The sequence below is a fragment of the Sarcophilus harrisii genome, chromosome 6 (genome assembly GCF_902635505.1).
Source record: "Sarcophilus harrisii chromosome 6, mSarHar1.11, whole genome shotgun sequence".
NCBI lineage: Eukaryota > Metazoa > Chordata > Mammalia > Dasyuromorphia > Dasyuridae > Sarcophilus > Sarcophilus harrisii.
This window is the reverse complement of record NC_045431.1, coordinates 246,491,732-246,563,820: the sequence shown is the minus strand read 5'-3', so window position 1 is coordinate 246,563,820 and position 72,089 is coordinate 246,491,732. Positions and strand designations below refer to the sequence as shown.

General features: G+C 37.9%; 3 protein-coding genes across 3 annotated transcripts in view; 1 reads left to right on the top strand and 2 right to left on the bottom strand.

Annotated features, from left to right (window-relative positions):
* Window positions 1-14,510, bottom strand: part of CBLIF (cobalamin binding intrinsic factor) — a 15,424-nt gene extending 914 nt beyond the window's left edge. The window contains exons 1-7 of the mRNA XM_003773993.2: window positions 14,390-14,510; window positions 13,695-13,871; window positions 12,576-12,689; window positions 11,881-12,021; window positions 6,487-6,668; window positions 2,574-2,742; window positions 1,522-1,723 (exon numbers count right to left, since the gene is read on the bottom strand). Of these exons, the coding sequence (XP_003774041.1) occupies window positions 1,522-1,723; window positions 2,574-2,742; window positions 6,487-6,668; window positions 11,881-12,021; window positions 12,576-12,689; window positions 13,695-13,871; window positions 14,390-14,468 (1,064 nt within the window). The 5' untranslated portion in view covers window positions 14,469-14,510. The remainder of the gene's footprint in view (window positions 1-1,521; window positions 1,724-2,573; window positions 2,743-6,486; window positions 6,669-11,880; window positions 12,022-12,575; window positions 12,690-13,694; window positions 13,872-14,389) is intronic.
* Window positions 14,511-19,997: 5,487 nt separating this feature from the next.
* Window positions 19,998-38,433, bottom strand: TCN1 (transcobalamin 1). The gene is made up of 9 exons (XM_003773997.4): window positions 38,297-38,433; window positions 34,134-34,313; window positions 32,365-32,499; window positions 31,190-31,339; window positions 26,658-26,821; window positions 25,456-25,639; window positions 22,389-22,581; window positions 20,467-20,585; window positions 19,998-20,241 (listed from the first exon to the last, which is right to left on the bottom strand). Exons 1-9 carry the CDS (start codon window positions 38,373-38,375, stop codon window positions 20,180-20,182), a joined length of 1,266 nt encoding a protein of 421 aa, XP_003774045.2. The 5' UTR covers window positions 38,376-38,433; the 3' UTR covers window positions 19,998-20,179.
* A 26,364-nt stretch (window positions 38,434-64,797) lies between these two features.
* Window positions 64,798-68,873, top strand: LOC111721531 (oocyte-secreted protein 3-like). Its single transcript, XM_023506730.2, has 5 exons — window positions 64,798-64,957; window positions 65,868-66,046; window positions 66,636-66,739; window positions 67,483-67,662; window positions 68,633-68,873. The coding sequence occupies exons 1-5, from the start codon at window positions 64,888-64,890 to the stop codon at window positions 68,679-68,681; spliced, it is 582 nt and encodes a 193-aa protein (XP_023362498.2). The 5' UTR covers window positions 64,798-64,887; the 3' UTR covers window positions 68,682-68,873.
* Window positions 68,874-72,089: the final 3,216 nt, after the last annotated feature.

Sequence of the window (72,089 nt, the reverse complement as noted above, 5' to 3'; positions counted from 1 at the left end):
GTGACCCTGGGAAAGTCATCCTGTTTGCCTCAGTTTCCTTCTCTGCAGAAATGATCATCTGCTTCATTGTGAGCCTCAGGATCACAGCATACACAGAGGCATTTAATAAAGGCTTCCCATGGGAACAGTGCAGCTGAATGTGAGCTAAAAGATCACTTGATGACTGCCTTACTTTTACATTTTATATCCACAGCTCTTAGCTTTCTCCATTTGTCTTTATACTTTGTCCATTTGTTCTTGTTATTGAGTTGTGTTTGACTCTTTGTGACCCCATTTAGGGTTTTCTTGGCAAAGATACTGGAGTGTTTTGCCATGTACTACTTCAGCTCCCTTTACAGATGAGGAAACTGTGGCAAATAAGGGCAAGTAATTTGGCCAGGGCACATAGCTAGTAAGTGTCTGAGATCAGATTTGAATTCAGGAAAATGAGTTTTCCTGACTCAGGCCCAGTGTTCCATTCACTGGGCCATCTAGCTGTCCCACTTTATCCACAGTAAATGCTTAATAAATGCAATTTCACTCACTCACTCACTCACTCATTCATTCATTCATTCATTCAACCATTCTAGTTGTGTGATGTTGCAGAAGTCATTTAAACTGTATGTGGCTCAGATGACTCCCTAGGAGTTCTTTAAATCATAAGTGGTCATAGTTTCTCTATGCTGACAGATATCACTTGTCTTAGTATTGTCTATCATTATTTTATCATTATGGTGGTGATGGTATAAGGTGAAATATAAGGTTTTCAAGTTCCTTTCCCACCCAGGTTCTGCCATATTTTCTTTTGGAATGCCCTTCCCCTTTCCCTGAGTCTATTATTTTTGAAGGCTCTTCTCAAGTCTTTCCTAGTATAAGACGCCTTTTCAGATTCTTCCAGCCCACAGAGACCTTTCTATCTTTCCAGAGAAGTGCTCTGATTTTCTTGTTTATATCATGTTTTACCTGTGCAGGCCTCTAGCTCAACTGCAAAGTCCTTCAGGGACCATATTTATCATTATTTTGTTTTTTTCCATGGGTCTTAGCATAGTCTTATACTATAGTATAGTATAATCTTATATGTACTATACGTAATTAGTATAATATAATCCTAAATGATTACCCTTGACTGACATTAAGAAGGGATGTCCAAGGTTTTCTGGGGGATCCATTACATTCCTACTTATAATGAATGATGAGACCTTCCATTATCTTATCTAAAACACTGCTTCCTTCCTAGGTAGCTTGAAATCTATTTCATGTAAACATTGTCATTTCTTTCTTGTGAAATAGTAGACAAACGTTTATCCTTACCCCCATTTAACTACAAAAAAATCTGAGACATGGGCACATTAAAGATCATGGCCCTCAAATAAGATGGGATCTCAAAGGCCCAATTTCACTTTACAGATGAGGAAACTGAGCCTCAGGGAGGATTAAGTGCTATATAGAAGTTGCAGTCAGTGCATACTTGTCCAGTGAATAATAAATGAGAAAAGGAAATGGTGTTCAGGGCACTCAGAGGGGATTATGGGCTTAACTCACTTGAACTTTGAGTTTTTGCGCTGGGCTTCTTCTAGAACAACGAGGAGGAAGGATCCCTTTTCCACACTGACGACCTCTGTTTCCTTGAAGGTCTGTTCCACCCCTCTCAGCTGGTTATTGATTGTGTAAATCACAGTGATATTAGAAGCTGATGGTGAGAAGGGGCTAGGGTGTTCCTGGAGAGTTTGCCTTTCTTCTTGATCTGAAGAGGGTAAAAGAGTGAAGCTCTGTAAAATTTCAGACCTTATTCACACAGTGCCCCATGGGCTCTCTGAATTGTTCAGATCAAGTCAGATGGCAAGTGAAGCTTCTATTTTTATTCCTTCCATCACAGAAAGTGTGGTAGAAGCTCCTTTGGCCATTCTCCATGCTTTTATTTTAAGAGAATGTTCAAATTGGGTATGAGATCTGTCTCTTTAGGGTATTTTAGAGACATAAATAGAGTTTGTTTAGACAGCTGTAGAGGTGCATCTATAAACAAACACCAAGGCAAAAGTCATCTCAACAGTGTGAGAAACTCTGCTGTTAAGTCTCAAAATAACCTAAGGGAGTGTGGGAAATTAGGGCCAGAATTGTCAAATGAGGATACTGGCAATTTAGAGCTTGAAAAGATTTAGGAAAGAGCACACAGAATAGTAGTCAAATGGACCCTGAAGATTCCTTGGCATAGAGGGGATCCTGAAGAATCTGTCCTGTACTACCATTGGTGATGTAGTAAGCGCCAGTTTTCCAAGGATGGGGATCAATATGGAGTGTATTGGTTTTTCACTTGTAGGGGTGTTGCTAAGTGTGCAGTTATCAGGAGAGGAAGGTGCAGATGGAATTAGCTGGCTTCTATGTTGTTAAAAGTGGAAGGATAAGCTATATCATTAGGCCTTGAGCTCTTTGAGAGGAGGGACTTCTTTTTTCTTTAAAAAAATCTCTCTTTGTATCCTCAGCGCTTAGCCCAATGCCTGGCACATAGTAGGCCGATTGGCTATCTGACTTGATGGCTATTGGGGAACTCCCGAATCTTGCCATGAAGAACTTTGGATCTTTAAAGGCATGCTTACCAGTAGAGCAAATAACATGGGGCACATCTAAATAAGTTTTGCCCTTCAGGGAAGGAAGAATCTGGGAGATGGCCATGGGGTTATCGAATCTATTCTGCTCAATCTCACTGAGGACTGTTTCCATGGTCTTCTGGCAGTTCCAGTTCTCTTCAGCTTGCACAGTGAGGGCCTGGGTAAGGAAGAAAAATATTCTAGGGATAATAATGTAATGGAGAGGATTATTTGAGGCAATCCATCATTCCACTCCATTTAAAATAATTTGCAAGACCCTCTGGCCATTATTACCGTTATCAGGAGAGAAATTTCTATCGAACAATGGAGCTTTTGTGTTAAACTGAAGTATTCCCATTATGATCTGTGGATTTTTTGTAAACTAGCAAGCCAGATCCTAACCCAGCCTTGGGTAAGGTATCAGGCCAGCAGTTTTAGTGAAGCCCCAGAGAAACAATTGCTTGTGAAGTGAGGTGGGGTATCTCTTAGTGTCTCTGCTCCCCCATTTCTTTGACTAGCACGTGACCTTGTGAACTGGAGGATTTGGGCTTCTCACTGATGTCTGAAGACAAATTAGATACACTGAAGAAAGGCAGCTTTGGGGACTCCACAGAAGAGAAAAGGATTTCCAGCACGTACTCTTCAAGCTTGGGCCCACTTTCCCCTAGATTCTCCGTCCTTGGGTAGAATGTTATCCCATTTGGAAGTGAGGAGTGTTTGTACCAAATGTTCTTATATTACTTTAGTAAATACTTGCTTCTAAAAGCCAATTAAATCTGGCTGGCTAATTGATACTAATTAAAACACACCAGTGGAGGGAACACCAGTACATTTGGGTAAACTGAGGCTAGGAGAGATTAAATGATGTGCCCAGGACCATCCTGTTAGTAAGTATCTGAGGCAGGATTCAAATTCAGGTCTGCATGACTCCCACTGTGCCACGTGACTATACCAGAGAATGAGCTATAGTACACCCTCATCCTCTCATGGGTTATGTCTAAAAGCCTGAGGAGAAAAGAAGCCAGTGGCTTCCTAGTGCAAGTTGGGTTTGATATAATGGCTACAGAGCACACACTATGTATGCGTCACGTTGGCTGTCAATGACAAATGTGATTGTTTAACTCTCAAAGATGTGTTGTTCATTTATTTCACTTGTACTTGATTCTACATTACTCCACTTAGGGTTTTCTTGGAAATATATTGGAGCAATCTGTCATCTCCTTCTCCAACTCATTTTATAGATGAGAAAACTGAGGCAAACAGTGCTCTATCCACTGAGCCATCTAGCTGCCCTAATTCTCAAAAATACTCAGTCTTTAGTGATGACAGTTTTTCTTATGCAAATTCTCAGACTTGTAGAGATAGTCCAGTGTATCAAGAGCCTATGATTTTGTCAGTATGAGGAATATTGTGATTCTCTATGATTTAATAGCTAGTTTAGAATTTCTGGAATCAGTCTCTGTCATTTCCCTCCTCCAATGAAAAAAAATCTCCCTACTCTTCACTTAATAGGGAACCTTTCTGAACATAACTCAGGGTGGGCAGCTCAGAGATAGGATCATAAGCATAGAGCTGGAAGCGATCTTGGAAGTCCAGTGCCTCCTTTTACAGGTGTAGAAATTGAGGCTTATCATGGTTAAGTTATTTGCACACAATCACAGAAGTATTAAACATCAGAAGTGGGATTTACCTATGTTCGCTGACTACAGCCAGTATTCATTACTCTGTACCATGTTGCCTTGGTCAAGATACTTGGATAACATTAGTTTTTTGAGAGAAAAGCAAAGAACAGGAGGCCCCTTTTGTGCCCTTTTCCTTTGTGATTGTTCCCAGAACAGAGCTACTTTGGCATTCTGATACAGCCAAAGGAGTCTTAAATCCAGTAAGGGAGGCAGGAGTGCATTAAACTAACCTCACCTGTTGTCACTATCCCACTTACTCTGTTCCTTCAGCTGACATCTTTTCCTTCTACTTTCTTCCCAAAAGAACTTGAAGGTCATGATTTCAGTAAGATCAGACAAAGTTGGAAACTTGGCCTCAGTGTCTTTTTCCTGGTATAATCATCATGTGGCCATTTCAGGGACCCACATTTCCCAGGTAGAATTCTCAGAGCAAGACTGAGCTAGACTGGTCAGCTCCACACTTGGCTTTAGCACTCATGCTCTACCCTGCCAGCCGGAAATCCTTTCCCCTGCCTACCCTCTGTGCTCATTTTGGAAGGACCCCATTGACTCACCTCTCCAGGTCTACACCAGTTCCCAAACTCTCAAGCATTCAAGCCCATCTTCCCACTGTCACTCGAACTATTCAATAAACTCTTCAATTTCTATAACAAGCATGCTTGCTCTCTCTCACCCACACTGTATTCATCTCCATGTCTAGATTTACTTCCAATATATCGATGACCAACATTAGTTCTGAGGCTATGGTTTGATACCCTTAAATAGCCACCCCCATTAATTAGCTAATAATAATAGTTGCTATTTAGACAGCACTTTAGAATCTGCAAAGTACTTTTACATATATTATCTCATTTGATACTTACAATAACCTTTTGCAGGAGATACTATTATTATCCCCATTATACATTTGAGTAAACCTAGATTAGGAGAGATATCCTTTTAGTAAGTATCTGAGGCAGGATTCAAATCCAGGTCTATATGACTTCCACTATGCCATGTGGCTATACCAGAGAATAACAGGTATCTGAATGGCCCTGAAGCCTGCAGCTTCAGTCATCCCTTCTTTGCCTGTATCTTTGACCACAAACATCGACTTCAAAACTTGACCAGGGATCAAGCAAATGAGACTTCTTTCTGGGAATTCAGGACATTCAGTGGGCTTCCCTAGACATTAAGTATGTCCTTTTCATTCATGAACTATTTGTGTGATGCTGGGAAAGTCATACAACTCCTCTGAGCCTTGATTTCCCCAACTGTAATATAAGGAGATTGAACTTTATGACTTCCTGAGGTCCCTTCTACCTTTGAATATACAATCCCATGATCCCAAGACTCAGCTTGCAAACTTCTTGGGTAAATATCAAAATAGTGACATTATGGAATAAAAGAACCAGCTGTGTAACCAACTCCCTGACAAAAGCAGGTGACGTTGCTTATCAGTGTTTGAATTAGTGCTTTCCTTTTATCAAAAATTCTTGTGACTCATAAGAACATATTCAGTGGGTGATGAAGTCTAGAATACAATTAATTAACAAAGACAAGGAATAAAAGTAAAATTTTCTGACTGGTCTAAAGTGGAAGAAGTCTCTTTAGTAGGGTAGCAATAAATTGAGTCAGCATCACATCCATGCTTATTGGACATTGGACTCAATGATCTTTTCTGTATAATGAGGAGGTTGAATTAAGTGGGCTTGGAGTTGCCTTAAAACTCTAGATCTATAAGTCTAAAACTATGTCTAGAACCATTGTCATATCTGATAATGAATGATAATTGGATTTATTTAACTTTTATAACCTGAAACATTTCCCTAGATTTGTGTACCATTTTTCTTACAAAGAATCTCAATCTTTTTTGCATTGAATTTTCATTCCTTTTCTATGAGTTTGGGAAGGATCAGTCATTATTACTCCCATTTGACCAATGGAAAACAAAGTCAGACACATTAATGATCATAGAATCATAGAATTAGAACTGGAGGCCATCTTGTCCAACTTCATTTTACAGAGGAGAAAACTGAGACCCATAAAAATGAAGTCATTTTTCCAAGGTCATGAAGATATGCATGGACTGGATTTGAACCTCAGAACTCTTAATAGAGAACTAGTACTTTTCATCCTGGTTCCCCAAAGAAGAGATTTAATGAAGGAATTTAGTGGATATCACACAATTAGACATTGGTGGATTAATTTTCCCCAGTTAACCATCTCCAGATACTGAGCTTTTCCCAGTGGTTGGTTACCTGCATGGCTAGGCCTGTGCTGTAGGATCCCCCGATGAGGCCATTGTCTTCGATTCTCCTGCTGATATTCTCCATAATGCTTGTTAATGCACTACCAAATAATTGATTGTATTCATCGTTAAGATCTTCAGAGACCATATTGCTCACGCAAGTCAGGGCCAAGGTTGCCATGGCTCCCGTATCTGCAGAACATATGAAATACAGGTTATTTACATAAATGCCTTCTTCATGTCTGCTCTTCTCCCTTCTTCTTTCTCCTCTCAATATCTATTCATTCTGTAAGTCGCAGCTCAAAAACCTCAGCTCCATTAATTTTATTGATTCAATAAGTATATACTAAACACGTAAACTCAACACAAAGATGCAAAGAAGATAGGGCTTGACTTCAGGGGGCTTAGATTCAACTGGTGGAATCTTCCAAGAAGCTTGTTCCATTCACATGAGATGGACATGATCTGCTTCTCTTCTGAATCCTTGCCTTTATTGTCATTATTAGCATTTCATTAGTTCCCTGTGTATATTATCCCTTGACTAGATGGTAAACTCCTCAAAGGGACAAGACATGACTTAAATATTATTTTCATATTTTCAGTAGTGTGTGGTGTTATGGAAGGGAAGGAAGAATCATTAAACTCTTGCTATGGGATTGTTACTGTGGTTAACTATTTTAGAGCAGAGGCTCTTAATCTGAGAACCAAAAACTTAAAAAAATAGAACTTTACTTAAAAATAATTGACTTTACAATTTATGTATTTATTTTATGAAATTTAAAATTCTAACAAGGGATCCAGAGGCTTCACAAAAGTGTGAAAGGAAACTATGGTGACACTAGAAAAGTTTAAGAACTCCTGCTTTAGAGTAATAGGTGATTAACTATTAACGGATGATTAAGCAGGTTCTGGCCTGAAAAGATAAGGGAATCATGGCCCTTGCATAATGTAAAGATTAATTTCAGTTCAATTAGCAATTATTAAAGATGTTGGAGAATGTTCAAGGCAACCAGAAGGATCTTGAGCCTGTATATTATGAAGCTTGGTCAAAGGAACTAGAAAGCTATGATTAGCAAGAAGATGGGGGAGGATAGGGAAATATTAGAGTTCTTAAAGTATCTGAAAGGCTAATGTGTTGAAGGAATTAAACTTTTTCTCTTTTGTCTCAGGGATCAGGACCAACATGTAAAAAGGCAAATTTAGATTTGATTTCAAGAAGCCCTTCATCATAACGAGGTCCATACAAAAGTAGAATGCACTTCCTTGGCTTCCTGACTGTAGGTCTTGATTAAATAGAAGGCGAATGAACCCCTTGCCTCTTGGGTAGGAGCGGGAATCCCTTTCAGGAATGGGTTAGATTAGATGATCCACAAGTTTCCAAGTTGAAACTCAGACATTCTCTGACTCTACACCAGACAACAAACATTTATTAAATGTCTAGTATGTGTGCCGTGTTAGGGGGCAGGATATAGTGTAGGAATGAAACAACTGCTGCTTTCAAGCAGTTTGTCTTCTAATCTACATCCCTCCAATTGAAAGCTGAAATGTAGTTTATTTAGCAGTGGACCATATGATTAACCAGAGAGATGGACAAACCCTTCACAAGTTTATGGGTGGGTCCATACTCTACAGGCCCAAACTAGCCTTCTGACAAGTTGATCCAGTGTCTTCTTGTCATCTATCTACAGAACAAAGTCACGGAAGAAATAACTGTGAAATTCAGACTTGAATGAGGGAGATCAGTGAGGAGAGAGGGCAGGAAGTGACAAGTGGGTTTAAGCTCAATGTTGGATTAAAGCATGAGATGGGTCTTGTGTTATAGAGAAGAAAGAGAGGGAGGTTATGGCTTTATAGGGAGAAAAGTTACAGATTATAAATAGTCATATACTTGTCCAGAGAAGCAATAGGATAGTCTTAACATTTTGTGACTTGGAAAAGCAGAGGCTAAAGTCTTCAGAGATTAGTTACCTGCCAGCAAGAAACTGCTTGGGATTTGGAGGAAGGGTATAGAGTCTAGGGAGTGCAGTTATGCATTTGTTTCATTGAAGATTAGACCTGGAAGGGACACTAGCTAGAGAGACACTGTTGAAGATTAGGAAACTGAGGACTAAGGAGGTTGTGACTCATCAGGAATCATCCACCTAGTAAGTGGCAGAATAGAGACCAGATTTTGAGTTCTCCTAACTTCCAGCTAATTGTCTATACTCCAGATTTTTGAACTGTGGTTTGTAACCCCATGGAGGAGGTCATAACTGAATGTGGGGGGTTAAGACATTATGATTTATTATCAGTAAATCTTTGATTTGTATACTATATATATCTCCAGAGTCATGTAAAATTTTTTTTGGGTGAAAAGGGATCATGAGAGTGAAAACTTTAAGAAGTTCTGATCTACACCATACTCTTCTGACCTTGACTCTGTTTAAAAGGCTAAGTGGGTACCTCCAGAAAAATTCCAGAGTTAGAATCAGTTGGAAACTGAACTTGAATTAAATCTCTGAAACTTAATCCCTGTGGAATTATGGTTAAATCTCTATGCTTTATGGATCAAAGTTTCTTCATCTGTAATATTAGCCATTTTAAATTGGATGCCCCATCTATGTTTGAAACTCAATATATATGAAATACAACTCATCTTCTTCATCAAACCTATTTTCTTATGAACTTCCCTCTTTCTTGAAGGCTATTGTGGTCCTAGCCATTAGTAATTTTATCAGGCAACTGCCAATTTTTTGCTGGTTTATCATAGTAAGCTTCCTAACCATGGGTGCTCCCTAATATTCTGTCTTGAGTCCTCTTCTCTCTACACACATTTTGTTGGTACCTATGCCTATGACTCCCATATTTAAATATCCAGCCCTAGTCTCGTCCTTGAGCTTTGGTACTATTGATGTGGTGCAATCTTTAGGAAGGAGATAGCAATAATCTTAGAGTCACTTAGCCTTGGGAGTGATGTAGTAAGAAATGATATAGTTTTTCCCCTAAGCTATCCTGCCCCAGTTACTTTATATGACCATGATGCTGAGACCACAAATATTGCTGGCTGTCAGATAACAACTTGTTGCCCAGTTATAATAGAGTTTCTGAAAGTAATGAGAAACAATAATGAGGTATTTAAAGTTACCCCAGGTGCAGAACAAAATCACTACTTGATCTAGTGATATTTTGGGTCTAAAAACACACTTGCAGGTTTCCCCCATGAACCCTGCCCAGAGGTACTGCACCTGTGTACAAAGTCAGAACCAGATTACTCCTCAACTCCACCTCTAAGTCATATCAAATTAGCATATCTCACTTTTCCTTATAAATTAACTTTCTTGCTCCTAATTCTTTGCTAACTTCTTTTGTAATTTGTCTTACAATTATAATAAGATTTGTCCCTTGACTTGGAGATGAGTTCGAGCTTGCAAATTCTTTTGAGCTATCTTGTGACAATGGCCTGAAAGCTCAATATTTTTGGGATTCCCCTTGAACCCCGACACTATAAGACTATTTGCATAGTGAACATTTCAAACTGGATGTTCCAAAGGTGGCTGAATGGAGGATGGGCTGGAGTAGGAAGAGACTTGAGGTAAGGAGATCAATTAGAAGGTCATCGCAAACATCTAGGTGAGAAACAGTGAAAGTCTGAACTAACATGGTGTCTGGGAATGAAGATGAATGATATTATAGAAATGGTCTTGGCAACTTTGTGTGAGGTGGGTAACTGTAAGGAACTGAGGAAAATGAAAAGGGATAAACCTGCAAGCCTGGGAGGATTGTGGTACTTTTGCCAGAAATAGGGAAGCCTGGAAGAGGGGTGGGTTTGGTAATAATAATAATAATAAAATAAAAGCTTTTATTGAGGCATTGCAGTAAGTGCTTTACAAGTATTATCTTAATTGGATCTTCATAACCCTGTGAGATTGATGTTATTATAAATTATGAAGTTATAGTTGAGGAAACTGAAGCAAAAACAAAGATTAAGTGCCTTCCCCAGGGCTGCAGGGAGTGTCTGAGACTGGATTTAAATTCAGATCTTTCTAATGCCAGGCCCACTATTTTATCCATCATACCACCTAGTATCTTTTACAGATAAAGAGATCTATTTTGAACATATTAAGTTAGAAACTTTTTTGAAACATCTACTTTGAAAATATTCACTATTTCAGCTGTCAAAGCCATTTTCCTTAAGCAAAAATCTGACTGTGTCACTTTTTGACACATTAGTGACTGACTCCCTGTTGTTTCAAGGATCAGAGACTTTTTGATTGAGCTTTGAATTGATTGAATTTATCCCTCCAGACTTATTACCCATTATTCCTTTTGCTGCTCTCTGTGATCTGATTAAATTATCCACTTAAAGAATTCCTCCCCTCCCCCCCCCCCCAGCCCTTCCATTTCTTATCTCCATGCCTTTTCAGTGGTCATCCTCCATTTCTAGAATATGTTCCTTCCTCATATCTCATAGAATCTCCCTCTTCCTTCAAGATGGAGCTTAAGCTCTTCATACTCTTAGTGGGTTTGAACCCTTTCCCTAATTATCTTATACTTACTTTATAATCAATCTGTATAAATTTACACGTGTCCTTGTCATCTCTGCTGATAGAATGGAAGCTTCTTCAATGTGGATTGTTTTGTTCTTTGTACTTTTCCCCCAGCATCAAGCACAGAGTCCAGCACATAGTAGACTCTTAATAAATGTTTGTTGACTGATTGCATCTGCATAGTTGACCTTTAATAAATACTCATTGAATTGGCATAAATGAGGTAATGTATACAAGAGCACTTTATAAATCTTGAGATGCTATATGTATATTGCATTGTACAATATTTTTGTATGTATGTATATCTGTATGTATATTTTTGCTGACATTATTCTTGACTTAGGACTCTCTCAAACTACCTTTTACTTAACTACTTTGCATTTATTTATCATATTTATTCTGAATATAATTATAAATATATGTATGTATATGCATGTATACATACACATTTATATATGTTTATGCATATAAATATCATATACATGTATAATGATATAATACTTATATAATCATATAATATATAATATAGTATACATAATAATTATGTGTATAATTATAAATAAATTTGAATTATAAGCTCTTTGAGATTAGGGATCATTTCATTTTCTGTCTTTGTACCTCTAGTGCCTAGCCAAGTGCTATGTATAGAACAGGGGCTTAAGAAATACTTGTGAATTAATAATTTGATTTGGGGACAATCCTTTCTGGCATTGGACTTGGTCATCCACATTACCTGTTTGTCAGCAGATGATATTTTGCTCCTCCTTGGTTCCCATCTTTTACTTGCTACTTACCTTTGGGTCTCAGAGCTCCCATTTAGTATATTCCCTCCTAGCCCTTTTCCATCTTAGGAGGGTTTGGAGCAGCACCACACTCACCCATGTTGAAAGGTGAGACATTGGCTAGCAACATCTTGGAAAATCTGACAGCTAGTTTCAAGGTGTCCTCTTGGTTCTTCTGGCATAGAGCCAAGAGTCCCAGGCTGGGTCCATAGAAGACTGTATGTGGATCTTGTGGGTCTAAAAAGTGATGGAGTATCAGTAAGGTAAACCTGGTTCACAGAGGTTATTTTTGAAAAGGAGGAAGGAAAAATGTTTTCTTGTAAGATTGCCAGAAAACCCTTTCATAATGAGGAAAGAGAGGTGTCTGGGTAATGCCTAAATTCCTTAGAGTACGTAAAAGCTATGGAGATGAATAGATGTAGTATCAACATCCATCAGGACGTTGATACTACATTTCCCAATGATACAATGCATTCCTTCCTATCTCTTGACATTTTGTAGATAAGGAAATTGAGGACCAAAATTAATTGCCTCACTCACAGTCACAGCTAGTAAGTGTCAGAAGCAGAGTTTTCATTCCACATTTAGGGTTCTAGTGACTCCTCCCACTTTCTATGGAGGAGAGGAGTTTGTAGGCAAACCTCTAGAATTTGTAATCATCTTCATAAAGAAAAGAGGGAAGTTCATATATATTCTCTTTCCTTGCCTGCTTCCCCATTTCCCTTCTTCTGGGTTTAGAGTTTCAGGGAAAGAGCCACTTCCTCCCCATTCTCCTTCAAATCCCCTCTTACTTAAAGATTTCCATTCCTCCATCTTATTTTTTAGAATCGAGAGTCTGTTTCCAGGATCTTGGCAGGATGAGGTGAGAGCCATGATGCTGAGGGCCAGCTGGCCAATGGTAAGATCTGCAGAGAAGTCAAGGGCATAGGGATAAGAACTCACCTCCTGATTCATAGACATGAAAATCTCTTAGAGCCACTTTGAGGGTGAGTAAATTGCTCACTATTACTTTGTCCAGATAACTCTGATTTTTCTTAAGGTCATTAGCTTACAAGAGAGTAAGTTTGAGAAATATCTTTTCTTATAGGAAAAAAAGTTGGAACTAGATTGGCATTGCAATTCAGAAAATGCATTCAAGCAATTGACCACAAGGTAGTTCAGGGGCTTAGAAGAATAAGAAGAAGGAATGTCTAGCCTGGGGAAGAAAAAAATTGGACATGTTTATGGGTTCTGATACTCTAAAATTTGTTTAGTCTTTATTTATAGAATTTTGAGGGTTTGAGAGAGTGCTGAGGCAAGTCCTGTCTTTGTTATCTTGGCTCTGCCTTTTGAATGCATTTAAATATCTCATGAATTTTTACATGGATAATAGTTCTAGAGCTCTAGATCAGGTCATCTACTCCAAAATCTCATTTTATAGATGAGTAGACTGAGGCCCTAAGAGGATGAGTGACTTAGTGCACAGGTAGAAAGCATCAGAGTTGGGATTTGAACCTAGGTACCCTAATTTGGGATTAATGCTCTTTCCACTTGCTCTTGATACTTAACTGGAAATGATTTTCTGCATAATCCTAGAGGAAAGAGCTAGGAGTGGTGGATAGGGAGGTTGTTTCCTTATAGGAGAGAACTTCCTACTATTCAAAGCTGTTCAAAAATGAATGGGCAATCTAGGATGTAGGGATGATTTTACTTTCACTACAGATATTCAAACAGAAGTTGGGTGACGACTTGGGAAAGCTATGCCTTGTATGGAGAAGGTACTTTACTGCTGGTTTTTGAATTTAAAATAGAGCGGAGGAGAGGAAGAACTCCCATTTTACAGGCTCTGGGTTTACTAAGTGCTTTCTTTGCAGTTGATATACAAAGATGGGAATTTGGAAAGTTTCATGGAATTTGCCAGTGTATATTACCTTTTGGATTAGTGGACAAGATGATCTTAGTGAGGAGCTTCTGGGCCTCTACATTGTGGGCCCCAACCAAGTTCATGGCAATCAGGATGCTTGGATTGGGATAGGAGGATGGAGTCACGGAACTCTCCATGACATCTTGGAGGTCATCCACCAAGGCTTGCTTTTCTGCAGGAATAACTAGGAACCAGAAGCAGTTGCTCAAGCAGTTAATTATATTTCTTCCCAGAGACACATTTTACACAGGATCATATTATCATAAGCCCATAGAATGAGAAATAAAAGAGACCTTAGAAATCATCTCCTCTGACTCCTTCATTTTATTGATGAAGAAATGGAGATTGAGAGGCATTAAATGACTTGCCCAGCATCACACAGGTAGTAAGTGGGAGTGAGCTTCACTGGCTCATCAGGACCCATCAGGACCTAGGACTCTTTCCCACCATCGCTTTCACTTTTGCAGTGGATTCCAGAGTGACTTTTCTACAACAAAGCCCTGCTGGGTATTTCAGTTTCTTCCCTTCTAAGATCCTCATTTCCTTCCTCAGGGAGCCTACATATTGTAAGGAGTGGGGGTGGGAAGACAGCTAACCCTCATGCAGAACAAGTAGAAAATCACACTTCTCAGCCAGCCACCTCCCATTCTCATCCTGCCCACCCCCAATCACATTTCAAATGGAGGATGAAATAGTGCTCACAGCATTCACTCCAGGTGAGGGTGTGGGCCCTGCTCACAGCCCAGAGGAGGCTCAAGAGAGGGATTGTAAACAGGATCATCTTCTGTGGAGGCTCTTCTATTAGAGGCCCTTCCCCAGCCTTGCCCTTTATATACTCCTCTTTTAGAGAACCCTGACCTCCCCTCCAACTGATATTCTTTCCCTACATTTTTTATCAATGTTTACCTTCTACAGACCCTCCAAGGTGACTTTCTGGAAGCTGTCCTGGGAAGGAAACATCTGGGCAATAGATACAGCATCTTTTAGGGGATTTTCCAGAGTTGTAAATAAAAATAATCATAACAATAAGTACTACTATTTTTCTAGTGCTATCTGATCCTCACAATAATCCTTTATTAATCCCCATTTTATGGATGAGGAAACTAAGGTGCAGAGAGAGGTGAAATGACTTGCCTCCTACTTTTAATCAAAGACAAAAAACTGTCATTTAGTCTATTAGTGCAATAATCTGTAGAATATCAAGCATTGAAAGAATCCTAGCTGCATAGACACCTATCCCTGGACCATTAATCTGTAAATGCAATCTAACTAAATGAGAAAGATGAGATAATAGCCACAATAATAGTAATAGCAATGAAATAAAAGTTGCATGAGAACAATTGGCTGATGAACGCGTCATACCTGCAATCTAGATGTATGATGGATGTTTTCAGGGAGTATCTGGAAGACAAGCTTATTAATAATTTTATCCATTTACAAGAAGCAGTCATCTTATTTGCTGGCACAATAGTTCATAGATCACCACGTGAAAACAATAGCAGGATTTTTCTTGTACAACATGACAAATATGGAAATATATTTAAAAGAATTGTGCGTGAATAACCTGTATCAGATTGCTTGCTGTCTCGGGGAGGGGAGGTAAGAGAGAGAGAGGGAGAAAAATTTGGAACACGAAATCTTACTGAAATGAATGTTGGAAGCTATCTTTATGTTTATTTGAAGAAACAAAATACTATTGAGGGGAATAAAGGAATAGTAGTAGGATAATGACATTGGACTGTTGAATGATATAAGAACAAATAAAAAACTCCAGAAAATGCAAGAGCAGGTGGATAGGAACAATGACATGGCAAAAGAAACAATATTGGTTAGTGAACATCAAACAAAAAAGAGCAATGGGAGCAATTTGTGGAGGGGGTCCGTCTGAACTCCGTTAGATATAAAATCCCTACTATGCGCCAGAAGCTTTGTGGGCTCTAGGGCAACAAAGATGAATGAAACAATTGTGCTTGTAGGGAGCTTTCATTGTAATGGGGGGAAAACATGTATACGCATGTATTCCAAATAAACACAGCATAAATAGAAATTCGAGGGGAGTAGGAGGAAGAAGACATCCAGTTTAGGGAATAAGAAAGGGATTCTGTGGAAAATGGTGCTTCGGTGACACCGTTGTGCCCCAGATACAGAGGCAGCCGGCCAAAGGCATAGGATGGGAATTAGTGTTCACCAAAGGTAGATAGTACTTTGTAGGAGAATATTGGGGCTTTTTTTCTAGGACATTTACACAGTTTGCATGTTTGCAAAGTGCCTTAAACATTTCTCTTTAGAGTGAGTTTATAAAGATTTGTTAAGCCCTTCCTGGGTGGCTGGCACTGTGCTGAGGGCCGGGGCTAAAAGTAGAAAAGTCAGAGGGCCCACCCTTCCCATTCTAATGGGGAAGGTTTCAGCTGCATGTCCAGGAAAAGTTCCATGGCCCCTTGTCAATGCCATGTCTTAAAGTCTTTTCCACTGACAAAATCACATCAGTTTCTGATGCTGAACCTGGCCATTGATAGGAAGACCAATTTTTTTTCTGGATGTTCAGAAGCTGCGACTAGCACCTGCAGGGGCAGTTGACAGGAAGTATCTTAGCAGGGGTTGTTGCTTTGGATGATGGCCTAGGGCCCTGGGAGAGAAGTTGCTGCCAGGGTGCTGGGGCTTTGGGCTAGCTCCATTTGGGTCTGTGGGCAGATAGTGTTCAAGACGGTGGTGATGGTCTGAATTGTGGGACCCCCCTGTCTCCTGTCTTTGCCCTGGGAGTTCTGCTGCTCTCAGGTGGGCCTGAGTGCTCTGTAAATGGCAGCTAGTCTGGCAATTGGTGAGGACATCCAGCCCACAGGAGCCATCATCCTGGATGGCGGCTGTGAGGACTGGTCTGGAAGCAGAGCCATGGTCTTGGGAATTTTGCCCCTCTCAGTGCTTGTCTGACTCTTGGTGCTGTGAGCTCTTGGTGATGGTGGTGATGAGGCAAGTGGGCCCCTTCTCCACAATGATTTCTCCCATTGATGATTGTGGAGCCTGGGCTAAAAACAGGGCTTGTGGTGTGTGAGGAGACTGTTTCCAAGACTCTTGGATTCAAGTTCTTGGTCTGAATCTGACAGGACCTGAGGAAAGCTGGCAGTCGAGGGGCTGGTGGGGTGACCCGCCTGGAGCCTGCAGCCTGCAGCCTCAGTTTTAAGTTTCACAGCAATTCCTTGGGGTTGCTTTAGGTAATATTATCACCTTTTACAGGAGGAACCTGAATCTCAGAGAAGACAAGTGGCTTGCTTATGGCCACAATCAGCATGTCCAAGTCAGGTGAGGTGATTCTGATGACTCCTACATAATATTTCTTCTATCAGATTGGTCATTAACCTTTGTTGATTTCATGGGTTCTAAGATAATCATTCTCTAGGTTATTTTTTCTGATAGATCTGGGACAGACAGCATTAAGAATATTTCAGGGAAAAGACTTTTTTATCTTCTCTCTCAGGGTATATCCTACTGCCTGAGTGTGCCGATGTGTCTCTGTGTGTCCCTTCCCTGCCTTGAGGAAGGTAGCAAGGACGAATCACCTATTTCACAATCTTCCTGTGAGGCAGCCCTGTTGCTGGTAGATTGTGGCTTCTGTCAGCAAATTTGAGGTGTTTGCAAAGTCTCTCAGCTGTGAGACAGAAACATTTAAATAACACCTGGGTAAACGACAAGAGGAAAATGGCATTGATAAGGAATAGGGATAGGTTGTAAAACCAGACTTTCCCGAAAACTAATTTGCCATTTGATCTTTTAAAAAATTTTTAACAAAACACTTCATAATGGTTTTCATTCGTCAGAATGTATACAAGTGATAACGAAATTCAAAAGGGATTTCAAAATAAGAAATTGAAATTCATTTACTAAGTATTCTGAGGTGAAAGCAAGGCCATTATAAGCTAATAACAAACTGAGTCAACATATAATATCCATTCTAAGTTCAGTTTCTCTTTTAGCCTCTTACCCACTGTGACTCTGAACATGTCACTGGATTTTTTTCAGCCTGTTTCCTTATTTGTAGAATGGGGACAATAATAGTATCTTTCTCATGGGGTTATTGTGAACATTGAGATAACATGTAACATGCTTTGCAAATCTTGAAGTATTATATAATTGCTAGTTATTAATATTGTTAATATTATTGATTTTCTAGGGTTTTTCAAGTATACCATCACATTATCTACGAAAAGTAAGTTTTGTTTCCTCGTTGCCCATTCTCATTCTTTCAATTTCTTTTTCTTGTTACAGTTTAACATTTCTAATACAATATTGAATAATAACGGTGATAATGGACATTTTGCTTTCCTCCTGCTCTTGTTGAAAAGGCTTCTAGTTTATCCTTATTACAGATAATGCTTATTCTTGGTTTTAAATAGATACTATTCAATATTCTAAGAAAGGCTCCATTTATTCCCATGCTTTCTAGTTTTTTAATAGGAATGAATATATTTTTTCAAAAGCTTGTTCTGCATTAATTAATATAATAATATAATTTTTTGTTATTCATATGGATGCTTTTTGTTTTCCAAATATTGAACCAGCCCTGCATTCTCCTTGTTAGTCTTTTTTTAAAAACCTATTCATTTGGATATTGAATTTATACTTTTCTTTTTCTGTTTTTGCTCTCCCTCGTTCAAATATCAAAACAATATTTGTGTCATGTAAGGAATTTGATAGGACTTCTTTATTTTTTAATCTTTTTAAAAATAATTTATATGGTGGTAGAATTAATTGTTCTTTAAATGTTTTGGTAGAATTCACTTGTAAGTCCATATAGTCCTGGAATTCTTTCCTCAGGGAGCTCATTTATGACTTGTTCAATTTGTTTTTTCTAATACAGAGATTCTATTTTCTCTTCTATTAATTTGGGCAATTCATATATTTGTGAATATCCATTCTTTTCATGTAGGTGATCAGTCTTATTGGCATAAAGTTGGAAAAATTGATCATAATAGCTTTAATTTTGTCTTCATTGGTTGTCCATTTAGTCTTTTATTCTAATAATTTGGTTTTCTTCTTTCTGCTTTTAAATCAAATTAGACAACGACTCATCTACTTTATTAATTTATTTTTTCAGTCTTTTGATTTTGTTTTTAGTGTTTCTTGATGTCTCATATAGTCATTAACTTCCACTTGACCAATCTAATTTTTAAGGATCTATTTTCTTTTGTATTATTTTGTACATCTTTTATTATTTGTCTTGACTTATATGTTGATACTTGACAGCTTTAAAGAAAAAATGTACCTAGCAAAAAGAGGTTGGTAAATGTGGGAAAGAGTCAAAGAATTAAAACAGGCAAAAATTTTAGATGATAAACGTAAGTCTCAAGTCTATAACTTATGAATACTGCCTTCAAGAGGGAGTTGTAAGATACCAGACACCACAAGAAGTGAAATGAATGATAGCAACAGTTAGGAAATAATAGGTTATTGATGTGGGTGACATTTCTGAATTACTTATCTGCACAGAGAGTATATCCTTATTAAGAGATAAAAATTAATGTCAAATTAGAAAAAAAGAATAAAAAGATATGGTATACTATGAAGTTAGTTTCTATGTTTTGCTGCTTCCAGAATCTACAAATGAACACTAAAGGAATCCCCATTTTTATGATAGAAAAAATAAAAGATCTTCTTGTGCTTATTGTTTGTTGGTAAAACCGCATTTGTTTCAGTACAGCAAAATGCCAACTAAAAGGTTTCTTTCCCACAAGGTAACTTCTATAGTTATGCTTATATCATAAGATTTTTTACTAATATCAAAAAAATAAAACAAGAAGAGCTTCCTGTTGTATTTTTTTAATCATCTGGGTAGCTCCTGGGCCTGTCACACTGTAGGCACTTGAAAGTGCTTGTAGAATGAATAAATGAATGAATGAATGAATGTAAGACACTGTAGATACAAAGAAAGACTGAAATGGTTCTTGTCCTCAAGGAAGCTACATTGGATTTGGGGGAAATGACATCTATACAGAGAAGTAAACAAAAGGTAAATGAAGGGGGACTGAGATCCCCCTCAATTATCTCTGTTATTTTTTCTGGCTTGAAATCCTGAGATCTTGACTTATTTTTCTTCTTTGAGTCTCAGTTTCATCACATGCCAAATGGAACTAATAAATATTTATTGTCTTAATTTCACAGGCTTGCTGTAAGGAATAAATGATAAAGCAGAGGAAGTATTATGTATTTTAAAGCCATGCTATATTTTCTGCCTAGATTTTCTTAATAGTGGCTGGTCAAAAATTCATTTCTTTAATTTCCAAAGCCTTCTTATTAGCAGAAATGATTAATGATACTATTATTCTTTGAATGTTTATTATGTAAGGAGAGAGACACAGAGAGAGAGCACAAATCTACTTGAATTCCCATGGGGGGCTGAGATGATTGAGGAGAAAGACAGGGGGTTTTCTGTTTCCCAAAAGAATTCTGGGAAGGACTCCACAAATAGAAAGTTGGATGACTCTTTCACTGTTGCTTCCTTCAATATCTACTCAGCCTGACTTCCAGTTTATCACCTTTAGATACTACAAAGTCTGCAACTCCTGTAGGGAGAAATGAGAAAAGACTGAAATCAGATGATGTAAAACTGTAGGTTTCAAATAAAGAGCAATGCTGCAGATTTTAGTTGGTTTCCATCCCTGTGAGCCCTTCTAGGGGCATTTAGTTTTTTTAAAAAATTTCCCGAAACAGAGATTTACACACTGCAAATTCTAAATGAGTGCTCAGAGAATTTTCTGCTGCTGCTTCTTTGTCACATCTTTGCTCACCTTGGCTCAGTGGTTGATCATTATTCAGGAGCTGCCAGTAGGTTCTGTCTTTACTGCTGGCCTCAATACCAGCAACTGAAGTGACATATGGACCCCATTCACTTGACTTTGTTGTGAACCTAGAATAACAGAATCATACAATCTCATGGTTTCTGAGATCTGACAGGTCATCTGATAGGAATCTGTTTCCGTGTGTATAACAAGCAGTCCCCAATTCCCTGCTTGGAAATAGCTAGCATTTATATGGCACTTTAAGACTAATAAATTGCTATATGTGGTATCACATTTAATCCTCACAAACCACCCCAATCAATCAGTCAATAAGTCTTTATTAAACACAATATGAATATAAAAAGAAACAAAGGATATTTCCCCGCCTTCAAGGAGCTTACAATATAATCTCACAATCTGTGAGATAGGTCCTACTATCATCCATATTTTATAGATAGTGAAAATGATGCTGACAGAGGTTAGGACTTTGCTAGGATACCATTAAACATCCAAGGCAGGATTTAGACTCAGGCTTTCCTGATTTGTACCCTGTGCTACCTATTCAACAAGTGAACAGGCTGCTTTAGTTTCTACTTTGGGGTACCTTTATGTGCTTCTAAATTTTTCCTCCTATGATTCAAAATCTGACCCTCTTTAGGTTCTATTTATTACTTCTATTTCTGGCCTCTGAGGCCAAACAGAGTGAGTGTGATCTCTTCTTTACAAAGACAGTGTTTCTAAGTAATTATCGCCTCTCAAAGCCTTCTCTTCTTTAGGCTAATAATCCCACTCCCCTTCCCATCCCTTTTGGGATGTGCTTCAGTTTCTCAATGTTGTCCCTAAAATGTAACATATAGAACTCAACAAGATACCCCAGTTAGTGTCAGAACAAAGCACACATTACCTCCTTTGTTGTGGTCATTATACCTCTTTTAAAGCCAACATTAATTACTTTTTGAGATATAAGGACAGAAATTTGGGAGACTGCAGGAAAGCATAAAAAAGATCACCATCTCCATGCTTCTCTTCCTAGGTTGCTACATGAACTTCTGGGGTACTTGAAATCGCCTTGGTGCATTTGGTGCTTATATGCTTTGGATATTCTGTTGTTACAGGGATCCATTATTTTTTTTCTAACCTGTTTTGTGTTTTATTTTATTAGACAGATAAGATTATACATTAATGCAAAGTAAAATTAAATTGAACAGAAAGATAAATGAGGTAACATTTGTAAAGTGCTTTGCACTTTGATGCATTATATGTGTTATTATTATTAGTAGTATATAAAAAGGAAAATCTCTGTCTGTGCTGCTATGTACTCAAGAACAAGTTCTGAGCAAGAAAGTAGATTTTCTGTTTTCTTGAGGTCTGTTCTTTCTTAATGACCCAGAATCAGATTCTCATTCCCCATCCATCCCCTTATCCTCCTTTTTTGTCATAGGCTCTTCTTTGTGTGTCTCTGTCCCCATTTCTTTCTCTTTCACTGTGTCTAACTCTTTTCCAATAATGTTTCCTTATTCATCAAATAAAATACATAAGATTACAAAGAAAACCAATTATATTGCAATGTAGTTATCAAGATATTAAAAAGAAAACTCACTACTTTAATCCTACTTGTTTACCAGATTAAAGTTTTAAGCAATTTTAAATTAGCTCTTGGGAGTCCATTTTCTCCTAATTTTTATATGACTTTATAATTTCTAACCAGATTTTGCTTACACAATCTGATTCCAGGTATTTTATGAGCATTTAAATCCCTAGCCATCCATATGGCTATTCTTCTTTGCTATTTAGACCTAGAAAGTCCTTAATAAACCTAGACTTTCAGACTTTTCAGAACAGTTAGTTTTCTAATTCTGGAATTATTTGTAGAAGTAGTAAATCCAAATTATAAGCTGAATATGGATCCGAAGTCATTTTAAGAAACATACCCAAATGCCTTTTGGTCTTTTTCTTGAGCTTTCTCCATCACATTCAGGAAGAAAGAGCCCTTTGGCACTGAGACTTCAGTGGATTTTTTAAAGTCTTTAGTGATGAAATCCACTACTTGGTATTTGACTGAAATATTCTCTTGGGACTGGGGAGTGGATTCTGTAATTGTGGGGACAGAGTTGTTGAGATCACCTGCCAGGGACAGAGAAACAAAGAGCAACATTCAGATATATAATGGTTAAATGGCAAACAGAACATGACAAAAAGACCAGAAGGTCCTTGGATGACTCCAAGTCCATTCCAACTCCATTTGGGTCTATTTCCTTAAACCAATCCCTGCCCTCCCCAAAGTTTCCTGATTTCATTAATTAAGACTCAACATTTTGGCAGTTCTGGAGAAAGCTCCATTTGTTAGTTGATTGTAATTTGATGCCTTTGTCTTCTCATTTGGTGTAATTCCTTATATATTTGGGCAGATTGACAAGGGAAATGCACACAGAGAGGGGAGTGTTGTGTGTGTAAGTGTGTGTGTGTCTGTTTGTGTGACAAACAGGTATATTGACAGAGTCAAAGATAGCCAGAAGTAGAGACATAGACGAGATACAGATTTAGAAAAATAGTGAGAGAAACAGGCAAAGAGAGACAGAGACAGAGAATAGAAAGCATCTTGTTAGGTTGTTTCAGTCATGTCTGACTTTTCATGATCCCATTTGGGGTTTTCTTGGTAGAGATACTGGAGTAGTGTGACATTTCCTTTTCCAGCTCATTCTACAGATGGGGAAACTGAGGCCAGCAGCGTTAAGTGACTTGCCCAGGATCACACAGCTGAGACTGGATTTGGACTCAGAAAATTAGTCTTTTTGACTCTAGCGTGTGCTCTGTGCACTATGGTGCCCCAAAGCAGCCCTTGTGTCATCTAGCTAGAGGAGTTTCTATGCAGCACTTGTTTGTCCTTTCTTGGAGGAGGACCATGATATGCAAGTAAGTTGGATTTCAGTGAGAGAGAGCTGTGCAAGGTCACATGTCTCACTTTCCCCTCCTGAACCACTGGGGTCCAGTGGCCAGACATAGATTAGGATGACTGGAGATGGCTGCAGTGGATGCAGTAGGAGACCTGGGCCTTTTTAAGCTAAGGTTTTCAGGTCTCAGTTTGATTGAGGCAATATCCATTCAGTGGTGAAGGCTAAGGAACAATTGAGGCAAAGAATCTTTCACCTAGTCAAAAAAATCTAAATAAATTTTTTTGGGGGAAGACCTTCAGGTCTATATTAAAGAATCAGCCAGTGAAGATTTATTTTGGACCAAAGCAGAAATGAGTGCAGAAATAAATCATCAAGACTCAGTGACCAAATGCACTGTGCTTTGTCTCACTGAGGAGGCATCTAAAAAGATAGTGATGGTAGTAGTTTTGTCTCTGATGTCCTCTTCTCTTCTACTAATTTCCATCAAATCTAGGACATGAAAAAAGTGCAGCGGGGCAGTGGAAGCCGACATTGCTTTAGCCCCTCAGGTTCAATGTAAAGCACAGAAAACCTGGGAACTGGGTTCTTGTGACTTTTCCCAAGATTCGTTAAAAGTTGAACAGAGAACTAAAGAAAAAAGTCTCTCTCTCTTCTTTGGCTGTCCCTTTGAATAAGCTCCAGTTCTCTGAGAAGGGCAACATGCCATGGAAGATTGTACCTTGATGTCTGAAGATCTGGATTTGAATCTCAGACCTGTCACTGATTAGCCGTGAGACCTTGGAAATTACTTCCTCCATATCCACCTTCTTGTTTTCATCTATAGACTAGGAAGAAAAATGTACAGCCCATCCACAAGATGGTTCTGAGGAGGGTACTTTGTAATATTTTTATAGATAAAGGAGAGACTGTATTTCATGAACTTTTCCCAGTTTCACTTTTGTTTTTAACTGCAAGACTGAGCACCATATTTAGTCTATAAAAGTATTTAAGAAATGCTTGATGATTATTTCTTGCACTCATGTTCATTTAGGGTCATCCTATCTGGTCTCTATAATTTCTGCCATACAGAACATCAAGTCACAATTCATTAGAGTCATTCCTTAATTGAGAAGGAAGTTATATGATGCTGTGTTACTTATTCCTAGAAAAGAAAGCAATGTGGAAATGAATTCTAGTGGTCCTGATGAGGGACAGCTTCTAGGGGAAATATAGCAGTGATCCTGAGGTCCCTTTGCCTTAGAGTGCAATTGTTCTAACAATTTTATCTGTCAATGATTCTAACGTCTTCTGGCTTTAGGAATATAATAATATAGTTATATATTTCTTCCCTTAGACTTTAGGGAAGATATATCAGTGATCCTAAGGTCTCTTGACCCTAGTGTATTATTGTTTTAACAATCTGTCTATCAATGATTTTAAAGTCTTCTGGCCTTAATATAGTCCTATAAATATTGCCGAGTGTCAGATAGATAATCTGCTCATCAGTGATAACTAAGTTCCTGAGGCAATAGTGAATAGACCATCCCTCAAACTTATCTGTAAACCATAAAATTAGCAAATAAGTAACATGAAGCTCTGGTCTCTCTAACACTGTCCTATAAATTTATCTTTTTTTTTTCTGGTTCTTTGCTAAATCCTTTTGGAACTGAGCCCGCTTAAGTTGGTGTTACAATTACAATAAATTTTTCTCCTAGCTTGGAGATGGGTTCAAGCCTGTATATTCTTTTGAGACACCTCACAACACCAGCCTGTGACCCCAACCTTTTGAGGGCCCCTTTTGAACCTCAACAGTCCTTGGGACCAGTGAAGGAGGACTGAAATGTCTAGGGCAGAATTACTTTGAAAACTGAACCAATTCACCAGAGCCTTCCTTGTTGACCAATGGCCTAAGGAGACTATCATCCAATCTGTCATTCTGTTAGATGTCACCTTTCCCTCCTCAAGATAGTTAACTATTTCATTTCCAGATGTTGGGTTGAGAATAGCTTCATGGACAAATCATCTCCAGAGGCTTCAATTAGGACCCACACTCCTATGATTCACTTTCATTGGGTGGATTTCCTCTTAGGAAAGAAAAAAGAAGTCTGTTTTAGGATGCTAATACCTGGATTGGACTGACAGGAACCGTGGGTTAAGTCCAAGTAAGTCTTGCCCAGAAGGGCAGGAAACACCTGGCTTGCAGTGATGGGCCTATGGAAGGCTTCAGGAATATGATTTAGAACATTTTGAAGAGTCTTAGTGCAGTTCCAGTCTTTTTCCTTATAATACTGTGAAGTCACAAAAAGGGCCTAATAGGATTCAGAAAGAGAGAACCAAAAATAAATCTCAATTTAAGAAACTATGAAGAAATCTGAAGTTTTTAAGGGATTAGATCTTGTAAGGGAACGGGACAGCAGTCTATTTTGACTCTCCTCCATTTTTCCTAAAAGACACTAGATCCATAAATTTTCCTAGTAGATAAAGGGAATTCTAGGGAAGGAGATACCAATCCCAATCTCTTCTGTTGCTCTATCAAATAATCAGCCAATGAACATTTATTTAGTATCTATTGTGTGCTAAGTACTAGAGGAAGGATGAATAGGATGTAAAAGAAATAGTCCTGGATATTAACTCTTTCAGAGAGCAACAGAATTGTATGGTCAGTCAGTCACTAAACATTTATTAACAGTATTAAAATACTAGGTACTGTATTTTAAGTGAGGATAATACTGAGGATATAAAGAAAAGCAAAAACCAGTCCATTTTTAGGGGATCTAGACAGGATAGATTGATGATAATACAGAAAAGGCACTTTCATTAAAGGGGATATGGTGCTTTGTTTAGCTTACCTGTACTCATTTGTTATAAGAGGGAGTTATGTTGGGAAGGATTCAGGAAGATTCCATTGAGAAGTGACAGTAATATAAAAAAGAAGAGCATCAACAAAAAAATTTTTTAAATGAGAGTGATAGAGACAGAGAGTAAGGGGAGGAGAGACAGAAAGAAAAAAGAGAAAGAGAGGAGGAAAAGAGATAGAGAAAGAAAAAGAGACAGAGAGTAGGGGAGAAAGAGGAAGGAAGGAAGAGGAAGAGACAAAGATAGAAGAAATCAGATACACATAGAGAAAGAAAAGCAGAGCAGAGAGACAGACAGAGACAAAGAAAGAAAGAAAGATAGAGAGAGATAGACACACACAGACACACACAGAGAGACAGAAAATCCTTTTGAAACTTGAACTACACGTTCTGTACCCTTGAGAATAGAGAGCCCAAGACAGGGCATGGCATTATTGCTGATCTTTCTTGTTTTTAATTTTCACAAACTCACCTGCATTGCTCGTCCTGTGCTGTAGATATTTCCAATAATGCCATCTGGTTTTATCTCCTTTAGGATCCTCTCCACAAGCATTCTTATATCATTTCTGATCTCTTTTACATCTGGGTTCTTCCTGTCCACACAAGTCAGAGCCAGGACAGCAAGTGCCCCAGTGTCTGTTAAGAGATTCAGGTCAGAAAAACAGCGTAGGTGTATGTGTTGTGTGTGTGTGTGTGTGTGTGTGTGTGTAAGTAGGCATCTTTCTGTTATCCCAGACTACTTCAGGCTAGTAGATAGAAACCTGGGAAAGGTATATTTTTCATTGCTTTATTCCAGGTTCCTAAGCCTAGAACTGAAGGATATCTCAGACATCACCTATTCTAATCCTATCATTTTATATATTAAAAAAAAAAACTAAGACCCAGCAAGTTTAAATACTTAATATCACATAGGTAGTAAATTTCAGATAGGGGAATTGAACCCAGGACCTCTTAGTCAGAGCTAGTAATGCTTCTAAAATACACTTTATCTTTTATTTTTGTTCCCCACTAATCTATCTAGATGTGTATGTCTTCCCTCTCTTGTGAACCTTAGCCTTATTCTTTGCATATATTATTCTTAATAATGCAGCATGTGTGTGACTTATTATTATAATTGTCATTATATGATGACAATTATATATTATATATAATTATATATACATAATATAATATAATATTAAATATAATGGCATATACAATTATATAATTATATATAATGATGTAATATTATATATTATTATTGACATAATTGTAATTATTATAATTGTTACAAATTATAATTAGGAATATGAATTCCTAATGCAAAGTGGTTCTTTGATTGAGTTAATTTTCATTTAAATGAATTGAATGGGATAAACTGAGTGGAGACCTTTCATAACGTCTTATACCCTAATTGTGACTTGAGACTTTGCAATAACAAGTTGAGCTATACTTAAAAACTGAAGGCAGTCCATTATTTTAGATAAACAAACATTTCCCTTCTGCCTCTCCCACTTCCCCTTTTCATTAGCATTTAAGTACCTAATATGGGTAAAGTATGTTCTGGGGGTTGATATTTAATTTCTTATTCTAAATTCTAATTTCTAAATTAAAACTTTCTAGCCAATGGGGAAAAAAGGTCAGAATGTGGGATGGGGGCTTCTTGTTAAGGTCTATATAATCCTGTGTTTGCAGTTTGTGCTTTGCACTCTTTTACTGACAATACCTTTTCTGTTGGGAAATTGCCCTTTCTGGTGAGATCATAATAAATCCCTTTTTGCTTTTTTATACCTCGACAATCTGATTGTTTTTGTAGTCACTACTGTCCCATGATTTCAATACTTATCGGCGAGCTAAAATTTCCCCAATAGGATAGATTGATACATTATCTGAATCAATTCTCTAGCATTTTAAATTTCAGAGAAGGTGCTGACCTTCCTAGGCAGAGCAAGTTCTTACTGCTTCCTACTTCAATGAAATTTTTTTTCATTTGAGGTTTGCCTTTGTTCTGTATGCTTACTGTATTTACACTCCTATTTTCAGACATCGATCTATGAGAGGGTGAGTTGTAAGTATAATACTTCTAGACACACTATTGCTAAAGCAAAGATCCCAAGTTGATGAGAGCCATGAAATATTTTGACCGGAGGAATTTTGCCAAAGCTCTCTGTACTTCAGTTCTTCTAGAAATGTGTGCCCACGTATACAGCCCAGCAATGATCTTTCTTCTTCTATTACTATTCTTACCTATCTACATCTTATCTCCCTCCTACAAAAGATTGGTAAAATTAGTGATGAAACCCAGAAAAAGGAAGGATGTCTTTGCAGAATACACCCAGATGTCCCAATTCCCTGAATGAGAAATAATTCTTTAGTCTGTATATTTTTCTGTCTGCTTCCTCGTTTTTGTCCCTTTAATAATTCCCTCCTGCCTTGCCAACGTCCTACTATAGATTTTTCTGGCTCTTCCAATGTTCCAATGGATCATTTCCATAATTAACACTTTTTCCTTCATCTTAAAACTTTTTCTTTCTTCTGGCATTCCCTTCGGTTATACTGCTTCCCTTGCCACCTTCTCCATACTCCCTACTCGCTGGTTGTGGTGGGGGCTGGAATACTTCTTGGTTCCACTGCCACTATCTCTTTATGGTCATCACTCAGTGATTTCTCTTCCTTTGTAGTTCATTTAATACAAATTGATCAATTCCAGTCATCCTCTTTCCTTTCTCAATAAATTCAGGGCCTAGTTTATAGTCTTCCTCTCCACCCCATTACTTACCTCATTCTGGGGACTTCCCACTTTCACAACCTATTCAATTCTTACAACTCACCCTTCCATTTCACCTATGCTACAAACTCTTGTTCTTATTGTCACTAATACACATGACCAAAAAATTTTTTTTTATATTTCCATCACCTTCTATATCTTTCAATGTCTAAATCTCCATCCTCATGACCTTCAGTCTTCCCATTCCTCAGTGGATACCAGACAGGACGGGATATCAGGCTTTTCCTGAAGCATTCATTTCTACTCTTGCTATATTATTTTCTCTTTAAAATTTTGACTGAAACAGTTCAACCCTTCCTGATCCTCTTCTCTTGAATCTCTTATTCTCTTCTCTTGAGGGTAATCTTGATTTGTCAACCCCTAGCTATGGATCATTCCCACCATACACCTCTTTCACTTTCACTGACATTAAAACTGAATTGGAAGGGATCATGAAATTGTGACTATTTGAAATAGACCCCATGTAATTGGGTCTGTTACAAATTGATAGTAGTTATGCCACTAGCCAGGCACTTATTATTTCTCCCTATTCTATCCAACATCGTAGCTGTTCCAAACCTTTTTTTCCCTCCCTTTCCCTACAATTTCTGCTAAGGACATTTGCTTCACCAAAAAGATTAAGGTCATTTTCCAAGCGTTCCCGACATATTCCTCTAACACTATCCCCCACTCCCTCCCCTTCTCTGCTAAACTCATCGAAAAAAGCCATCTAGGCTCATTAGTGCTTCTACTTCATTTTTTCCTCTGAATCTTCTAAATCCCCTTTAGTAAAGTTTGTGACCTCATCAGTCAACAGAAATTGTTCTCTCCCAAGTTACTGATGATCTCTGAAATGCCATATGTAATGTCCTCTTCTCAGTGTTCATCCTTTTTGACCTCTTGGCAGTCTCTTACAGTTTTGACCACCTTTTGTTGAGTAAGTTCTCTTTTCTGCATTTTCCTTACTCAGCTCTTTCTTAGATCTCTTCACATCTGATCCCCCTTCCTTTTCAGTTCATTTTGCTGGGTCTTCATTCCAGTTATAACCATTAATCAAGATTCTATCCTGGTTTTGCTTCTTTCTCTCTACACTCTTTCATTTGATTTTATCATTAATTTCTGTACAATTATTCTCTCTATGTAGGTAGCAGACTGGGCCAGTGGATAGAGTATGGGACCAATGTTTGTGAAGACATTTTTATGAGTGCAAATTTGGCTTCATACTTAATACTTGTATGACCCTGTTTGCCTCAGTTTCCTCATCTGCAAAAAGAGCCGGAGAAAGAAATGACACACCACTCCAGTGTCTTTGTCAAGAAAACCCTACTGGGCTTATGTGGAGATTTGGGCATGACTGAAAAATGACTGAACAACATGATGATTCCCATCTCTCTCTTCCCTCCCATCCCCCTCTCCATCTCTCTGTTTCTCTGTCTCTCTCTTTCTCTCTGTCTCTCACTTCCTCTTCTTTCTTCTGAGCCCCAGTCCTATGTCACCATTTAGCTATTAGAAATCTTGGACTGGATATCCCAAGAGCATTTCAAACTCAACATGTCTAAAACAGCTTATTTTTGTCTCCCCTAAACCCTATCCTCTTCTGAATAGAAGTCAAGAGCAGTTACCATCATCCTAGTCACCAAGTTTTAGAACCTCAATTTTATCTTTGAATTCTCTTTAGCTCACTCATAATCCAATCAGTAACAAAATCTTATTTATTTCCATAGAATGTCTCTCATATTCACACCATTCTTCCATTTATTTATATAACTTACATTGAACTTGAGGCCCTCATATGTCAGCTGGACTACTGCATGGTTTTCATGTCTCAAGTCTTTTCATATTAAAATCCATTCTACACTTGGCTGCCAAAATGATTTTCCTAAAGCTTAGGTCTTTCCATTCACTTCCTTGCTCAGTAAACTTCAGTACTTCTCTATTACTTCTGGAATCAAACCCACTATCTTTTGTTTGGCATTAGAAGCTCTTCATAATCTGACCCCTTCCTACTTTCTATCTACTCTATATTTATCTTTCATGTTTTAATTCATCCATATTGTCTCCTCCTTTAGAATGTAAGACCCTTTCTTCTCTGTACTTCCAGATATCAGTACAGTACCTGGCATATAGAAGGAGATTATTAAATGCTTCTTGATTGATTGACTATTCCCTAAAATATCTATCTGGGACATTTCTAAATTTCTATTTTGATTTCTCACTAGAATTTTGTGTAGGAAGGATAGTCTGGTGTTATTACTCACCAACAGAGAACTGTTCATTATAATACTTCTTTGAGTCCACAGAAAAGAGATCAGCAATTTTGGAGGTTGAATAGGTTCCATTCAGAAGACATATGGCCAAGACATCTAAGCCAAGCTGGTAATAGGTAGTCAATGGGTGACCATGTTTATCTGATGGGAAGCAAAGAATAAATATCTTATCCATAGAAGGAAAACAAGAAAGCTATATAGCCAAATAATATTTTTTCCTCTCCCTCTTTCATCCTATTCCTCTCTAGTTCCCGTCACTGCTCTTCATTAAATAAATTTGGATAATAGATATGAAATCTGTAGGAAAAGATAGGAATTTATCCTCTGGAGGAGGAAATGGCCAGAAAGTCTTTGAAAGAATCCTGAAATCAGAAGGGACTTTGGAGATCATGCAGTCTAACTTCTTATTGAATGCAGAAATTATCTCTTCACCATATTTCACAGTTGTCTATCAGGTCTGTGCTTGAACCCTTCCTTCAGTGTGGATCTCATCACACTGGTTTCATGTTGGATGGTTCTAAATGTTAGCTAAATTTTTTGAGCTGGAATATGCACCTTGCAACTTCTGCCAGTTGGTCTCGAGACTGCATTCTTAAGTAACAGAGAGATTTACTTTTCATGGGCTAAAATTGTGAAAGTATTAAGCGCAGAATTTCATGCTTGAAAGGTTTATTGTGAATTTTATAGATGCCTTATTAATTCATTTTATTCCAATGTCTGACACATAATAGGTGCTTAGTAAATGCCCATTGATTTATTGTCAATCATTAAAATCAGTCCCTATACCAAAAGTAGAACTCTGAATTCCTGTTTCTCTAAGAAATGTCTTTCAATAGAATACAGTACAGTCCTTCTCTGTCTTCTTGTAGCACTTGGTTATCCGTCTGACTGTGATACGTTTGTAGATTCAGACACTAGCTGTGATTATTATTCTCACTATCTTGTCTTCTCCTTATGCACCAAGGGATAGAGAACTAGGAAATACTTCATGATATCTAGGGCAGCTCGTAGGACACTATTTGATTGATAGAAAAAAGGAAGCCATGGACATGGAGAGAGGGAGATTAGTTAGTCTGCAAAGATGTAGTAGAACAGAGGAGGAAAGATAGAACATAGAAGTGGATAAATGAATGAAGAAAAGCAGTCTTTGATGGAGAGGGTCTTACCAATACTGTCTACTTCCGCTTGGAACTTCTGTTCAAGTTTTTTGACCAATTCATAATCTTTTATAATACATGTCTGGCAGGCAGCAGTCAATGCCAGTAAATCCAGAGCAAACTGTCCTGAAGTTACAGCGTCATCTTAAAGGAAACATACATGTCTGAGTAGGTGAATGATTTTGACATAGTTGATCTTATTAGAGAAAAAACTGGACATAGACTCAGAAGACCTGGATACAAGTTCCCGTCTGATAGAGAATCACAGAATTTTAAACTTGGGAGAATGTTCATTGACCATTGAATCCATTCCAAACCTTCTGTAAAATCCATGAAAGAAATCATCCAGCCTTTGCTTAAAAATCTCTGGAGAGGGGAACCCACTGCTTCTTAATGTGAATTCTTGTGATTTTTAAATCTATGGCTCCTCTCCTCCCCACATGGAATCGAAAAGAAAGAGTCCAATCTTTCCTATAGATGCTTGAACACAGGCATTGTATCTTGAGCTTTCTCTTTTCCAGCTCAAATAGCCCCAGTTCCTCAACTGAAGGACTCAACATCCTTCACCATCAGGTTGGATGCTCTCCAGATCATCAATGACATTCATAAAGGGTGACAGCCAGAACTGAACATGATACTTCAGGTGTAGTCTAACCAAAGCAAAATGACATAGACATTTAAAAAATAATGGATTTTAGAAAGCTTACGAGTTTTTCATTTATATAGGTTCCTCTTTTCTAGATTTTAAAGAATGAGACGTCATTTACTTTTCTATATCATGGAGAATGAGAGAGGACTTCAGAAGAGTAAATGTTGTCCTAGGAAAAGAATATTTTGCAAGCTAAATACTCTCAAGCTTGGCTTCTAATTCTTGGTGAAGCTCTAAAATGTGTTGGATAAAAGACGTTTAGTGGATATTTAGAAACATTGGTGGTGATTGCACAGAGAGAGCATGGTTTCTGTGAGAAGAGGTCATGGGGGTATTGAGGTGGCCTAAATACAATCCTGGATTTTAAATTAGAGTTTCAATCCTGCCTCACATTTATTAAATGTGTGATCCTGGGCAAATTACTTTCCTTCTTGTGAGTCTCAGAATTCCCTATCTGTAAAATAAGGGCACTAAACTCAATTACCTTTAAGGGTCCTTGCAGCTCTAAATCTATAATCCTATGGCAAATGCTAAATCCTTTTTTGATAGGATTATTAAACTGATTGATAAGAGGAACTCTGTAGATTTTAGAGCAACCATTGTCAATTACTATTTCTATTTTTGACATATTTCCTACTTCACATTTACCAATTGAATGTTCATGGACAGGTCATTAACCTTGTGCTTTATTTTCCTCCTCTTTAACATGGGATTATGATATATACATGTATTTGATATGCTTTAGTACTGTTTCAAGAAAGCTTTTTCTGCAGTGTATAGAACAATACACATACTATCTCACTCATTTGATGGATCTGTTAATTTTACTAAACTTTTTTTCATCTTCCCTCCCCTGCCCTTCTCTTAAAAACTTTAGCTACCAGGTAAGGCTCTCTGGGTAGGGGAGTAGGAAACGGAATATTTGGAAAAGTAGGCTACAGGTATCCTAAAATTCATAATGTTCAAAAATTATAAAATGTGAAACAAGTGTGGGGTATTAAAAACAAAACAAACCAAAACTTGCTAGTTAAAGCTTTACTGTATCTTTACCCAACACTGGTTGGGTAGCTTGGATGGGCCCCCTCGTTTTTGTTTATTTTGTTCCTTTAAAGGAGATCATCATTCTTACCACATTGCATGATGTTTAGCTTGACTTGGTTCAGGAAGGTTGTCTCGGCCTTTGGGTAGTGTTGGTCCACGAATTTGAGGGCCATCAGGACGTGGGAAGCTATGCTTGAGTAGGGATCGTTGGAATTCACCATTGTGTTTATCAGAAGAGCTAACTTGTCCTTCTCTTTACTGCTTACCTCTGTGATAAGGGAGGAAAAGAGAAAATCACAGGCATAGCAGGAAAAGGCCAAGCTCAACACCATTTAGTCTAGTTCTTCTTCTTCTTCTTTTTTTTTTACAAATGGAGAAACTGAGGCTCAGGGAGAGATAGTAGTCTTCTAAGAGCATGGAGCAAGTCAGTGGCAGAGCTGGGACTAGGATTCAGGTCTATCACCATCATCAGTATCACTGCTAGCATTTATAAAGCACTTTCAAGTTTGTTAAGCACATTGCCTACATTGTTTCAAATGATGTTCACAACAGTCCTAGAAAGTAGACAGTATTATTATCCTCATTTAACAGATGAAGAAATTGAGGCTGAAATCTTTGCCTAAGGTTATACTAGTAAGTTGGAGGAGGAAATGGCAAATCACTCCAGTATCTTTGCCAAGAAAACCCTAATTGGGGCCATGAAGAGTTGGACAAGACTGAAATGACTGAATAAATAAAAGGAAGTAAGCGTCTGAGACAGGCTTATTAGTATGTTAGTTAAATGTCTGAGAAAAGATTTAGATTTAGTCTTCCTGATCTCAACTTCAGCCCCCTCTCAGGCCTTTCCTTTGTTCCTTTCTATATACATGATGAAGCTTTTCTCATCTCCATCACCAGTGACCATAATCCATTGCAGTGTAACAATTATCTATTAAACATCAACTAAGTGTAAGGCACAAACTAAAAACAAAGAAAAATGATCTCTATTTTGAAGAAGTTTCCATTTTCTGGGGAAACTCAATGCCTAAACAGATAAGTCAATAAAGTATAACACAAAAAAGGAAGAAACAATTAGAGGGAGCAGTGTCCTGAGACCTCAGTGAATGGGAAAAGTTTGATATTTCTTCAAAAGGAAACTATAAATTAATCAGGTTATGGGATCAGGTTCCTGTTTTCTCCCCTGCTTTTCCTCCATGACAAACAGTTCCCAGGACATGGGTGAATAGTACAGTTCTGGGAATGTATAGATCAGACTGACCTGGCCCTTATCTACTCAGCCCATACATTGAGAGCACATGTCTCAGAGTCAGCCAAAGGCATGCCTTTGTTTAAGGTTGAATTTATGGGTTGCTTCCCCATTCGCTGTAGCTTTCGTGCTTAGAATGTAAGGTCACATTCTCAGCCAATGAGGATGAGCAGAAGGGGAGGATGGTGTTGCGTCAGGGAACATATATATTGCCTCTCCTTGGCTCCCCGCTTTCACCTCTTGTATGGTGGGGGTGACACCCACGTCTCATGAGAAACGAATAAAACTTTTTCTTTATACCTTGAGAGAGCTCTGAAATTTATTGGGTGGGTTATGTACCACACATCAGTGTGGCTCTTGGCCTTCTATGTGCATCCTGGGCCTTCCATAGAGGGAAAAGATTGACAATAACCTTGAGAGAATCAGTAGGAAGAGCACAGCCATTGACCAATCTTCCCTGGCAGGGAAACTCAAGTTATGAACAAATAGAAGAAAGCTTCCTATGTGATGAAGAAATCCCCTGGCTTGAGGGAACCCCAGCATCAAGACTAGAAGTAAACAGTAATTCTTTATCTATAAGGTGATCTCATTTTCCTCCCCCCAAAGAAATGGTAGCCATAAAGACTCTAAGGGGAGATGGAAGAAATGAAGGAAGAAAGAATGAAATCAGAGTTCTTGAGGGAAAATGTGGAAGAATAGAAAGTGAAAAACTTTATCCAAGGTATGCAGCTTTGGAAAGAGATGGATGACTCCTGTTCTGGACAAAAATCACTTGGTGATTCTAGACCTGATTCTTTTGGGGAGTGACAGTGGAGTCCAGAGTTGGATGGATAATTCTCCCATTCCATCCTAAGGACTGGTGGAGACATAGGAGATTGTTTATAAGAGGGATGAGAGTACAGACCCAGAAGGGAGCAAATATTATGAGTGAATGCTCTCTTGATTTGACCATTGAGAACTTTGGTCACTGGTAACTTTGGGGAGATCAGCTTTAGTTGAGTGATGAGAGTTAGGTTGCAAAGGTTTAAAGACTGATTGAAATGAGAGAAAGAGGAGGAAGAGTTTCCCCAAAAGTTTGACTATCAGAGGGAGGAAAAACATGGAACAATATCTAGAAGAATTGTTAGAGTTGTAAGTTTTTTTTCCCCTAAGGAATTAAGTTCCGTTCTTCCTGACTCCAGGCCCAGCATTCTCACCATTGTGTCACCTACCTGTCCTTGGAAGTTCCAGAGATCTAGTTGTTAAATATTCATCAGTGTACTTATGTCTGAAGGGATGACATTCGGAAGATTTAGGAGAACAGATAGAAAAGTACCTTGTTCATCTCTGGGACAGGCGCCCTTTGAAGTAGTAAAAGGCTATCATCTAGGATCACGGGGATTACCCAAGGACCCCCATTGAGAAAAAACTAAGAAGCAGGGACTATTCTTGTTCTCTTCTCTCTGGCTCATCTATCCTGGAATTAGGACTTAGTTTCCATGGATAATCTGTCTTGACATTGATCAAAGGCCAGGAGTGAGGATGTGCTGTGGGGCTAGGAAGGGGACAGTGTCAGTGACCCCACCCCTTGTACCCACAATGGGAGTACTGTGTTGTTACCCCTTACTAGATATTTTTTCATAAACATCCTGTTTGGCACCCTTCCTGGAGTAGAGAGCTTGCCCTAAGTTCCTGGTCACCACCTTCCCATCAGATTCCTGGGCTCCTGCCCTCTGTGCTTTAGTGAATTTTGTTCTTTTCTTATTATTCTCTAAGAGCCCAGGGTACATGTTTCTCCGAGGCTGAAAGGTTTATGCACAAGTTTAGAAGGAGGTAGTGAAGAGGTTGTTAGTCCCATTTTATGGATAAAGATAGTTAAGCTCAGAATGGTTACAAGACCTTCCTAAGATCACACAGCCAGTAAATTTTAGATATAGTATTTGTACCTTGTGACTTGCATCTAAGTGGAAAACCAGACAAAGATTCCCTAAGAAAATCTCCCCTGTAGAAACACAACTGAGAAATCAATGACTTTAAAGAGCAGCCTGGACCAAATTAATTCCTTATACAGAATAAGGGGTTGGACTTCAGTCACCTTTCCCAGGACAGCTAGATGTAGCAGTGGATAGAGCATCGGGTCAGGAGTCAGCAAAATAAGACATTGTTGTGAGTTCAAACCTGACCTCAGATACTTCCTAGCTGTATGACTCTAGGCAAGTCCCTTTCCCCTCTCTGCCTCAGTTTCCTCATCTCAAATGAGCTGGAGAAGGAAATGGCCAACCACTCCAGTGTCTTTGCCAAGAAAACTCAAACAGAGTCAATGGAGGGTCTGAAGTTGCTGAACAAATTCCTCACCTATCAGAGGGGGATGTTGGATTTAGTGCCTTTCATAGCTTTTTAAATAGTAGCTTCTAAGTAGAGCTTCTTCCTCACAGTAGAATGTTTACTTCCATTATGCTATTTTGTGCCTTTCAAGAAATGAACTCCTTGCCCTCAACAGCCACCCGCTTCATACATCCACCCTCAGGAGCAGACTTGATGGAACAGCCTTGAGTTCCTGCTCTCAAAAAGCAAGGTCATCAATCTGTGGGTCTGGAACAGAATATCTAGGCATGTCACTTGATTTGTCAGTGCCAGGCTTCTCTCCAAGACTAAAAGTTGAACATATGCCCATCTGCCTTGGTACATAGAATTTCCTCATGGAGTTCCCTACTCCAAAGAATAATCTGGTAGAGCACAGAAAATAATGTGCACGACCCAGGGTTTACAAGAGGCTTTACAAATGCAGATTTTCTTTTTTCATTACACAGATAGTTCATAGAATCATAGATTTGGAGGTAGAAGGAATCTTAAAGGCCATATGGACCCACTTCCTCATTTTAGAGATGAGAAAACCTCAGTAGTCCAGGTGACCCATTGATGGTCACTCCAGATATCAGCAATAGTCTGATGCCCCTATTTCCCATAATCACCTCATCCTTAGGAGGGATCGATTAATGCACTGCTATGAGCCAGAATTCACTTACCGCAGATATTGCAGAGGTGAGCCGGGAAGAGGGAAAAGAGGAGAAAGCCCACTGGGGACAGCCATTGGGAGACCCTCATCTTTCTACTTGTGGTCTCCTCTTCCTCCTCCACTGTGTTAGATTACAAAGTGTGAGTCTGGGTATTTATTGGGCAACGAGTAGAGAATGACTGACTGGTGCTCCTCCCCTGCGTTGCCTCACCCCTTTCTGTTCCACAGAAGTTGAGCAAAGGCCAGGAGGGTGGCTGTGCAGGACAGCTCTTGGGGAGGTATTTGCCCAGAAATAAGTCAGAAAAGGGCCACAAATTTCCCCGGAACTTGGGAGTTGCTGTCATGTCTACCATATGTTAAATAACAATCAGTTTATTATTGAACATGACCTTAGTCTTCACTTCCAGGACTTTCCTACATTGTCCTCTAGTGAACCATTCCTTCGTCTTCCCCACAGTCAGGAGACCCCAAATCCAGAGCTGCCATAGTTGGTAGAGTCCCATCCCTTAATGACTAGCATGGGCTAGTGAGTAGAATTCTCTGTGTCTTACAACCTCCTCATCTATAAAATGGACATTGTCCACAAAGTTGTCCCAAGAACCGAATGAGATATTTATAAATTGCTAATTAAAACTAGATGTCATTATTTAGTCTAAGGTTCTCATTTTATAAAAAAGAAAATGGAGTCATATTATGACTTTGTATACCCTACTGCTTTTCATGTTACCTGGGATCTAGTAGGAGCTTAATTGTTGATTGATTATTTCCCTATTTGACTGCTAATAAGGAGTGGGATAAAGTGGGAAGATCCTTCTCATATAGCTGTGCCATCAGTCCTCCTGCCTTCAGCCTCTCCAGTGGTATCTGTCTGCTCTTCTGCAGCATTTTACCTTATTTCCTCCACCTTGCCACTGATTCTCAGGGGAAAACAAGAACATGTTATCTCTCTACTGTGCCCAGTAGACAAGTGGGACTGGACTAAGATAATTGGTGTAAGTCACAAAACATTCAGTAGTGTAAGCCAAATAATAGTAAATTAGTAAAATAGTCAAAAAATAGTTGGACTGCCTTTGTCAGTCGGCATGAAGAGCAAGCACATGCATTTAGACATTTTTAAATAGTTCTAATTATGTATTGCGCAGTGGATAGAGAGTTGATCTCAGATTGAGGAAGTCTGAGGTTTAAGTCGGGTCTTTGACACACACACACACACACTGTCACAGTATGTGCCCCTAGGCATGTCACTTGATTTGTCAGTGCCAGGCTGCTCTCCAAGACTAAAAGTTGAATATATGCCCATCTGCCTTGGTACATAGAATTTCCTCATGGAGTTCCCTACTCCAAAGAATAATCTGGTAGAGCACAGAAAATAATGTGCATGACCCAGGGTTTACAAGAGGCTTTACAAATGCAGATTTTCTTTTTTTATTACACAGATAGTTCATAGAATCATAGATTTGGAGGTAGAAGGAATCGTAAAGGCCATATGGTCCCACTTCCTCATTTTAGAGATGAGAAAACCTCAGTAGTCCAGGTGACCCATTGATGGTTACTCCAGATCATCTGATTCCAAAGGCGGTGCTATTAAGATTTATAACTCACTATTGGATTTTAGTCTAGTAAGAGATGATAAAATGTGCATATAGACAATATGATCAAATAAAGAATATGACAAGTGAATAAAAACTGTATAAAGATTATGAGAGAAGATGAAGGTAAAATAACTTCCAGCCTAGAGATTCATGAGTTGAGCCCTAAAGGATTGTGGGATAGAAACTGAGGGAAATGTTGGGGATGGGAAAAGGGCATTTTATACACAAGGATCTATATGAAGAGCAAAGGTGAAGAGCTGGAAAAGCATGGACTGCATTCAGAGAAAAGTGGAAAGGCCAGTCCGGTGTGACTGATGTGTTGGATTCATTAGCCAGGAAGTTGGCTCAGCAGGAATAGAATTGAAGCTTAAATGTCACTGAGCCTTCAGGAATCAGAAGAAGTCTATGATAAGGAGTTGTTCCAATAGCCACCACAGCTCTACCACCATTTCATCCAGGACACTTTCCCTTAACCCTCCTGGGTCTCTTCATTATCTGCATTCAGTGACTGGGGGAGCCTATCTTGGGATTCAGGCCCTTCCCTAGCCTCTTTAGAGTAGACCCAGATTGTGAGATTCCTGGCAACAAGCAAACCTTATCACTGTGGGTTCCAAAATTATTAAGTCTGCAAGGAAAATCACTGAGGTAGATCTCCAAGCCAATGGCACTTTATTAAAAAGTTCACGGTCCTCTCTAATGAAGTGGGCATTGGGTCTTAGATACCTCCTGGCACTACGGCCTTGGTCTTATGGTGCTTGATATCCAGACATTTGGAAGTGGCAAGGAGAAATACATGATCTCTTCGGTTGTCAGACCTTGCTTTCTGACCCACCAGAAGGGCCAGTAATGATGCATCAGCATGGGGGGTCACAGGATGGATAAAGCTAGGGTCATCTCTGTTGACTAAGTGGACATAAGATGGGCTTCTTCTGGAGAGACAAAAATAAATCGGGGTTCTTTCCATATCATGTCAAGATATTCAACCACTCTGGATGCCTTCATCACTGAAAAGAGTAGAGGTCTTCCTCCAGAATTCTTGGGTCTAGGCAAGTGAACTTTAGAACAATCAGGGAGCTTTGAATTTAGAGCTTGTAGTTTAAAGTTTGAAGCCTAATGTAAGAATCTATCTAACTTTATCTAATTATTCCTATACCTAAGATATATAAAATGTATTAATTATATAATTCCTGTACTCATGCTACTTAACTAGACTGACTACATACAAACATAAATACATATATATATGCATAATACTAATGATTGCTAATAATCATTACCTTATAGAATCACATTAAACTGATTAATACTGATTAGAATAAAATAGTGATCCAATTAATCATTTCTCTTATCACTGTCCCATTTGCCCAATGGTACCAATATTAATCCTGTACCTTAAAAAAGATCAAAGAAAGAGGAAAAGATCTTTTAGATATAAAAACATTTACAATAGCTCTTTTTCTGGTAGAAGGGAATTTGAAACTAAGGGGGCTGTTCATCAACTAGAAAATAGTTGAACAAATTATATGTTAATGTAACAATACTATTGTATTATGAGAAATGACACCAAGATTTTAGAAATCCTTTTTGGAAAAAATGAAATGAAAAAACCATAATTAAGAGGACTGACTAAAAGGGAGGAAGGAGAATAAACTTGACTGAAAGAGAAAAAGAGGGGGAAGAAATAAATAATCAGATAAAAGCAGAAGAGAAGAACAAGTCAATAAAACTTTAAAGGGAAAAGGATAACAAATGAGAAGAAAGGATTGGGACTGAGGGGAAGAATCAGTGGGAACAGGACCATCTTAAAAAAGATTCAGGTAACCAAAGAAACATAATGCTGTAATTATAGCAGAAGAATAGAAAATCATAATGTGAAAATTTTTTTAGAGAGAGTTGGAGGAGAGGAATTTATAAACCTAATTCTTTTAACTTTAAATGTGAATGGATTGGGTGATCCAATAAAACTGAAAAGAGTGATAGACTAGATAAGGAAACAAAGCCCTACAATCTATTGCTCACATAATAAATTTACATGCTCCATATGTATTAGTATCCAAATTCATAATGGAAATATTTGAGCTTCAAGAAGGCATACAATAATTTAACACAATAATATAATAGTGATAAAGACTCAAATATCCCTTTATCAGTTTTTGATAAGTCCAACAGAAAGGTAAACAAAAAGGAACATATGGAACTGAACAAAATTCTGGAGAAACGAATTGAAAGATATGTGATTTTTCTAAATTGGACAGTGAAAGAATATACATATATCTTTGTACTACATGAAACAAAAATTGACCATGTAATGGGCATAGAGATATTGCAAACAAATGTAAAAAGACAAAAAATAAATACATTTTTATAGACTATAATGCAATAAGATTAACAATTGATTCTGGAACTACAAACAAAAGACACAGAATGAAATGAAAACAACAGCAAAATCTTAAATAATCAATGGATCAACAGCCAAGTCCTAGGAATAATTAATAACTGAAAAAGAAAAGTATAATGATGAAAACAACATATCAAAATTTCTGGGATGCAGCTAAAGTAGTCCTTAGGGAAGAAATAATAGTCTTATAGTCATACTTTAACAAAAAAGAAAAAAAAAGCACTTATAATTAGAAAGTCAACAGATAAGCCTAAAATAAGCACAACAGAGGAAATATTAGAAATTAGAGTTCAAGTTAATTAGAGAGGAAATTTGTTTTTTGGAAACAAAAACCTATAAAAATATTTGAGAAGTAAATTAGAATGTGGTTCTTTGAAAAGACTAATGAAATTGGTAAATCCTTAATCTAATTAAAAAGAAGATGGCAGAAAATCAAATCAAGAAAATAGAAAATGAGCCAAAAATCACAACAAAAACCAGAAGAAATAAAAAAGAGAACATTTTGTCTGTAGTTATATGGACTATATATTAACTATGTTAACAAAATAGAGAACAGAAAAAAATAGAGGAATAATTTAAAAAATAGGACCACAGAGAGATCTTAAATAATCTGATTTTAGAAAAGGAAATAAATCTAGCTATAAAGGAACTACCAAAGGATGATTGAGAATGATAAGTTTTTTTTTTGATAAGACATATATAATCCTAATATCTAAACAAGGAAAAGATAAAACTCAGAAATAGTATGGAACATAAGAATTTTGTTTAGTGTGATTAGGTTCTAACATAATAAAAATAAAGTATATATTGCTTTTTGACAAAATGAATAATCCTAACAATTTATATATTGTTTTAAGTTTTACAAAATACTTTACTTTCCTTTGATTCTCACAACACAATCTAGTGAAGGGAACAGGGAATTGAGGCTCAGAAATGCAAAATGGCTTTCTAGTGGGTTCACAATTAATAGGAAGTGTTGAAATCAGGATTTGAAACCAAGTATTCTTTGATTGCAAACTTAGCACTTTTTTTTTCTGCTCTACTGTTCTCCCTTTCTTCTTCCCTCTTCTCCTACCTCCCCCATGATAGGAAAAAAACCCCCTTAATAATCAAAAACTAAAGGGACAGAAGTCTCCAATAAAAAGTCATAAAATGGATTAAAAAATAGAAACCAGAAATAGACTGTCAATAGATCTATTAAATTCTTTTTATATAGAGGTTAATAGAGTGTTTGGATCAAAATATCTTTTGCTATAGCTGATTCATAGTAGAAGTAACATTGATTTCACACAAAATTGAATTCATATCAGGAAGCATTAAGAGAAAAATAAAAGGAAACTTTTCATAAAGGTACTCTCTAAAATGAGAGCATATCGACTTAAAATGTTTACATACGTTATCTCATGTTAAAATTGTTAAAGGAGAAGCTCACAAAGTTAATTATTCTTTCAATGTTCCTCTGTCAGAAAATAAATCCAATAAAAAGATAAAGCAATTATGGGACTGAATAAAATATTAAACAAATTGGACAGAACTCATTGGAAATACAAACATTATTCATTTTACCAAGTACACATTGAATATTCATAAAAACCTGATCATGTGCTGGGTCACAGAGAAACCATATATAAATTTAGAAAAGCCAAAATTTTACATATTTATAAATCATAATGAAACAAAATGGTTCATTATGCTATAAGAAAAATGTATAAGCACATTCATATGGAAACTAATAAAAAACAATTTTTAACTAATGCTTGAGTGATTAAAGAAATTTGTAACAATGGATTTCACAAAAAAATGACTTTTCAGCTACTACATAGAAAAATCTGTGGGAGGCAGCTGAAGCAGAACCCTTTTAGTGTATGAACTTACTTCTATTAAGAATGAAGGGTGATTTAGTGCAGAGACTTCTGGGCTTAGCATCAGAAGGACCTCATTTCAAATCTTGTCTCTGAGAAACACCCAACAATGTGAGCACAGAAAAATTGCCTGATTTCTTGGTGCTCCATGGAATTTACCAGGACTTTAAGTTACAGACAGTGGGCTATTACTAAACTGCATGGGAAGACTTCCCCAGAGGAATGAAATTGCAAGAGGTCCACATTCTGTCCCTCCCTCATGAAATTCTCACATCCATTTCTTCTATTCTTAAAAATCTCTTCCTGCTGTCATCCAATGTTTCTTCTCTATTTTGTGCCTAAATTCCTTGAGAAGGTCATCTTCAGTACGTAATTTTACTTCTTTGCATCTCATTCTCTTAATTCTTTATAATCTCAACTTCCAACCTCATTGTTCAACTGAAACAGCTCTTTCCAAAATTACTAATGATCTCTTCTTGATCACCAGATCTAATGGTCCTTTCTCAATCCTTATCCTTCTTGACCTCTCTATAGCCTATCAATTACTGTATGGTAGAGTACCCACAGCAGGGGATATAGTTTCATCCATGCTCAGTCAATTTATACTCATTTTTCTATGTGTATGGCTTTATATGTAGTATTGTATAGGTCTCACAGAACCTCCTGTCCCCGCTCTCAAGAAGTGATTATTTAATACATCTATGCAATCCTAGAATTTTAGAATTGGGAGAGACCCCAGTGACCATTTGTGCCAAGCCTTCTCAAATAGCAATCAATTCCACACCCAATAGATGATCACCTAGTCTTTGCTTAAAGATTTCCGGGGGTGGGGGGGTGGAACCCACAACCTGTTGAAGCAATTTATTTCACTTTTGGCAAGTTCTAATTTTTTTGAGGTCTAGGAGAACCAATTTACTCTCTCCTTTGGGCATAAGACTCTTAGACACTTGAAATAAGCTGTTATCAGCAATCAGCCTTCTCTCATGCAGGATGAACATCTCCATTTCCCAAACTTTATATATTTTGAACTCAAAGCCAAATCTTTCATGATTCTATTACTTGGACCATAGTCTCGGGGCAGCTAAATGAGAGGGAATGTCTCTCATTGGCAAGACAATGAGGAATAAGTGAAGGTCTTTCTCTGACCTCTCTAAAGGGGTGGGTGATTGCAAACACCTGAGTGGGAATCGAGGAGGTGGAGTTACAATACCTGGAGCCAAAATCTCTACCTGGAGCCTCCTTTACAACACTGCTGTGTTTCCTCAGCAGGTAGCTGGTCCTGGATCTGTGATTATGATTATTGGGGAGGGCAAATAGTGCTTGCTCTTTTATTTGTCCAGGCTTGGCTTCAACGTTACCCATGTGAATAAGTAGGTAAATTTTCTCTCTTTTTTTTTTTGGATAGCCAAATATGAATCGTTGTTTTTAAAAAATTATTTAGTGATTAAACCCCATTGGAATCTCCCTTGAGGTTGCAGGTTCTAGGGATAAATGTCTTTTTAACATACTAACAACATTGAACTCAGACAATTGATACCTCTTTCTTTTCCCTTGTTCTTTTCTTGTGACCAAAGAGTGATAACCAATTGAAGAAGTCTCAAGATCATGGGCTTAAAGCTGATCCACTTTTAATTTTTTTGGTAGTTCTTTTTATCTGTCATTTTCTTAATTGTTTTTCTGGCTCAGTTTGTTTTTTTCTTTATCAGTTCATGTAGCTATTTCCGTGCTTCTCCATGTAGCTTCCATGTGTTCTTCACATTCATTATTTCTTAGGGCCCAGAAATATTCCATTCTATTCACGTACTACATTTCTTTTTGGTTGTTAGTGTTCAGTTGTTTCAGTCATGTCCAACTCTTTGTGATCCCATTTGGGGTTTCTTTGGCAAAGATACAAATGATTGACCATTTCCTTTTCTAGCTCATTTTACAGATGAGGAAACTAAGGCAAACAGAGTTTAAGTGTAATGATATAATTGTAATAGTGTATTTCAATTGGGGACAAAGTAGAATCAAGGGGAGACTGGTTGAGACCGGCAGACTGTCAGATGGCTGGATGAGACTGGGTCAGACTGAGACTAGATCAGACTACGACAGACACAGACTATGAAGGAGACAATAAAGACTCTATTCTTGTCCATCCTCGTGGTGACTGTCCTGCTGAGACCAAGGCCCTTCCGGAGGTCCTCCAGAAAGTTAGCCTGAACATTACAGACAGCCAAATCATTAACCCAGAAAATGTGTCTCTCAGAACCTTTTTAAATATTACAGTAGGGTAGAGCAAGATGAAATAGCCTTCCTTCCATATAAAACTTTGTTCTAGACACACTTTCTATTGCCCTTTTCCTGAACTAAGCATTCCCTTCCCTGTGCATATTGTCTGCCATATCATAGATGATTTCTTTTTTACTTTCCTTCCTTACAATCTTGAATTCCCTTCTAAGCTCCCAGGAATTTGTCTTCAATAGCAAAACCATTGAGATGAGCCATCAAAGAGCAGAAGAGGGAAAGAAGAAGGGAAAAAGGAAGGGAACGAACATCTATTAAGTAACTGCTGTGTGCCAGATACTGTACTAAGTGCTCTATATTTTCTCAATGATCCTCATAATAATCATGGGATTATCTTATTATCCCCATTTTCCACTCAGGGAATCTGAGGCAGAAAAAGGTCAAGGGACTTGCCCAGAGTCACACAGCTAGTGAGTATTTGAAGATACATTTGAACTCAGGTCTTCCTGTGTTCTATTCCATGTACTACCAAGCACTTAGCTAGCACAATGGTACTTGCTTTTAATCCCTGTTACCTGAGAGGTTGGAGTTGTTGAATTTCTTATGCAAAGGCATTCTGAGCTTCAGGGGGTTAAGTTAACTGGACATCTTCACAAGTTTGACCTTAATATGGCGAAACCTTGAGAATGGGAGGCTACCAGGTTGCCCAAAGAAGGGAAAAACCATCCCATGTCAAAAATGGAAGTTGAAATTCCCAGGCTGATCAGTTGTAAAATAGGCCTGGGAGTAATATCCAGCCTAGGCAAAATGGGGACTGGGATGGTTAAATCTCCATTTTGGGAATAACTATTTAGTAGCTGGGTGAGAGTTATCACAGAAGATGGCGTGTGGATATAGACAGAACCATTAGGAGGCTGTTGTAAAAGGTGCTGAGAACCTGCAGTAGAGTGATTATTGCATGAGAAGAGAGACAGACACAGAAGTTAGGGAAAAGTTAGGTTTGGGTCCAATATTTGTTGTCTCGTGAATCTAAATGCTTCCAAAGCAATCTTTTCCCAATCTTGGGGGAGGGGACTCTGAGTCAAACTCTTGAGTAGGTGTATTTTTTTCTTAAGCTTTTTATTTTCAAAACATGCACGGATAATTTTTCTTTTTTTATTATAGCTTTTTATTTACAAGTTATATGCATCCTTTTGTTCCAATTTTTCTCCTTCTTCCCCCCACCTCCTCCCCTAGATGGCAGGATGACCAATACATGTTAAATATATTAAAGTATAAATTAAATACAAAATAAGTATGTATAACCAAACCGTTATTTTGCTGTACAAAAAGAATCAGATTCTGAAATATTGTACAATTAGCCTGTGAAAGAAATCAGAAATGAAGGTAAGCAAAAATAGAGGGATTGGGAATTCAATGTAATGGTTCTTAGCCATCTCCCAGAGTTCTTTTGCTAGGCGTAGCTGGTTCAGTTCATTCCGCTCCATTAGAACTGGTTTGGTTCATCTCATTTTTGAAGATGGCCAGTTCCATCAGAATTGATCATCATATAGTGTTGTTGTTGAAGTATAAAGATCTGGTCCTGCTCATTTCACTCAACATCAGTTTGTGTAAGTCTTTCCAGGCCTTTCTGAAATCCTCCTTTTGGTCATTTCTTACCGAACAATAAGATTCCATAATATTCATATACCACAATTTATTCGGCCATTCTCCAATTGATGAGAATCCACTCAGTTTCCAGTTTCTGGCCACTACAAAGAGGGCTGCCACAAACTTTCTTACACATACAGGTCCCTTTTCCTTCTTTAAGATCTCTTTGGGATATAAGCCCAGACGCATAATTTTTCAACATTGACCCTTGCATAGCCTTGTGTTTCAGATTTTCCCCTTCCCTCTCATCCCCTCCCTTAGATGGCAAATAATCCAATATATATTATACATGTTAAAATATATGTTAAAACAGGGGCAGCTTAGTGGTGCAGTGGATAGAGCCTCAGCCCTGAAGTTAGGAGGACCTGAATTCAAATTTGGTCACAGACACTTAACACTTCCTAGCTGTGTGACCTTGGGCAAGCCACTTAACCCCAATTGCCTCAGCAAAAAAAGAAAAAAAATATAGTCATACATATATATGTTAAATCCAATATGTATAAACATATTTATACAATTCTCTTGCTGCACAAGAAAAATCAGATAAAAAAGGAAAGTAAAAGAGTAAGAAAACAAAATGCAAACAAACCACAACAAAAAGAGTGAGAATGGTATGTTGTGATCCATACTCAGTTCCCATGGTCCTCTCTCTGGGTGTAGATGGCTGTCTTCATCACTGAACAATTGAAATTGGTCTGAATCATCTCATTGTTGAAAATAGTCATATTCTTCAGAATTGATCATCGTATAATATTGATATTGCCATGTACAATGATCTCCTGGTTCTGTTCATTTCACTTAGCATTAGTTCCTGTAAGTCTCTCCAGGTCTCTCTGAAATCATCCTCCTGATTGTTTCCTATAGAACAATAATATTCCATAGCATTCATATACCATTACTCATTCATCCATTCTCCAACTGATGGGCATCCATTCAATTCCCAGTTCCTTGCCACTACAAAAAGGACTGCCACAAACATTTTTGCACATGTGGATCCCTTTCCTGCTTCGGTGTATTCTTGAGCCCGACTTGAAGACTCCTCAAAGATCAATTATATTTCCTGCTATCCTAGAGCTGTGTGGTTCTAATCCTCAGGATACAAAGCTAAAGACTTACACAATGAATTTGTTTTTAGAAAAGACAAAGGCAGGTTTTCCTCTAGAGATGGACCATGAAAAGGTAAGTACAGTCTCTGTTTATTTCAAAGAGGATTGATTTTTAAAAATAAGACAAGTGTTGTCAGACATTAGGACAATTTCCAAGGGGTCTCTTAGCAAGTGATGCCATTGGCCCATGACTCCCGAGACCTTAGGATCCCTAAGGAAGCATGCTGAGGAAAGGAGCCATTGCAAACAGCTGTTTCTATACATCTAGAACAGAGAAGAGGGGGGGTCAATGCAACAAGATAGGGAAGAAATCATTTCCTGTGGTTAAAGAAAATTGAAATGAACAAAGTAGGTATTTAGAGAAGTTGATGAACTAAAGCCAAGATTATTGCCTCCGGACTTTATGCCTTGAATATTGTGCATTACTGACTTCAATGGTTCTGTTTATGATGTCTTCACACCTTTCTCTGAGCCAGGACTCACCCAAAACTCTTATTTATGTAAGCAGAGGTTGGTTGTTCTTTGTTCTCCAAGAGAACCAAAATAATGTCACTATGTTGGAGTCCAATTACAGTGTGACTGTGGCTGAATAGGTTGGATATAATGGTTCCTTTGAACATTTGGGGCAGCTTCTCTAATTCTGTGCATCTCTCTTTTCTTCTGAACTAATTCAATTCCTATTTGCTTGGAGAGCACAGAACCTTTTCTGATGAGGGTGCGCCATGCTGAGAGGTCCTATGCCAATGTCCCCATATCATACAATTAATTCTAATGCTCTTAAGAGAGACCTTGAGAACGTCTTTGGGATGGGAACTTAAACCAGTTTGTTCTCTTCCTAAGACCAAAATTCTTCAATCTACTCTGAGACTATTTTCCCAACTCTCCTCTGATTTTGTCCTGATCCTTCAAAGCATCTCTCCAACTCCTCCCTGATTTTATCCTTCAAACATCTCCCTAACCCTTCCTTGAATTCTTTTAAAACATCCCTCATTACCCCAACTCTCTGCTGGTTTCTGCCTCCTTCCTACTGCCTGTAAAAATCATTCCTTCCCAAAGTATGGCACAAAATCATATTTGGATTTTGTCTATGATTTTTACTCATTAATAAATGCTTGCCTTTTGGCAGGGAGACCGTCTTGTGATTTTTCACAATCTTTGCAATTCATCTTTACTCTCCTAAGCCTTGTCGGGTGACACATCACTTGTATCACTTTTTCTGACCATTTTGTGAGCACTAGCCCTGTGTGAGTTCTCTGTAAAATCGTCTTTTTGGCAAGTATACATTTGGCAATCAAACAACATAGCCAGCCCAATGTAGTTGTGCCTTCTTTAATAGAGTTTGAATGCTCAGCTGTTTAGTTTGAGAAGGGATCTCAGTGTCTGGTATCCGATCCTGGTGATCTTCAGAATCTTCCGACATGACACTGGTACACTGTCCAGGTTTCACAGCATTGAGATACCTCTGGCAATGTATGTGTTAAAACCATTATCAGTGTGGATGTGATATGCCCAAATATTATATCCTTAAATATGATATGCCCAAAGCGCTATAAAACTGTGCATATCTTTCTTCTTCTTATTATTATTATAGCTTTTTATTTACAAAACTTGTGCATGGATAATTTTTCAACATTGACTCTTGTAAAATCTTCTGTCCCAACTTCTCCCCTCCTTCCCCTCACCCCCTCTCCTAGCTGTCAAGAGGTCCAATATATGTTAAATATGTTAAACTATATGTTAAATACAATATATGTATACATATCTATGCAGTTATTTTGCTGCACAAGAAAAATCGGATCTAGAAAGAAGGTAAAAAAAAAAACTTGAGAAGGAAAACAAAAATGCAAGCAAACAACAGAAAGTGTGAGAATGCTATGTTGTGTTCCACACTCTGTTCCCACAGTTCTCTCTCTGGGTGTAGCTGATTCTCTTCATTACTGAACAATTGGAACTGGTTTGAATCATCTCATTGTTGAAGAGAGCCATGTCCTCAGAACTGATGGTCATCTAGTATTGTTGTTAAAGTATATAATGATCTCCTGGTTCCACTCATTTCACTCAGCATCAGTTCATGTAAGTCTCCCCAGGCCTTTCTGAAATCATCCTGCTGGTCATTTCTTATAGAACAATAGTATTCCATAGCATTTATATACCACAACTTATTCAGCCATTCTCCAACTAATGGGCATCCATTCAGTTTCCAGCTTCTAGCCACTATGAAAAAGGCTGCCACAAACATTTTTGCACATACAGGTCACTTTCCCTCCTTTAAGATCTCTTTGGGATATAAGCCCAGTAGTAGCACTGCTGGATCAAAGGGTATGTGCATACCTTTTGATAGAGCAACACCACTACTAGAGATGTATAATCCAAAGAGATCAGAGAAAAAAAAGAACATATATGTACAAAATAAAGCAATTCTTTTTGTAGTGGTAAAGAAGTGGAAATTGAAGGAATGGTAATCAGTTGGGGAATGACTGAACAAATTGGGTCATATAATTGTGATGGAGTATTATTGTGCTATAAGAAATGATGAAGGGGTGCTTTCAGAAAAAAACCCAAGAAGACTTAAATGAACTGATGCAAAATGAAGTGAGAACTGGGATATCACTGTGCACATAACAACAATGAAATGATGGTTAGCTGGGAAAGATTGGTTATTCTCACTAATACAAGAATCTAAGAGAATTTTCAAGGATTCATGATGAAAGTCTATGCTATAATCTGGAGAAGGAGAACTGATGATCTCAGTGCAAATTGAAGTAAAACTTTATCATTTTTTTGGGTGATGTGAACTTTAAAAAATGATTTCATTCATAAATACATACATATATATGAATATCTATATATCCTTGATCTAATTTTGCTTGCCTTTTCTGTGGGTGGGAGAGGGATTGGGGGAAGGAGAGAATTTGGAGCTCAAAATGTAAAAAGAAAAGAATGTTAAAAATTTATAAATAAATTTGTTTTAAGAATGTATACATACAAATTTAGTGTGTGTTTACTCTGTCATGGGGAAAATATAATGACCACTGGAACTAGACAGGGAAGCAAATAGTCCTTCATTAAATGAACTTTAATGGAAATACATACAAAAAACTTACATTTGGACTTACTAAAAAGCAAGAATGAACTCCTGTTTACAAATGGAGTATCTATAAACAAGAATATGTAAGAACTTTCCTCCCAGGAGCCAAGGAAATTTAATCAAAAAAGACTTTAAAGTAAAGAGGAAAGTGGAGAGAGAAAACTGCCTAAATACACATAGCAAACAAATACTTATATATTAGAATATAAAGACAATTTGGAGAGGGATTATTCATTGTGGAGAGTTGCCCAGAAAGATTCCCAAAATGCTAAGACTAATGGTCACTTTAGTCTTCCTGATTCCAGAGGTAGTATTTTATTCACTGTGCCACCTAGCTTCCTTATAATTCAGTAGTGTGATCTTAATGTTTGGATGATCTCAAAAGAGAATGGAAAGGTAGGGAGGAAGAATTCACTGGGATATGGGAAGGAAAGGGAGAAGAAGAATGGGGAAATTATTTCACAGAAATGGGGTACACAAGCAAAATTTTATACATTTAAGGGGTATTCAAGGATTAAATAATTTGAATCTTACTCTCATCTGAACTGGTTCAAGGAGGGAAGACTACAAATACACATAGGAGAGTACAGACATTTATTTTATCCAACAAAAAACAGGAGAAAAATACTTCATTCACTCTGGCTTTCTTTACAACTTTCCTATAAATCTTTCAAGGAGAATGGGAATAGCAAAGACATACTATCCCCTATTGATGATTCCTAATTTATCTCCTTGATATTGAATATGTCTGATAATCTTGCAAGGGCATTGGCCTTTGTTACTTTTTAGTTCTTGCTCCCTTTGGATCTAGAAGGGATTGGTAATAGGGAAGGACTTAGATTGAAGGCAGGTAAGGGCACAGTGGATAGGGCACTGGGTCTGGATGAGGAAAATTTGAGTTCAAATACAGCCTTGGACATTAATTGTGTAACCGTGAATGAATCATTTAAGCTTCTTCAACTGTAAAATGGAGATAATAATAGCATCTACCTCTCAAGTTTGTTGTGAGGATCAAATGAAACAATATTAATAAAGTGCCTAGAATAGTTCTTGGTCCATAGTAGGTTCTTTCTCCCTTTCTTCCTTCCTCCCTTTCTTCTTCCATTCCTTCCTTCCTTCCTCCCTTTCTCCATTCCTTCCTCCCTTCCTTCTCTTCCTTTCCTTCTTCTTTCCCTCCGAAATGGAAGTGAGAGAAATACTTGAATCTATCATGAGGATAGATAGGTGGCAAACAGGCAGGTGTCCTGCCTGTGGATGTTTCCCAAAGATCTGTTCTTCCTCCCTAGGAGTAACCCCTGGCTTCAGTTATTTCCTCTAAATGGCCAAATCTCAAGTATATGCTTCTAGCCCAGTTTTTTATTCAAAGCCTAGCCCCATATTTCCAACTGCTCTATGTTTCACTTGGACAATCTGACAATCATCTATTCTTAAACTGGATCCAACTCTTTTCGCCCTCTGATCTTTCACAATATTGCCTAAGTTTATCTAAGCTAACTTTACCTCAGAAATTTCTATTGATCCTTCCTAGCTTGATCCTTTGTGATCAAGAACTTATCTGTCCAATCCTCCAAATCTTAGAAGTTAATTATCATAGTATAATTCTTCATATAAGTAGTTCTTGAATACCTTATGGTATGAACCTCAGGCCAAGTGATCCATTATTACTTCACTTGGTTTTCTTACTCAGAGCACCTGAGTGATAGGAAATGATTGTCTTCATGAGGTGGGAACCTTTAAGGGCTTTCTGTGAGCTATCAGAAGGGAGGGTGTAGGTAACTGTGGACACCTGAGTGAGATTAAAGAGTTGGATGGGTAGGGAAACACCCACAAAAATCACTTAGGATGATTTAAAAGCTCTCCAAACTCCTCATTCCTACAGAAGTTCTATAACCTTGTCTAGCATGTGTGATAATGAAGCCTCTTGTAGTGTTAGCAATATTGTTCTTTTCACTATCCCAGGCTCAGTTTCAGAGTACTCCAAGTAAGTTGGTGGAGATGAATGGTGTGTGTGTGGTTGTTGTCGTTTTGCTAGTCATATTTGAATTGTCTTTACTTAGTATATAGACCTCGTAGTCTCTGAAAGTTGCCATATTTTTAGGGATAAATAACTTGCTTTGCTATTATCTGAGTTGAAATCTGATTACTTTTCTTTCTCCTTCGTCATCCTTTACTGCAAGTTTTCTCCTTTTCTTCTTTTTGGCTACAGAATAGTTTTGGATCCTTAAGTTAGGAGGATCTATGTTTATTCAATGATCTTAGGATCCCCTCGTATGGCTTTTCTTCCTCCTGCTCTGATTGTGGGTATCTCTCAGAGATCTCTTATTTCTCCTTAGGGATTTAGATAAAGATTTAAAAAAACGGGTAGACAAACCCTAACTAGATAAGCCTAGTCCGATTTTCTTTTTCAAAGTCCCATATTTCCAACTGTTATGCATTTCCTCTTAGGTGACCTATCACTTCTCCCATTCTCAAACTGGATTATCTTGATTCATATACACATGCATATTATATACATACCTAGATATGTTTATTTACTTTGTCATGTGATAATATATAGTGATATTATATATACATAAGTAGACGATACATAATGTTTATATGTTATATTATAATGAAAATGTTAATATTGTCATGTGACATTAATATTCACAAACACACATATATGTATATACACACAAGTTGGTTGTGCAGTGAATTGAATGCTGTGTTTTGAATCCGGAGGAATTGTCTCTGAGTTCAAATCTGTCCTCGGGTACTTTTAGCTTTGTGATCCTGAGCAAGTCACTTAATCCTCTTTGGTTCGGTTTTCTTATCTTTCAAATGAACTGGAGAAAGAAATGGCAATGCATTGTAGAGTCTTTGCCAAGAAAATAAGCAAATGGGGTCACAGAATTGAATACAACTGAACAACTAGGTAAATTGGGTCCTCGGAAGCTTTCAGCTACTATTCCCCTCAGGGGTAGAATCCTCAAGTTATGAGATTTTGTAGTACTATCATTCAAAGCCCCCATTTAGAATACTCTTTCCATATCACTTAACTAGTTAACATCTCTCTAAAATCAATGAACAAATGAATAGTAATTAGAGTTTACAAAAAGCTAGCTGCTAATGGAAGTCCAGCTATCTTACTGTCTTTCCCTCAAATACCACTACCTTTTAAATTTAATTTTTTTCAACTGTGGAATCTATGATTAATCTAAATTTATGTAGTTTAATCCTTTCCTTGTATTGTGGGAGTTACAATATTATAGTAGCATCCATTAATACTCAAAAGAATCTGGGGATCATTTGTATTTGTATAATTTCTCATTCAAAGTAACTTCTATTAGTTGTAACTGGTGATTTCTCACTGTGGAAGCATAGTCCACTATTTAGCTGTTTGGGGATATCAGAAGTACATCCAAATTATACTTTTCACAAAAATAAGAGGCAATTTCGTAAGATTTATTGCACATCTTCTTGGGATTTTTTTCTTCTGTAAATTTCTGTGTTTCTTATACTGTGATTTCTCCCTTCTCCATGTTACAACTGCCCTCAGCAGAATCTGACATGACAGATATCTGTCTAGTTATCTGTCTGTCTGGGCATTCATCTGTCTATCTAAAATACACACACACACACATACATATAAAATCTATCTAGACAATTTCCTCCCTTTCCTTCCTTTTCAGTTTAAATATGTTTTGAATAAATTTGAAGTTTCTAAAAAAGAAAAATAGACTTCCCTTAATGACACTCTCTTTCTGGCCCAAGACTCCCATCTATCATTGCTACTCAGAGACCCTAAATGTAAGATTTTGTTAGCTCTTCTCTCTAAAATCTTTTAACAAATACTTTCTATCATCTTCTAATATTTTCTTTATTTCCCATTCTACAGTGAAGACAACTGTTTCAAATTATCTTTCCTTTGAACAATTTCTATGTTCGGTATCTCCCATGTAGTGTGGTAGAGTATAGAATAGCCTAAGATGGGAAATAAAAATCCTTCTGTGTTATTGAGTCCTAACACTACCTAGTTTTGTCTTTGGGTTAGTAGTTTTGTGATTCAATAAAAATGGGCATCAGAGGATCTGGATTTGGATTTTCCATGTAAGGTTTACTACTTCTTTACATATGTCAGACACTTGGCCTCTTTGGGTCTCTGCAAACTAATGTATTAAATTTGGTTGTTGTATTTGATGGCTGGATTTACAATCCAGTTTTTGATCTATACTTCTATGACCTCTCTGCTTCTATTTGCTTATTTTTAAAATGAGGCCTATCGACTAAATCTCTTAGGTTCTAGATAACTGCACAAGTCTAAATGAACAATAAGAAGTTGGGTATTCTTTGAGGGGAAAGAAGACGTCAACTGCTTTCTGGTCTCTGGCTATTTTTGCTTTCCCACCTCTTGAGAAAGTATTATGGAAGAAGTTGTAATTTTGGGTGGAATGGTTGTTTCATTATATGCCCTATTCCCCATTTGATAGTCCTCTAGGTTCTTCTCTGACCAATGCTGTATTCTAAAGATTTTTTTTTTTTACCAGAATCTTACTTTCTCATCTTCCACAGTATGGTTGTCTTGTACCTCTGAATATTTGCTGGTTATGGTGGACAGAAATTTTTTTCGTGATGGTATAATTCTACATCCTTACCAGGTGGTTCTGGGAAATAACTGCCAAGTAAATAGTCTTACTTTACATCGATTATACCTGATATATGAAGTATGGCAATGTGGGATAGTTGTTCAGGTAAGACTCTTTAAGCCCATTATCTCGGTCATCTCATTCCCCTTCCTTTTATGGTCTTGTTCCTCAGTTGTCATTTATGGGTGAATGAACTCTGAAGTTCCTGCCAGTCAATGAAGACTGGAATGGTTGTATAATGTCTTAAAGAACTAGTGCCTTCCTGTCCCCACAAGTAATGGATCCAATCCTATCGTAGGCAAATTACCTTTGTTTCCTATTATCTAACCAAGGATGGGCTTTTGGTGTCTTTTTGATGATGTGGGCTCTTAGCTTTGGATGAATTCAGTTCCAGCTTCACTCAGTGGTGGTCATACATTAAGGCCAACAGGTTTACACTGGTATGAAATGTTGCATTTTCTTCAGAGTGGATCCTGTCTCTTCCCACTCTTAGATCAGGTGAGGGTGGCTTTTTATTTATTACCTTCAGTTGTTTGAGGAGCCATGGGGGAAAGGAAAGTTGAGTGGGGTTATATCAATGGGTACGGGAGAATTCCATTAGCTGGGACCTGCTCTATATTGTCTGGAATAGATACCGTCCCTTGGACTTGATGAGGGCCTATCCCATCGAAAGTGTTCACATAAGGTAAAAACTTTCTTTCTTTTCTCAGACAACACCTGATGAGATTAAGATCAGCAGTTTTGTGTATGTGACCAGAGAAGATTTGCTTTCTACCCCTCTAGTCATACCTGTGGTTTGTAGGATTAATAGGTGAGCCCATCGTGTCTAATTGTGGCTTATTCAAGGTTAACCTTCCTCGATAGACTACATATTTTAGAAGTCTACACTGGGAAATGTATCTTGTTTTAGCTCTGGGGTTCCTTTGGATTTAGAAGAAATTGGTGTTAATTTGTTAGTGCAATTAGCATTGAAATTAGCATGGGATTAGCAACAGAACCACTACCCATGCATATGCTTCCAAGGCCCACTATGATGAAGATCCCTGCTTCTTATATTCCAGAATCGCCCCAATCTCCATTGCTTTGCAAAAGCACTGATGGCTAATACATTTTACTTCCCCCTCTCTGTTTCTGAGAAGGATGACTAGTGTGGAGTTAGGAAGATAAAAGCATAATTTACTAAGAAGTTGTGTCTGAAATACCTTCAGAGAAGGTCCAGCATCAACTTGCCTTTCAGTCAGTGCCTCTGTCTAGAGAGCCTTATATTCATATTCCTTTGGTTACACAAGGTGCCATAGTATGACATTGCCCTAATTCTTATAAAGGTAAAGTTGCAGACCTATGCCCAGCTATTCTAGCATGGTGAAGACAGTGATATATCGGCTCAGAATGTTCACCCTGTCCCTTTTCCCCCATCCCCAGGAAAAAAAAAACATAAAACAAAAAAACTTAGTGATGGTAAAGTAGAAAAGAAAAAACTATTTGGCTACAAACTCAATCTCATGAGGACACAAGCTTAAGCCTGCTCTGTAGGTGATGACAATTCTTGACCTTCCAACTTTTTTCTTCTTCCTTTTCAGGGAAAAGGAAACCGAACGGCTACATTTTCACCCAAGTTATAGTGTAGTGAGAAAGTATACTGTTTGGGAGTCTATGTCTTCTCAAACATCTGCTTCTGGGGCTGATGAGGATATTAATTTTCTGTTATGATTATCAAGAGCTGGACCTTGGTAAGAAAACTAGGCCTTATTCAGATTTAATATCTGAAGAAGTACTTTAACGTGGAACAAACGGCATGTTGTAAGGGGAAGAGTATTTGAACTTCTGATCCAGCAACTTGTCTGTAATGTGTATGCTGCTTTAGCACATTATATTGGGTATAGCTGGTGGAAAAACTGTTTCTCTAGTCTTTTTGGTCTGGAGAAATAAATCCATCAATATCGGGAGGGAGGGAATTCCCACTATTGAAACTCTAAGAATTATGATAAGCAAAACTCTCCTGTAACTTAGATGGTATTGAAAGGTTAAGTGGCTTGCTGGAGGCTTGAACTAATAGGATGTATTAATAATGGCATTAGTTTAGGTTTTCTTAGCTTTGAGGTTGGTTCTCTGACTACCATTCATTTATTCCAGTGATTCTTTGTCTAATGACCATCTATCTGTCTGTCTTAGGAGAGCTCTCTCCATTTTAGCTCATTCTTCAGGTCTGAATGTATTTCCTTCTCTGATTTGACACTCCAAGCAAAGCCAATGTCTATGATGGCTTATGTTGAGATGGTACTGAGATGGTACTAAGATGAAAGGGTACTAAGGCCAGTTCCAAGAAAGTGAGGTCTGTGGAGAGAAATCCATTGATTAAAAGACTCTAAAGATGGTATCAAATATAGTCTAACACTGTTAGGTGAGAAGCTGTTGCTTTTCACCTAAAAAAAAGAATATTCTTATATTCAGCTCAGTAATTCAGTTGGTTTCAAGGCCAGGTCCACTCTGGACTACTAGATTTGTGTGTGTATGTGTGTGTGTAGAATTTTATGAACTTGATCATAGCTAAGACATAGCTGAAACTGGGGCTCCTATCAGTTGTGGGGGAAATAAGAAAAATGACATCTCTACCAAGTAAACCAGTCGCCTACAGCCTCTGTCTCAAGGCCACAGCTTTCCCTTCCTCTCTTTATTCAGTACCTCCTATGAATTGGTTCTAACATACTTTTTTAGTAAGTGCTTAGGATATTGAAACATAGCTGGCCTTGGCCCAAGTCCCAGTTCTGACATACTGACTATGTGACTCTGGGCAAGTCACTTTATATATATATATATAATTTTAGACTAAGCTGTAGAACAGCTACTGTTCTGCATTGGTAGATGAAAGTTCTTCACTAGCTAAGGTATAAGAAGGCTGAAAAAATAAGAGTGCTACAGAAGACCTTAAATACCAGGATGACGGTTACATGTCTTCTAAATCAATAGGGAGACACAGCAGTCTTTTAGGGTGGGCTAAAGTGATAGCATTAGACCTGTGCCTCTGACAGGATTTTGGAAGATGTATAGAAGGAAGCCATTGGAATCGATGAACCTGATCATCCAGGCAGGAAGTTCCAAGGGGGCTTTGGTAGGTATAGCCCAATTGTCTTTCAATTTCCATTTGCTAACTTTATCTTTCTTTTCCAACAGGAACAGATTTCTGCCAAAATCTTTTGCCCTTGAGTTCTAGTCTCTGACCTCTACCATGCTAGAGGGAAAAGGGGGCCAGCTTTTTACCAGTTCACCAAGATGCTGGCTCGGAGCTACTTTAAGACTGTCGGGAAGCAAAGGCACCTTGCATCAAGAGGATTTTTAGAAAGTTGTGATAATGTCTATCAAGAATCTGAATTTTTTTTTACTATTTTGGTTTTAAAATTAATGTTTTTTAAATAAACCGAATTGACACTGCCTTTTAATTTTTAGTTTTATTTTTTCTTATTTTTAAACATTCAACTTTTCTTATTTTAGGTTTAAAATGTTCTCTACCACCCCTTGAGAAAGAAACTATATTCATCACACATGTGAAATCATGTAAAACATTTCCATGTTAGCTATGATGCCAAAAAAATAAAAGAAAAAAGAAAAGGCAAGAGATTAATCGGGGGAAACATCCTTCAATATGCCAGAGTTCTTCAATTCCTTCTCTGGAGTTGGATATCATTTTTTAATCATGAGCCATTCTGAATAGTTTCAGATCATTGAACTGACTAGAGTTACCCATCTCACAATTAATCATTGTCACAATATTATTGTTACTGTATACAGTGTTCTCCTGGTTCTGCTCATTTTGCTTTTCAGGTTTTTCTGAAACAATCCCCATCTTAATTTCTTATAGTACAGTAGTGTTCTATCACCCTTGTATGCCACAGCTTATTTAGCCATTCCCCAACTGATAGCTAGTTAGAGCAGTGGCTGCTTGTGTGATTTTTTTTTTTCTTAGACAAAAAAACTTCAAAGGGAATGTCTTTATTCTTGCAATCACAATTTTAGCTTCTCATGGAAGGGATTTGATTATTATAATTATTAAAATTTATTCTTTTAGCTGAGGCAATTGGGGTTAAGTGACTTGCTCAGGATCATACAGCTAGAAGTATTTGAGGCCATATTTGAACTATGGTCCTCCTAACTTCAGGGCTGATGCTCTAGCCACTGCACCACCTAGCTGCCCCAGGAATCTGATTATTGAAGAGGTTTAAAGATCACACAATAGGGCTCATGTTCCCACCCAGGGTTTCTTTAGGGAACATCAGAATGTATTGCTGGAGCCAGCCTGAATATTTTTGGTGTGAGTATACCTTGGAAATCAGCAAAGCTATGAATTGGAGCCTGTGTGTGTGTGTGTGTGTGTGTGTGTGTGTGTTTTTGTTGTTATCTAGACTTAAAAAAGAGATGGAGAAAATTTTAATAAGGCAGATTAAACTTAAGTATGTTACATATACATTTTTTAAAAATTAGATCTGGTTGGTAAACATTTACACCAGCTTATGTTTGGTGAAATTCCCAAAGACTTCAGGAGAACTTTAAGACATATTAAATATGATACGCTTTAGTTTAACCTGATAAAATCAAGGATTGAGGGGGAAAAAAAAGACACTGCACAATCCCTATGGGGAAAAAAAATTTTTTTTTGTCTTCCCTGGAGTCTTGCCTCCTCATTACTCTTGGAAAGGAAGCAAACTTTCTATTCAATTAGCAGAACTCCACCTTGATGCATCCCCAATGCATTTGCTCCACCATTCCAGGAAAAGGCAAGGTTTGGATGACTCCAAAACATGGTGGGATTCTGCAAGTCTTCTGCTTTTCTGAACGTTTTAGGAAGCTTTCCCTGAGTGCCCTAATTCTCCATGGTCTTTCTCTCTTCAAGGACTCGAAGCAAATATTTGCATCATGGATAAGGGTAAGGTTTCATTGATGATCCCACCTTCTTAAAAATAGTTAAAAATAGTTCTTAAAAATAGTTGATACACACAGTTGGTGTTTACTGGGTTCAAGGCAGCATCAGATATTTTTATTCATTTTGTTTCCATAGGACTGTCGGGTTTATGAAGACAAGACACCTGGTTTGTGTTCTTCTGTATCCCCTGGTCTATGTGATATCTTTTATATATTAAAGAAATTATTTTCTTTAAAATAAATTTTTATGGTGGTTTTGTTTATTATATTATAAGAACTTCTCATAGCATCCTTCCCTCTCTCCAGTGAGCCATTCCATATAAGAAATAATATTTTTTTTTAAAGAAAAAAAGAGGAAGAGAAACTCAACAAAACCTAGCAATATATATAAATAAATATATACAAAGTGTCAATGGATTGAATGTACCATACCTGAGAACTTCCATATCTCTGTAAAGGACTGAGGTGGGATATCTTTTGACATCTTTTCTTTGAGGACCTTTTAGAATTTTGCAAATACAGATAATTGGTTTGTGGTGGATTCTTTCTGCTTACTTTGGTTCGTTCATGCGTTTTGTTTTATTAGTTCTGCTTATTCTGTGTCAGATCATATAAATATTTCCATTGTATTGTTTTCATCATTTTCTAATTCTAACAATGTCATTATATTCATGTATCACAATTTGTTTATTTTAAAATTAACAGGCATCTATTTTCTTTCCAGTTTTTGCTACAACAAAGTGTTGCTATAAATATTTTCTTATACATGGGAACTTTATTCTTATATGAAGTCTCCTTAGGATATACGCTTAGTGGGGAAATCTTTGGGTTAAAAAGATATGACCATATTTGTCACTTTATTTGTATAAACCAAAGCCAAATGATTTCTGGCCTCATCCACAAACATTTCTATATTTCAACAATATAAGAAATCATAAGCAGAGTAATTTCTAACCAACTACAACTGCTTTCTCTTCTTCACCTCTGGAAATATAATCCTACCATTTATTTCTTTTTGGATGATTGTTAAATCTCTTCACAAAACTTCCCTTTGTGATTTTTACCCCCCCCAAGTCAACTCAATAGATTTTTTTCAGGAAATATCCAACAAGGGAAAATCATTAAAATTAAGGGGATTCAGAAAGGACTTTCTGTAGAAGGTAGCTGGGACTAATGTTCCTTGCCTTGGCAGGTATACTTCATCAGTTAGGAAAATAATTTTCTGATTCAGTTAGTTTTCTAGAATGCTTTGGCTTTATCTCGAACTGAGCATACTTCAAAATTTTTGCAAGAATCTGACCTAAAGGGGCAGCTAGATGGCACAATGGATAGAGCGCCAGCCCTCAAGTCGGGAGGAACTGAGTTCAAATCTGGCCTCAGACACTTAATAGTTTCTAGCTGTGTGACCCTGGGCAAGTCAGTTAGCCCCAATTGCCTCAGCAAAAAACAAAACAAAACTGACCTAAAAGTATTTGGAGCATACAAAGAATTTAGTATATTGGATTTTAATTAGCTAAAAGCCTTCCATTTTGGGGGACAATAAGGTCGGCAAAATCACTATGGCCATATTGGAAAAAGTTTAAAAAGCTCAGTTGGGGTATGTATTTTATTCAAAAACACTGGGAAGTTACTGAAGCTTCTAGAGATGAAAAAGGACAAGGTAAGATCTGCCTTTTTGGCAATATCGGTTTTAGCCTTAATATATGTGGCAGAGGAATATGAGAAAGCAAATTATGGCTGCAGAAAAGCTAATGAAGAGGATGTTTTGATAGTTCAGGTCAGCATTGATGAGGGTCTGAAATTCAGTGGTTGTGGAGAGATCAGAGAGAAGTGGGCAGATGCAATAGATATGGGGCTGGGAAGTGGGGAGTTCAATTGACAAGCCATGGAAACAAATTGTGAAGAGTAAATGATAATTTTGAAGTTGCATAGCTGGGCTACTACAAAAATGGTGGCCGGTACAACCGAAACTGGGAAGTTGAGATGAAAAGGCTCATTGGGGAGGTGGGTGGGGGGTTTGAAATGCCTATAGAATATTCAAAGTGAAGGTGTCCAGCTATCAGTGGGAGTTGAAGGATTAAAGCTCAGAAAACAGGAGGGACTGATGTATAAATCAGGGTTATTTGCATAGAAATCGAGGAGATAGTGATGTCCCCAAGACACAGAGTACAAAGAGAGAAGGGGAGATAGGGTCCTGGAGAAACTTCCCTGGTCAGGGAATAGGACATGAATAATGAACCAAATTGATTGGATGGGTAAGAAGAAGATCACAAAAGAACAGTATTAGGAAAACTGGGAAAAGAAAGCATCCAGAAGGGATTAGTAAAATGTATCAACGCAAGAGTCAAGAGGAAATGGAGACAGTTGACATAAGGGTATATTTCATTGTACTTATTGTTGATTATTTTGATTTGAAACTTTTGATTCAGAAGAGCAGCAAAGCACTGTAAATGCTCTTCTCCGTAATGTAACTTCCATACAGATATTAAAATTATTCAAGATTCACTGAAAAGTAAAACAGTAGAGATGGCATTGATGACTTCCTGGTTATGAATATGAAGAGAATCATAAAACAAGTCCCATGAACCCCTAAAGTGTTTTCAACTATTATGGAGAACAACCAGCCTCTTTATTAGGTAACTCCTTTCTCTAAACGTTCCACCAGGTTTCTCTTCCTATTGGATCTTTCAAAGAAATGGCAGAATGTACCCATTCCAAATTTATCTCGGTAATTTCCCTGCATCCTTTTAGATTTGCTTTCTGGGGCAAAGTAATAAGAGTTTACTTGGTCTTCTATGTGAGAATTCTTCATTGATAAGTATCACATGACTCCAATTTTTTTAGTTGCCTCAGTACCCTCAGTTCCCAAACATAGCATGAACCTGAGGCCATTTGGACCACTGGTCCCTTCATCCAAAACATCTGAGAGAGGAAATACCTCAGTCTTCATGAGATGATGATTAAATGTGTGTGATAAGGAAGTCCTCTGAGTTGTCTCAGAGTGGATAACTACAGACACCTGGTGTGGGTTAAGGGTTTGAGTGGGTGGGCATCAGCTATAAAATCACTTGGAAAGCTACCCCTCCCTCCCAATCTCTGTATCCTCAGAAGATCTGTAGCCCTTATTGGGATATGTGACCATGAGCTTGTTTGCTGCATTAATAGTATTATTTTTGTTCTTCTCTAAAGCTCTTTTCCAAGATTATCCAGGTAAGTTAGTCGTTTATTTTTTTAATCTAAATTTTTTTTAGTAGCCACAATATCATGGGGTTGTCTTTGTAAAATGGGCCTCATAGACAACTATCTGGAGAAGTTCTTCCGAGAATAAATGACTTGCTTGAATTCTCTATGTACTCCGAGTCTAGTTACTGTTCTACTAGTTCCCCTTCTCTCCTCTCCCTCTCAAGCCTTTTTATTTGTCTCCTGACAAATATATTTTTAGTTGCTCTTATTAAGAGCACTGCCACCGAACAGAAGATTGTAACTGCTACACATTGAAGTGTACCAGAAGTGAGGTTTGAATCCATGTAGATACTTGTCCATTGGGTCTTAAATCCAATGTCTTAACCCCTTGAAAGATTAATAATGAAAAAATCTAGAGGATTATTTTTGGCCCTGTAGCTCTGAATTTGTTCCAGTTTCTTTGGTATGGTAAAAAGAGCTCACTCGGAGGACTCGACTCCAAATTTTGTATTTCAAGGTATTTTTTGACTGTGACATTGGGCAAGTGACACATCTTCCTGATATTCATCATTATCTATAAAATGAACGCATTGGATGTGATTTTCTGGTATCTTACTCTATTTCATGATCTTCTCTGTTTCTTAATTATGAAATGACTGAATCCCTCAGGTCTATGATATCTCCAAACTTCAAATTCTAAAATAATTTTCCAGTTTGGGAGAGATGGAGGATAAAAGAAGACTTGTTTGTTTTCTGGTGTCTGTCCACTTGTCATCTCCCATTCATCATTAAAATAGGAGAAGCAGGATAAGGGCAGAACCTTTGTTTCTGTGGGGAGTCGCCTCTAATTTTGCACTCTGCCACCTGACTTCTATACTCTCTTCTCTGATGTTATATTGTTTCCTTCTTTAAAATTAAGATTTTTCTTTTTGCATAGTGTGGGTAACCTGTGACCCAGACTACTTTCAGGTCATAATGGATAGAGATCTTTTCCAGAATGGGGTAGTTCTGAATCCTGAGCAGGTGATCCTGGGAGAACACTGCCATGTATCTACAATCCTAGAAGACAAGTTTTTCTTCTTCTATTCTATCTTACAGTGTGGGATCCAAAGAGAGGTAAGAATGATACTCTCTTTCCTCCTCTTCCATAGTCCTTTGCTAGATTCATCCCTGCCATAAATTGGTGCAGAGGTTCTCCACTCCATGGGGTGGTGGGAGGCCCTTTCACAACACCTATCTTCACCTGTGGACAACTGAAAGGTGTCCGAGTACACTTTATCTTTTAAGCTTTCTGGTCAATATTATCCAATTTTCAGTGAATTTTGAATAATTTTAATATCTGCTGAAGCTGGTCAATTCCATGATGCTTCCCAGTAAAAATGACTTCCCCTTTGTAGTTCATCAATACGAGTTATGTCAGAGGACGGGTCACCTTTGCTATTGGGACTTGATGCTGTGGAGAAGAAAGAAAGAAAGGATAAATAAAAGAAAATTGTCTGGTAGCCCCCCCTAGAAAAGGGGGATATTCTACTCTCTGGGTCCTGGGTCAAATACTCTTGGGAATCTGATACAAGCCAGTGTGACCCCTTCCCCCAGAGCTGTATCTTCCAAAAAGCCTCTGTTCTTATGATCTAATTTTAGAGATTCTAAATATTCAACTTATCCCATTTAAAACATTTATTCCTAACAATTCTTTTTTCATCAGATGAAGTGGAATATGGTTATTTTTTACAGTGTTCTTCACTGTTTTTCCTTAGACCACACAGAAGGTCAAATTTGTGACATACCTGTGAAGTGCATATTAGATGAGTGAGTACAGTACAACTTCTGTCTCATGCTATCTTAGTTTTTCCTTCTTCCTTAGGCAATTTTGAGGTGAAGATGGTATATCTTGGCTTATTCTGGTCTCCTGACTTACTAGAAATTCCTATAAATCTTTGAAAAGGAATAGGATTAGGAGTCACTAATTCTGTAAATTACCCAGAGGGTTACTTTGCTTTCTACCCCTCTTCCCAATCCAGGTCCAAGGGAGACACCTTCTCCCCCCCAAAATCCTTATGTTAGATTACTATAAAAACACCAATAGTATGTCACTCTTTTCTATCTGGAAGAGCTGGGCAGTGGGGGAAGATTAAATGGAGCTTTAGCAAAATGAAAATATGGCTTTCTAAGATGATGCTGGAAAAAGCAGTGGACCAACTTGCCTAGTAGCTAATATTCTGGGAATCGAGTAGGGATGCCTCTGTATTTATGTGAGCTATTTGTATCAGTTGTCCTAGCTCCCCTTTACAGAGGGGAAGCTGTAGAGCTGGAGTTAGCATTTTAATAATGGAGGAAGATAGTAACTTAACAAAGAAGGATTCTTGTCACAATCCACCCCCCCCCCCCCCTCCCCACTTGCAAACAAAAAGCCATGGGAGAAATATTTGGAAATGGGAACTAAGAACTCATTTAGTTATTTTTCAAACCTATGAAACCCAGAGCTTTAATTCTGTCTTTCATTCTTAAACCTTAACTTAATCTTTTCTTCTCCCTACTTTTTTCCCCCCTAGGGAAATCACAAAACGTCCTCTTATAGAGAATTTCCCTCCTCCTTCAGTTGGGGTAGCTGGAGTGAATGACTCTAGTAGACGTCAACTTCTTGGTCCATCTGCTCCAAGGGATCAGCAAGATGTTGGGCATAGGGAGGGAGAAAGTGGTCCCCAGGATACAGGAGCATCAACCCTAGCTCGGTGAGGATGCCCAAATTGGTAAAAATATCTGAGAACCTGAACAAGTGCTTCATAGCAGAGAAAAGAATGTTACAAAGAGGGGCAAAGTACCTGAACGAGGCAGCTTGTTGGCAGTCATTTCATGCCCTCCTGCAGGATTTGGGGTGTAGCTATTACAAGTTGAGTTTCTGATTGCTCGCTATAGGGATCTAAGTCCATCTGGTATATATAGATCAGTTACTAAACTCTTAAGTGGAGCTGTCCACTGAGGTCTTAGTAGTTTGCTCACGCCTCTAATTAGTATGAGGCATTAGCAGGAACTGAAACCAGTTCTTGACTGAAGCTTCCCATTGACACATCTGTTTCAATTTGTTTTTTTTTTCTCTTAAAATCTGTCTTCCTTTGGGAGAGTGTCATTCAGCAAACGTTTTATATTAGTCTGACTTTCCCTGGGATTTCTATGGAGCAATCAAATGACTTGGAGCAGGAGTAAATCCCAAAGATAACTTTAATTTGGAGTCTCTGCAGATTAACTCCTAGTATGATTCCAAACTGGGACATTATCTAAAATGCTACCCTTTATAAAATGGGGGATAATTTTTTGCCATCAGTATTAGCTTTCTGAGATGGTCAGATTTCTGGAAACAAGAAGCATAATCTGAGATGTTAATGATCTTTGTCAGTAGCTGGGGCAGAGAAAGATGGGAGAGAGGTGAGAGGAAGAACTAACGTCAGATTAGGAGGTAAGACATATAAAGCAAGGTATGAGAGGTAAGAAAACACCCTCAAACACCTTTATTAGGTCTTTGTACCCTCTAAGGACTAAGACCACAGAGACTGAAGTGGTAAGATCTATGATTTAGGCGATTTTTGTCTATTCTACAGAAGTAACATTGGTCTGGAAGGCAGAAATCTAAAGTTCTTGACTTTGGGCATAGCCCATGGTCTCTGTGAATGGATGTTTGCTAACTCCATTATTCTTTTTTCACAGGAATGCTTTCCCAGTTCCCACCTTGTCACTGGCCTACCCTGTGTCTTGAGGACAAGAAACTTGTCATCTAGCCAGTAACCCTGTCCCTCTGCGTGCTGCCTCAGGATTTCCATGGGCCATTGGGTCCTGGGATCTCGGCACTGGAAGTTGTAAATAGCTGCCGATACTTTTGTGAACCTTTTCAATGGCTTTTTCAAAGAACTTTTAACCAAAGACCATATTCCATATGCTCAAATTCTAATCAGCTGAATGTTTTCTGAGGTATTCTTGGCGGTTCTTTCTCTGGGAAGCTGTGGCTCAGAACCACATCTCCAAGCTTTTGGGGAACTACTTGGAATATTGAAAAGTTCTTGGGATCATTCATGGGACTCACCTCTTAAAATATTTCCATGGGAAACTTCAGAATATCCTTGGGTTGAAGTTTTCACAAAAGAGAAAAAGACCCTAAGCTAACAAAGCATAAAATGTGATTTAATTGTTCTGATATATATACATCTTTGACATATCCTTGGTATTCTAATTCAACATATTTTCTAGTAGCCTTCTCCCTTTCTTTTAGACCTACATAATCTTTCTCAGCTTGTGACTAGGGATGGGACATAACACTAGCTTGCTGCACACCCCACAAACTTTGACTCAAATAGCCAACAATTTCTTCAGAATGCAAGCTGTGTACCTGATTCCGAGCATGTTGATTTGTTAAGCAAAGCATGCCCTTTGCATAATCAATTGGGACTAGGCCTGAGCTTGATAGTGGACCCCAAATGTAGGAGACTTTTTAAAACACATTAAAGAGAATAATAGGATATAAACCAGGATATAAGATTAAGTAATATGATTTTTGATTGGAAGAAAGATTAGGGGCTTTCCAAGGTGAGAGGGGGAATAGGTGATTTTTCTAGATGTGAAATGAGAGCTACTCAAATCTGGTAAATAGGTAGCTTTTACAGGACAATGTAACTTGGGTCTCAAAATGGAACCAGTTTTACAGGGTGGGGTTGGCTTGTTTCATACAATTTCTACAAGTCTCCATCTCCGTCTTTCCCTCCTGCTGCCAAATTTGCTGCCCTTTTTCCCTATGTGCCCTGTGTCTGTTGCCTCTGGGTATCTTCACCTACATCCTTACCTAACTCATCCTCTTGGATCTCATTACTTTCCTTCATGAACTTTCTTCTGGACACATGGACCTGCCTACTTTACCCTGCACTAATGTTCCAGTATGTGGGTCCTTGCATAGGATTTCCTGTGGCCTTTGGCTGATATTTCCCTAAAGGTTCTCTTCTTCCCCTATCGTCCTGTATTTGGTCATGGTTGACATGCTGGATTCCCTGGTCCCATATAAGCTGATTTGAGGACAAGTCGGGTCTTTTTTGCCTCAGTTTCTGATTATATAACAATTGGGTAAATGCTTGCTGTTGTCCAGCTTCAGTCTTGCCACTTCCTTGAAGCCTTTTCCAAATCCTCCAGAATTCTGGGACCTCTTCAACTCTCGAAGTATCTGCTATACTCATTTTGTACTTATTTCGTGTTGTAGCTTCATAATATTTTCACTTATTTTCCTCCTAAAGAGGATGTAAACTCCCTGACAGCAAGAAAGTTGGCTCTTGGTGCCCCTGGTATTTAATCCATCATCCTTCACAAATTAAGGAAATGACCCTAACATATAGCATTTATGTGACAGTTAACTTATTTGATTCTCATACTAGTACTTGTGAAGAAATTACCATCCCCATTATACAAATGAGGTCACTGAGGCAATCAGAAGTCAAGTCACTTTTATCCAGGATCATACTGGCAGGACTTGACTCAATTCTAACTCCCGATTCCAAGAATAGCATTTGATCAATCTGTTTTGGAACTGTGGGATGACCTGGTTGAATGAAGGACTGCTGTGCCTTTGAACGAATTTGCAGTTATCACTTGAAAAGAAAAAATGGGAGGAAAATGAATATTTAAAAAAATTTAAAGCTTTTTATTTTCAAAACATCTGCATGGATAATTTGACATCAATGACCCTTGCTTGTGTTTCAGATTTTCTCCTCCTTCCATCCACCCCCTACCCTAGATGGCAAGCAATCCAATATATGTTAAACATGTTAAAATGTTAAATACAATATATATAAACATTTATATAATGATCTTGCTGAATAAGAAAAATCAGACAAAAAAAGTAAATGAGTAAGAAAACAAAATGCAAAAGAACAATAAGTGAGAATGTTATGTTAGGATCCACACTCAGTTCCCACAGTCCTATCTCTGGGTGTAAAGGGCTCTCTTCACCGCAAGATCACTGGAACTGGCATCAATCATCTCAGAAAATGAATATTTAATCCTTTTAAAGATATTACACCCATAATAACTGATATTGTGAGAACCTCTCAAGGCTTATGCTGTTCCATCTTCACCTTTGCATTCTCCACTTTCTTTAAAACTCCTATGAAGAATTATTTTCAGCATGAGCCCATTTGTAATGCCCCCTAGTGACTCTTTCCCCAAATTTGCTTGTACTTGTAATATAAATATCATCTCAACTGATACATAAACTCCTTAAGGACATGAAGCGATTTCCAATTTTTCCTATTGTAAAGTCAATGCCCAGTACTGCTAATGGCTGAGTTAGTTGCTTGAGAAAAACCTTGTTGACTAAATGAAATATTTCAAGGGGCAGATAACCTTATTGGTTTACCACATAAAACAATTTTGCTGCTGTTGCTTAATGGTGTCCGACTCATAGTAGCCCTATTTGAGGTTTTTCTTGGCAGATATGATACTAGAGATTTTGTCATCTGCTGCTGCTTATTTGACATATGAAAAGAACTGGTGCAAGCAGGGGGAAGTAATTTACCCAGAGTCACACAGCTAGAAAGTGTCTAAGGCCAGATTTCACTGCAGGAAAATTATTCCTGACGAGCTCCAGTGTTCCATTTTCTATGCCATTTAGCAGCCCCCACATAAAATATATAATTCATAAAATTCACATGCTATGTGGGCGAGCATTCAGTAGTACCACAGATTTTATTTTATCTATATCAGAGTATTTATAATGCACAGAAATCTTATGTCAAGATTGTAAGACTAACCAAACAATAGCTTAATTTTTTTTCACATTGGAAGATTTATCCTTAAAAAGACAACTTATAACCCTAACAGTCATAGAAAAGCCTTGCTAAACCTTTATAAATATCACAAGAGTCATATTGATGAAATGCTTCATAAATGTCATGATTGTAGGAATGCCATTATTTATTACATTTAGCAAAACACCAGAAACTTTATATTGAGGAGAAATCCCATCTGTGGGTTAAAGCCTGGCATAAAACTCTCCTCATTAGTGGAGAGGATAAGGAAATAATAGATGCCTCATGTTGGTGTGAAAGCTTGTGTGAGGGATGTAGAAGACCCTTACCCAAAATGACTACTCAGACATCATTCAGTAAAAAGCAGAAAAGTTGTTTAT

Bases quoted from the DNA above. Each gene is read 5' to 3' on its own strand.
- TCN1 (XM_003773997.4), bottom strand. From the start codon at position 38,375: ATGAGGGTCTCCCAATGGCTGTCCCCAGTGGGCTTTCTCCTCTTTTCC. The intron at 31,340-32,364 runs GTAAGACCCTCT...GCTTCCCATCAG, and splicing joins AGCGGAAGTAGACAGTATTG to ATAAACATGGTCACCCATTG. The intron at 20,242-20,466 runs GTGAGCAAAGAT...TTCTCCCTACAG, and splicing joins TGATCAACCACTGAGCCAAG to GAGTTGCAGACTTTGTAGTA.
- LOC111721531 (XM_023506730.2), top strand. From the start codon at position 64,888: ATGAGCTTGTTTGCTGCATTAATAGTATTATTTTTGTTCTTCTCTAAA. The intron at 66,740-67,482 runs GTGAGTACAGTA...TTTCCCCCCTAG, and splicing joins GTGAAGTGCATATTAGATGA to GGAAATCACAAAACGTCCTC. The intron at 67,663-68,632 runs GTGAGGATGCCC...CTTTTTTCACAG, and splicing joins GGAGCATCAACCCTAGCTCG to GAATGCTTTCCCAGTTCCCA.